Source organism: Silene latifolia, chromosome Y (assembly GCF_048544455.1).
Source record: "Silene latifolia isolate original U9 population chromosome Y, ASM4854445v1, whole genome shotgun sequence".
NCBI classification, from domain to species: domain Eukaryota; kingdom Viridiplantae; phylum Streptophyta; class Magnoliopsida; order Caryophyllales; family Caryophyllaceae; genus Silene; species Silene latifolia.
The window spans coordinates 472789247-472861335 of record NC_133538.1 but is presented as its reverse complement, the minus strand read 5'-3'; the positions used below and the strand labels follow the sequence as shown (position 1 = coordinate 472861335).

At 40.2% G+C, this 72089-nt stretch overlaps 2 protein-coding genes across 2 annotated transcripts; both read left to right on the top strand.

The window, feature by feature from the left end:
• Positions 1-1810: 1810 nt before the first annotated feature.
• On the top strand, positions 1811-2783 carry LOC141632970 (uncharacterized). Its single transcript, XM_074445469.1, has 2 exons — positions 1811-2141; positions 2398-2783. The coding sequence occupies exons 1-2, from the start codon at positions 1811-1813 to the stop codon at positions 2781-2783; spliced, it is 717 nt and encodes a 238-aa protein (XP_074301570.1).
• A 27400-nt stretch (positions 2784-30183) lies between these two features.
• LOC141633525 (patellin-6-like) lies at positions 30184-33979 on the top strand. Its single transcript, XM_074445981.1, has 4 exons — positions 30184-31199; positions 31312-31436; positions 32815-32956; positions 33507-33979. The coding sequence occupies exons 1-4, from the start codon at positions 30480-30482 to the stop codon at positions 33765-33767; spliced, it is 1248 nt and encodes a 415-aa protein (XP_074302082.1). The 5' UTR covers positions 30184-30479; the 3' UTR covers positions 33768-33979.
• The last annotated feature ends 38110 nt before the right edge of the window (positions 33980-72089 follow it).

Sequence of the window (72089 nt, the reverse complement as noted above, 5' to 3'; positions counted from 1 at the left end):
CTATACTTTCTAGCACGTATTTGGGTCATTTACTAGCTTTAGTTTCCCATTTTACATATTCTTTGAGGTTTTGTCTCCTTGGTAGGAAAGGATTGTTAACCTGGCATTTATGAGGCGAAATAGAGGTAAATGGATCGCATCTAACGACCAAGCATCAAAGAGAAGACCGACACTAGAGGCCTAAGTAGATAAATAAATTGAAATGGGCAATGATGAAAAGATCCTTGCATCCCCAACACGATCCTTGCGGGTTGTTAAGGAGTTAAACAAGGGAACTACTCTGCCCAAGGATCCGAGCGGCCCGAGCATGATCCGATCATACCACACAGCAAGGATCTGAGCGGCTTGAGCCCAGGACGAGCGGACTGGAGTGCAAAGATCTGTGCGTCCCCTCCCTGATCCGAGCGGATCTCAAGACAGAACAGCCTGTGCCTCAGCACGGGACGAGCGGATCGTGGCAGGACTAGCAACAAGGATTCGCGCATGTCCCTCGGGAGTAGCATTTCCTCAAGTTTTCATAGGGTCTTAATAGTCATTTAAGCCCTTAGTAACCCTAATCCTTGTACTTAATCTTTAGTATAAATACCCCTTTGTACTACATAGATTAGCATCAACTCTTAATACTCTCTTAATCCAATCTAATGCTCTCTTAATTTAGTTGTAATACATTTCTCAATATTAATCACATCATAATCTTTCCTTAACTTCTCTATTGTTCTTCCTTTTATTTCGATAATTAGAAGATTATTTCGGTTTATTTGGAGGATTGACAACCTTCCATCAATCATCAAGTACTATTATTATTCTTTGCTTTATTATTTGGAATCATCTTAATCGGTATAATTCCTCTTTACCCTTGTTTAATTATTGTTTATCACTTTCATTTATTCATCATATTTTGCTTTGTTAGTATGATTGACAACCTTCCATCAATCATCAAGTACATGTTATGTTTGATGAAATGCGAGCCTATGAATCATTGCATTTTTTTTATCCATCCCTTATCTCTTCAATGAGGCTTGTAAGATATAAACCAACTCGAGCCTCATTAGACCATGCATAGAGTTGAATAGGAAGGATTAAGTCAACTTATAGGTGTTGTACAGTCTAGACGACTCGGCTCCGGGACCCAAACCTTCTTAGGGATTATAAGATATACACTAACTCGATCCCATCACAACAATAAGTGCTTTCATCTAATTGAGAACTTGTTTGTATGATCAACTTCCATGAATCTCCTATGAACCCATGACATCCTAGTGCTTTTAATAATTTGTTTACAAACCTCTTTAATTGCTTTGCATTGTTTTCATTACTTTACTTTCATTTTGTTGATTAGTTTAGATTACACATCACCTCAACCCAAATTGTGACACCCTAAGACATAGCTATTTACAATTGAGAATCCTACATCATACCCGTCCCTTAGGATCCGACCTTTACTTACCTCTTTACTAAGAATAGTTTGTGAAGTTATAAATATTGTTTTGGTTGGTAGCTTTTGACAACGAGTTTGAACCGGACCATAAATTATACTCCCTCCCATCCAGACCAAAGGTTACAGTTGTTTTATCACACTTGTCGAGGCACGTTTTGTAACGTGCATATCTTTAGTTACACATTATTAAAAATTATAAAAAATTGATATTCTTATAGCATTCATGACGATAAATCAAAAAAGATCTCACATGACTATATTTTGTCTTATAGATTAAGAATAATATCAAAGATTCCCTACGACCATAAATAGTGCCAAAAAGCAACTGTCACCTTTGGTCTGGATTGGAAGGAGTAGAATGTGGTCCGATAGATGGAATTCTTCCTTGGTCAAATTAAAGTAGACTATGCACTTACTGGTACTGTTGCTCTTGAAAATTCTGGGAGGGATTATGTACAAGACCACAAAACATGTAGAGGAATGCTTTTGCATTACAAGAATCCGGCTTTATATACAATTTATGGTAAGTATAAAACTGCAAAATATATGTGGGAAGCTTTACAAACCAAGTATGGATCGGATGATTTCGGGACTAAAAAATATGTTTGTAGTCGTTGGTTGAGTTTTAAAATAGCTGACAATACACCTGTTTTGGATCAAGTTCATAAGTACAAAAACTTGTGTGCTGAAGTCACTGCTGAAGGTATGAATATTTGTGAAATTTTTTAAGCAAATTGTTTACTTGACTAACTACCCCTTCTTGGCAAAACTATGTTTCTAGCATGAAACATAAGCAAAAAATATTTTACTCTTTTGGAACTTATTTCACATATCAAAGTTGAGGAACAAAACCGTATTCAAACAAAAGGAAAATATTTTTTTGAACCCTCCTCTTCAAATGCTAATTTGGTTGAAACCAAAAAGAATTTTTTCTAAAAATTCTAAACAGTTCTCAAAAGGTTCTAATCAAGTTCATGGAACAAGATATAATGCAAATTTTAAAAGGGAATCTAAAAGGGAATTCAAAGATTGTTATACTTGTGGTAAGCCAGGACACTCATCAAGATTCTGTCCACAAGGTTTCTCACCAAATGGTAAGCGTAAATTTGTTAAATCTCAAGCACATCTGGTTGAATCTGACGATATCATTGTCGCGGTCGTATCTGCGATTAATCTGGTAAGCAATATATCTGAATGGGTCGTTGATACTAGAGCAACGCGGCATATATGCTCCAGTAAAGAGATGTTCAAAGACTACCTTGCCTTATCCACAGGTGAATGTGTTTTTATGGGAAACTCTAGCACCGTGAAAGTCCTAGGAAAGGGAAAGAGTTTGATCCGATAGAGGTAGAGAATATGATAATAATCCCCTAAAGAGATACTGTGAGCTTAACGGTATTATTCATGGGTATACTGCTCCTTTTTCACCACAACAAAATAGTGTTGCCAAAAGGAAAAACCGATCTCTTAAAAATATGATGAATGCCATAGTAATCAGTTCAGGTATGCCTAATAATTTTTGGGGTGAAGCTATTTTATACGCGTGTAATGTCTTAAATCGTGTGCCTCACAAGAAAACTGGTAAGACCTCTTATGAATTATGGAAAGGCTATATACCTAACCTGAACTATCTCAAAGTGTGGGGGTGTTTGGGGAAAATTGGGAGTCCAAATATCCAAAGGACAAAAATTGGACCTAAAACCGTGGATGGAATTTTTATCGGTCGTGCTGCAAACAGCGTTGCTTATTGTTTTGTTTTAAAAGACTCATCTGGTTTTGGTCCCATTAAAGAGTCTAGAGATGTTGAATTTTTTGAGCATATTTTTCCTATGAAAGTGAATTCATCACTTGTGCCTATCGACTCTCCCTCCTATGTTTCCTCGGCTAATTATGATATTGCAGCTAAACATGCGGAACCTAGAAGAGGTAAACGTGTGAGAACTCCAACTAGTTTTGGACCAAATTTCGCTACTACATGGCTCATACAACATGGATATTTGAGTGAACACGAGGTATGTGCCTATGTACTAGAAGAAGACCCCATAAATTACAAGGAAGCCATGAAATCTATTGACTCTACTTTTTTGTTAGAGGCCATTAATCGTGAAATTGACTCTATCATGAGTAACAATACCTGGATTCTGACCGATTTGCCTAGAGGTTGCAAACCTTTGAGCAACAAATGGGTATTTACAAAGAAAATGAAATTCGATGTTTCTATCGATAAATATAAAGCCAGGTTGGTAGTTTGTGGAAATCCTCAAACCAAAGGTATTTATTTCTCTGATACTTATTCATCTATTACAAAAGTGGCCACCATTAGGGCTTTGATTGCACTTGCATCTATTCATAACCTTTTTGTTTATCAAATGGATGTTAAAACTGCCTTTTTAAATGGTGACTTACATGAAGAAATTTACATGAGTCAACCTGAGGGATGTGTGGTTCCCGAACAGGAAGACAAAGTGTGTAAACTCATTCGATCTTTATATGGTTTAAACAAGCACTAAAACAATGGTATCACAAATTTCATAAAACTATAACATCTGATGGCTTTATGGTAAATGATTCTGATGCATGTGTATACTCTAAGCATAACGGAAATGGTTGCTTAATTATATGTTTATATGTGGATGACTTGCTTATTTTTGGTACAAATATGGATGTTGTCGACATTACCAAGAATTTCTTAAATTCTTGTTTTGACATGAAAGACTTGGGGGAGGCTGATATAATTCTTGGGATTAAGGTTACAAGGACTCCTACAGGTATGTGCTTGAGTCTATCTCATCATGTTGAGAAGATTTTAAAAAGGTTTAATCAGTTTGATAGCACGCCTTTTCATACACCTTACGATTCAGGTGTCCATTTGTGCAAAAATCCAGGTAATAGTGTATCTCAAGAGGAATATGCTAAAATCATTGGTAATGTAATGTTTTTGATGAACTGTACTAGACCTGACATTGCATATACCGTTAGTAGACTGAGCTGATATACTCACAATCCTGGTAAGGACCACTAGAATGTCTTGATTCGTTTACTAAGATACTTGAAAGGTACCATGGACTGGGGTTTATACTATTCAAGGACACCTAGTGTCCTAGAAGGGTATTGTGATGATAATTGGGTGTCGGGAAATGATGAGATTTACTCTACTAGCGGTTATGTTTTTAGAGCCATATCTTAGAAGTCATGTAAACAAACATGTCTTGCTAAATCTACCATGGAATCTGAATTTATTGCTTTAGCTTTGGCAGGAGAGGAAGTTGAATGGCTAAGAAGTCTTTTGGCAGATATTCTATTGTGGGGGAAACCGACTCCATCAGTATCCATGCACTGCGACTCACAAGCTAATATAGGAGTAGCCAACAATCAAGCCTATAATGGAAAGAAAAGGCACATTCGTCTAAGGCATGGAATTGTGAGAAATCTGATCAGAGACAATGTGATATCATTGGAATATGTACGTTCAGAGAGGAATATTCCGCATCCTCTCACCAAAGGCCTTTGTAAAAAATTAGTGCTGGAGACAGCACTAGGAATGGGTTTAAAACCTATAAAGGGCTGAATTGTGATGGATACCCGTCTTAGTTCATCTAAGTTAAACGGGTCAAACTAAGTCACAAGGAACTCGAGATGTAATACTACTACCATTCCTATTTAATAAAGTGATGTGGTATTTTTTTTTATGTACCCTTCTTTTTCTCACGGATATATTGTCATTGTGGAAGGTTGAACAATAGCTCTTAATGAGTTCATAGTCCTTATGGATGGTTTGCGACAATCAAACCTGATGAACTCACCTATGTGAATGTGGGGGTTTCTCGCCCTAACCCCAAAAGGTCCTTCAGGTTTTGGACCTCTTGAGGCATTCATTAAAATAACCAGGAAATATGTGAGGGCACTTGACAACCTCAAGTAACATTTGTTCCTACACCTTAAAGTTCATGATGAGTTCATAAATTAAGCGAGTTCTAGCCCTGATTTGGGATTAAGCAAGTGCGCAAAAATTCCCTTACCAACTCCATCTACAGGTTAAAGGCCTAGTCCACCAAAATGGCAGTTTGAGAAATTTTGTATGACACTGGATGTTGGTTAAAGTCCACAAGACACCTACATCTAAACGTTAAATCCCCGTTGCCTTTATTACCTCAATTTTCTTTTACTTTCCTTTTTCGCCATTGTGGGGGATTGTTGGAATAATGGCTCAAAAAGTTCTTTGTCCCACATTGAAAAAAAACTAGCTAAGATGTTTTCTTGTCCCACATGGAAAAAATAAAACAAGTTTTATGGATTATAATGTTCCTCTCTACCTTCTTGTTTGAACGTGAGATTAGACCTTTTGTGCAGGTTGATAAATTCGGGTTGGGCCACACACGCGCGCGCGCACCTCGCCTTACCGCGCTCGTGCTCTGGGCTCTGGGTAGAGCACTCGTGGTGCGAGCCATCGGCTCCTTTTACTTTTTGGAACATTATTTTTCAGTTTTCAAAGGTTTAATTTCCGAGACTGATTGGTACAGTCTACAAGATTGACTGCTGTGGTCTTCCAAACTGATTTTCGTTAAATCTTATGTTTTATATTTTTTTTTGTTGGTAAAATTTGAGATGTATATATAATATATCAAAAAGAGATAATTACAAGGCTTAGCAAACAAAAAGTTTTGGGTTCGAGACTCACAAAGAGCCACCCTTACATATCATTTCCTAGACTCATTATCCAATTCTTCTCTACACTTGACATGTGAACATCTTGTTTATGCCTGATATGACATTGCACATTTTCCTTTATCAACTGAACAACCCATTTTGGACTAACCAGCACTGCATTCATCCTAGCATTATTTCTCTGTGTTCAGACATGATAATAACTAGCTGAAAGTACTAGAGCATATACATTCTGCTGCACAGTTGAACCTGCACCATTCATCCCTCCTGTAGATGGGATTTGAAGTCCACACCAGCAAGCAACCTGCATCATAATACTTTTGTTATACACACACTCAAAGAACAGATGTTCTTGAATTTCTGATGTAGCCTCACACATGCAACAACTATCAGAATTGCAGCACCCAATCCTGAACAGTTTCTCCCTCGTGTTTATTCCCTTGTTCATTATAAGCCACGAGATTAAGGAACGTTTAGGGATGTTCCAACTGCACCACACAGTCCCATGATAATAAGGTTTGGTCTGGTGTGGCCTCAGTCAGACATATCCCCTACTAACTGTATACCCTTAGCATCAGGGGTCCATTTTCCATCAGAGTAACCAGTTTTCATGATCTCCTTGACTTTGCAAATATTCTTCCAAGTCCAGGTAGCATCAGCAGGTGGGTTGTATTCCTGCCAGGTCTGTTGTTTAATGTATATTTGGTTGATCCATTTGATCCACAACCTGTTAGCTTTACAATAAATCCAATCCACGAGCTTGGCAGCAGTTGCAATATTCCAAAGTTCAGCATTTTTAACCCCAAGACCTCCTTCATTTTTTTGGCAAAGTTACAGTGTCCCAAATTACCAGTGGCACTCTATGGTATTCTGCATAGCCATCCCAGAAAAAATTCCTACAAATTGCTTTTATTCTGTTGATCACATATTTTAGAAGAACGAAAATATTGGCCCAATAAGCATAGAGAGTGTTAAGAACAGAGTTGATTAGAGTCAGCCTTCCAGCATAGGAAAGCTTCCTGGCACCTAGGCTTCTGATTTTACTCAGCATCTTCTCAGTAAGGACAATGCATTCTTTTTTGGTAATTCTCCCTGGCTGGATAGGAAATCCAAGGTACCTGAATGGCATTTGACCTTCCACAAACCCAGTAACCTGTTTGATATCTTCTTTTAATTCAGTAACCATGCCATTTTAAAGTAAACCCCAGACTTGCTATTATTCATGCTCAAAACAGAGGCCCTTGAGAAGGTAGAGAAAGCTCTGATAAGCAACATTATTGATTAGCCAGTCCCTTTGAAAAACATGAGTAAGTCATCTGCAAACATCAGGTGGGTAAGCTTAAGTTCTATGCATAAGGGTGATACTGGAAATCCCATCTCTTGTGGCATATTTAATTGTTCTTGTCAGGTACTCCATGCAGATAGTAAAAATTAAGGAGGAGATAGAGTCTCCTTGTCTGAGTCCCCTATTCCCTGTGAAGTAGCCAAAGTGATTTCCATTGAGAGCAAGGGTGAAAGAGGTTGTGACACCCCCATACTCCAAGTGCCTTACCAGGACCACTCAGGTATAAGAAAGTCACCATCTAGGTTTCCCGAGGCAATGATAATCAAATGACAATAAAGAAACATAATTTAAATAGCCAAACTGTTTAAAGTGATTACAAATCCAAAACCAAACTGATAAAAGGTACAATACATGTTCTCAAAAACAAAAGGTCTAAACAACAAAAGTGTAACAACGGAAGACTCTAATCAGCTCGTGGTGACACATCCCAGCTAGCCCAAACGCCTCTAGTCAAACCTGCTTAATAACTGCTCACCATCCCCGAATGGATCACCACAGTTTTAAAAACAATTAAACGGGGTCAGTACTAATTACACAAAACAAGATACAATACACTTATTACCAAACAGCACAATCGTCACATCAAACCCCGGTCTCCATGAACAATCTCCACGTAACTGACTACATACTAATGTGTGTAGCCCTGCCAGAGTACCCATCGCAACAGATACTCCACACCGCCAGTGGGGGCCACAGCCGTACCCACCAAATCCCCGCACATCTCCATCGAGCGATAACCCACGTCCATTAATGTGCACATCCCTTCTGTGGCGGGTTCAACAGAAGGCGAAATATGGGCGTGAAGCCACTCCCGCAAGTGACTCCACTCAGCCAGGGACACGCCCCGAAGAACACAGACAGACAATCAGCAATCACAATACAACTCAACAATCGTCTGAAACAATCAACAACACTAACTACGGGACAATTCACCACACATATCATATAACTAATACTGAGTAGGGAAAACCCTACCTGAAATGCAATCACAAGCAGCAGACGATCTAACAGCTGTCTCAAAAACGCTCTTCTACGAATCCTCCTCTTATTCACATAATCATATAATTACTAACAATCATAATAACCATCAAAACCCCCAATCCCCCAAATTAGGGTTTAAACAAAGTTCATTAAATGCTATAAAATTGGTACGTAGATCTTACCCTCGACGCAAGGATCACAAGGACACAAAGAATGATGAAATCCGACCTCTCAAGCTCCGGGATTTGTCAATAAAGCGGAATAGCAAATCAACGTACTTGAGAACTCTCTTAAACAGTGAATTAGGTTTTAGCAAATGTGTTTTAGGAAGATGACGAACTTATTATATATTAATCCGCTTTATTAACAAAACCCGTCAATTAACCCCCGTAACCCGACCTACTCGATCGAGTAACTAACGTACTCGATCGAGTGCCACTTACTCGATCGAGTACCAAGGCTACTCGATCGAGTATCCTACAGACAGACTACTGTTTCGTAAAACAAAACACCCTTACTCAACAGAGTAAGGCCCACTCGATAGAGTACCTAGAGACTCATAAAACCGTAGTATTACAGTCTTCCCTCCTTAAAAAGAACTTCGTCCCCGAAGTTCAAACCACAACAAAATAAAAACATACTACCATAATCCCGACACTACAACCAAAACAAAACTCAACACAAAAATCCGACACAAGCTACCAACCCAAACTCAACCCGACACAACTCACTACGAACTATACCCAAAAACATCATAAAAAGATGCAAAAACTCTTCGCGATCATCTCCTACCCCCCTAAAAGAAACAAGGTTACGTCCCCATAACCATACATACCTGATCAAAAAGAAACGGATAGAGCTCTCTCATGGACTCTTCTGCCTCCCATGTAGCCTCCTCAACCTCATGATTAGACCAAAGAATCTTAAGCAAGATTGTCTCACCATTTCTAGTTTTCCTAACCTTCCGGTCAAGAATCTGCTTAGGCACCTCAAGGTAAGACAAGGACTCATCTAGCTCTATGTTCTTTGCCTCTAACACATGTGACGGATCACTCACATACTTCCACAGCTGAGATACATGAAACACATTATGCACCCTATCCAAAGAAGACGGTAAAGCCAAACGGTAAGCAACCTCTCCAACCCGGTCTAAGATCTCATATGGTCCTATGAACTTCTGGCTCAGCTTGCCTTTCTTCCCAAATCTCCTAACCCCACGCATAGGAGACACTTTCAGAAGAACCTTGTCCCCAACCTGAAACTCTATATCCCGGCGATGTAGATCTGCATAACTCTTTTGCCTGTCCTGAGCGGCTCTCATCCTTTCCCTGATCATCTTAATCTGCTCAACCATCTCATGTACCATCTCTGGTCCCAAAACCACTGCCTCAGCACTGTCGTCCCAACAAATCGGACTCCTACATCTCCTCCCATATAAGGCCTCAAATGGCGCCATGCCAATACTAGTGTGATAGCTGTTATTGTAGGAAAACTCGATCAAATCTAACCTCTGCTCCCAGCTACCACCAAAATCCATCACACAAGCTCGTAACATATCCTCAAGAGTCTTGATTGTTCTCTCTGTCTGACCGTCTGTTGAAGGATGGAATGCTGTACTCATCTTCAATGTCGTTCCCAAAGACTCCTGCAAATCTTTCCAAAACCTTGAGATAAACCTCGCATCTATGTCAGATACTATATCTTTAGGCACCCCATGTAACCTTAGCACATTCTTCCGATAAGCCATAGCTAATTGTGCCTTAGTCCATGTATCTTTCATTGGCACAAAATGAGCTGACTTGGTCAGTCGATCCGCTATAACCCATATCATGTTGTTACTCTGCTGGCTCTTTGGCAAACCCACGATAAAATCCATGGAAATGGATTCCCACTTCCACTCAGGTACCTCTAATGACTGAATCTTACCTTGTGGTCGACGCTGCTCCCCTTTAACTCTCTGACATGTCAAACAACGAGCCACAAACTCAGCTGTTTCTTTCTTCATCCAAGGCCACCAGAAAATATTCTTTAAATCCTTGTACAGCTTGTCACCACCTGGATGTACCGAATATGGTGTACAATGTGCCTCTATCATGATTGTCTTTTTTAGCTCCTCATCATTAGGGACACACCATCTCCCATTAAATCTCAAACTACCATCTGAATGAATAGAGAATCTAGACGTTGTCCATTTCTCTACTTCAGCTCTCCACTCTACCATCTTAGGATCTAACACCTGTTTACCTCGAATATCATCATATAGATCAGGCTGCACTGTCAAATCTCCCATGGTATCCCCTTTCTGGATCATATGTATCCCAAACTTCCCAACCTCATCTCTCAACCTCATCAAGGATATAGCTGTGCACAAAGAATGTACACTCTTCCTGCTCAAAGCTTCTGCAACTACATTGGCCTTCCCTTCATGGTAGATAATATCCATGTCATAATCGTCAATCAACTCCATCCACCTCCTCTGTCTCATGTTCAACTCCTTTTGAGTGAAGATGTACTTGAGACTCTTGTGATCAGAAAATACCTTAAAGGTCGCCCCATAAAGGTAATGTCTCCAAATCTTGAGAGCAAACACAACTGCACCCAACTCCAGATCGTGTGTAGGATAGTTCTCCTCATAAGGCTTCAGTTGCCTAGAAGCATAGGCAATCACTTTACCGTTATGCATCAACACACATCCCAACCCATTCTTTGAGGCATCTGTATAAACCTCAAAGTTCTCACTCCCTTCAGGCAATGCTAAGATTGGAGTTGTGGTTAAACGCTCCTTTAATGTCTGGAACGCCGTCTCACAACTTTCATCCTAACGAAACCTGTTCTCTTTCCTCATCAAAGCTGTCATAGGTCTAGAAATCTTAGAGAAATATTTCACGAACCTTCTGTAATATCCTGCTAAACCCATGAAACTCTTGATCTCAGCTACATTCTTTGGTGCTTCCCACTTGGTAACTGCCTCAATCTTTGCAGGATCCACAGCTACCCCTTCCTTTGAAATCACATGCCCTAGAAAGGCAACTTTCTCTAACCATAACTCACACTTGGACAACTTGGCATACAACTCATGCTCCCTCAAAGTCTGCAACACAATCCTAAGATGCTCCTCATGTTCCTCCTTAGTCTTAGAATAGACTAAGATGTCATCGATGAAAACCACTACAAACTTGTCCAAAAACTGACTGAAGACTTTGTTCATCAAATCCATAAACACAGCAGGTGCATTAGATAACCCAAAAGGCATCACCACATACTCATAATGGCCATACCTCGACGTGAAAGCTGTCTTTGGTATGTCCTCCTCTCTAATCTTCACCTGCGGGTACCCCGACCTCAAATCAATCTTGGAAATGACTGATGCACCACTCAACTGATCAAATAGGTCATCTATCCTTGGCAAAGGATACTTGTTCTTCACCGTCACTCGGTTCAAATCTCTGTAATCTATGCACAACCTCAGGCTCCCATCTTTCTTTTTAACAAACAAAACTGGCGCTCCCCACGGTGATACACTAGGTCTAATGTATCCCCTCTCTATCAGATCATCTAGCTGCTTTCTGAGCTCCTCCAACTCCTTAGGACCCATCCTGTACGGTGCCTTAGAGATTGGCCCTGTCCCCTGTTTCCTCAACACATCAAATCTATCTCCCTCTTCATGGCAACCCCGAATCTCATCTAGAAAGACATCCGAAAACTCCCCACAACTGGTATCTGATCAACTGTCGGACTCTCCATCCTGTCATCTCTCACATGGCACAAGATCATCGGGCACCCATTCCTCAGATAGGACTTCAAGGTCACAGCTGCAATCAACTTAACTTTGGGTTTGACAACAAACCCACGTTAAGACACACTAATGCCCTTAGGCCCTCTCAGAGACACTTTCTTTTGATGACAGTCTATCTTAGCTTTGTACTTTCCTAACCAATCCATCCCGACTATCATCTCAAAACCGTCTAAAGAAAACTCTAGCAAGTCTACAGGTAGATCGACTTGCCCAACTATCATGGATACATCCCTATACAACCTCCCACACAATACAGACTAACCCGAAGGTATAAAAACTTCCTCTCTTACAGACTTATACTCTCTCAGACCCAACTGTTTAACATGACTCGAAGATACAAACGACTGTGATGCCCCCGAATCAAACAAAACAAAGGTATAAACACCATTAACAAGAAAAGTACCAGTGATAACATGAGCATCGTCCTCAACTGCTTTCTTCTCCATCATGAACAGCTTGCCACTGGTCTTCTGCCCACCTCCCTAGACGGTACTAGCTGAAGTAGCCGGTTTAGCACCCGACCCCTGGTTGTTGTTGGTGTTCGTAGCAGGTTTCTGATAAGAGTTACCACCATTGCGGTTGCCCCCACCGTTGTTGCTCTGACCTCCCCTGTTGTTCCATGACCCGGCTGGTCTGTTGCTCGCATAACTCTTGTGCAGGACCCTGAGAAAAGCTTCCCTGTCCCGGCCTCTGAAAACCTCCACTCACCGCACTGGTGCACTCATATCTCATGTGGCCTGTACCGCCACAGTTGTAGCAGGTCATACCCCAGCTACCCCCACTACTACCACAGCCTCTCCCAAAAGAAGACCCATCACTAAACCCCGAGCCCGCTGAATATGCTCTCGCCTGAGTGTGGTTACCCTTCTTATAGTTGGATTGGCCACCCCCCTCACTCTCAGCCTTTCTTTTCTCAGCACCCCTCTCTCGGGCCATCTCCACTAGTCGCTCAGCCCTCCCAGCTCTCTCATAAGCTTCCTTAACATCCGTAAGGACTCCCACAGGGTAACTTCTCCATGATCTTGGGGGTCAACCCCTTCTCAAATCTCAGAGCTAGGTTCTCATCACTCAATCCCATATCCTCAGCATACCTAGCCTTCTCGTTAAACTGTCGGTAATACTCAGCCACCGTCATGTCAGATGTCATCTTAAACCCATCGAACTCCTTTGTCAACTTACTCCTCACATGCTCCGGCACGAACTCGCCTCATAGCCTTTCTAAACTCTTCCCAAGGAATATCAGGTAACCCCTGCCTCGCATACATATCCCTAGCGTTCACCTTTACCTTGTCCCACCACTCACCTGCCGCCTCCCTCAAGTAGAACGCAGCTTGTTCCACTTTCATCTCATCCGGGCAGTGCACCAAATCCAGGATGTTCTCCATCTCTCTATGCCAATTATCCAGAAGAATTGGCTCCCCAGTCCTCTTGTACTCTTTTGGATTAAACCTTGCTATGTAGAGACTAATCTTTGAATGATCAACATCCTTATCCTTCCCCACTCTCTTTAAAGCTTCCGTAAGAGTATCTTGGTGCTCCAACATCTTAACTATGTCATCGGTGGTCATGCTCTCAGCTCTAGCATAAAGGGTGTTTCTCTTTTGCGGCATCTTGTAACTATATAAGAAAAAGTAGATATAAACACGCATACCATAACCCAAAACACGTATACAACCTGCCCAGAGCCCATGTGACACCCCTCGTTGAGGTAACTAAAAGTGACTAGAAAATCGTGGCGGAAACACGAGATTTTTAAAACTTTTAAGGCTTCCATTAAAGTCCAACGCGAGGTATCACTAACACGATAAATAAGTCTAGATAGTTAAGTTTAAGTTTACAATACAAGTTAATTTATTGGGGAAAAGATATCCCACGAATTAACATAGTTCAAAAGTAGGTGAGTCTATTAAAAGATAACTAAATAAGGTCCGAGGTAAGAACTCGCTAGCTCACACGGTCTTCCCCACTTAAGCTTCATCACAAACCCGTCATTCATAATAAATATGAAAGCCACAACAAATCAGGGGGGAGTAACTCGGGTTCTCCCACCCACAATATGTCAAAATGCAAGTAATTAAGAATTTAATTAAGCAAACAAGCATAAGAGGAAATACTTACGGTATTAAGAAAATCATGATTTGTGGGCATAAGAAAATAGGAATGGTAAAGCACAAATGAGAGAAGAATTATTAGGTCAAACTGTCACATATCAACTCGACTCAAATGTAAGACAATTACAAAGTATAGACTCAAACAAGACAACCCTCTAGACTCCAACCTCTTGGTAGGACGACGATCATAATACGGTCCTAGTCTAAACCTGGCGGACTCTCGGATGGACGACACCCGATTCGACAAACGATACCAAATCGTATCCAAGACTCGAAATATGGTACACCTAACCGTGCCCGAAAGTCGAGTAACCTCAAGCGGAACCTTGTCACCTAACCGTGACCCCCGGTCCGAAGAAGGCGGAAGGAAAAATAGCCCAACTCGGAAACAATGGCACCTAACCGTGACCTAATGTCCAAGGGCAAATAAATAGGGAATGTCGAGTAGCCACACAATGTAAACCGTCACACTCCGGTCCGAACAAGAACCATAACCATTATGCATGATCATAACATTAATGAGTCTTAAAGTAACCAATTATCGATAGGAAAGAAGATGCATGCATAGCTCAATCATTATTAGAAGTCGCAAGTGAAATAGAATAAACAGGGGACTCCCAGTAGGGTGTACTGTGCCGGCCACCACCTACCTGGACAACATGCCAAAATCGTAAATTTAATAAAACTTACAATGCACTCCCAAATGGTCCAAGAGACCGGCGCCGATCACCCTACTGGGACTACAACCAAATTTCAAAAACTCATAAAACCTTCATGCACTCCCAAATCCAGAGACCGTACGGCCACCCTACTGGGAATACGCCAAATTCAAAATCACCTAAAATCCTCGGTGTACTCCCACCGGTCAGAGACCGGCCGCATGATCACCTTACTGGGACTACAGAGCTTTCTAAAATGTGTCCAAAACTTACAGGATCTCCCAAATGGCCAAGAGGGACCGATCCGGATCACCCTACTGGGACTACAAACACGCAAATTCCATGCAAAACACTTCCAAATCATTTGAAACCAACAAAAATCGTTTCTCATCAATTGTTTACGTATCCTAGCATGATTCTAACTCGGAAAAACAACATATTTGAGCATGTGAATGGGTAATTTCGGATTCAAGAGATGTAGCATGAGATTTTCATCCAAACATGTGAGAATTGCAAACAAGCATGACATTCAACAACCAAATTAGCACCAATCATGAAAGATACAACTTTTAACATTCATGTGAGATTATAACTACATAAAAACACACAATTTTAACATAAAAGTCGAGTAACCCATCACCGTTACCTTTTTCCACTTCAATCTTCTAAAGACTCGTCAATGATGTAGCTATCCTCCTCCGGGTTGTCCAAGTTCTCCCCTAAACACAAAAATAAAGATATTAAGTCAAAAATCCACATCCTTGAAAGATGAGAATTTCAAAAAGAGAAAAGATGGCAACTTTCTTACTTAGAAACAAGGGAAATGAGAAAAGGAAGAGAATGGCGCGAAAAGGAACGAGATTGGTGAAGAATTGAGTGAATTATGGTGATTTTAGGGTTGAGAGCAAGGGTTTAACAATGGTGGAGTGGTTGTTGGGAAATTTCAGAAATTACAAGTGAGGGAGATGAAGTTGTGAGGGTTTAGTTGAGGTTTTGTGTAGAGAAAAGAGGGGGAAAAAGGCTCATGAGTCAAGTTAAGCCCAATAACTCAAAATGAGTCGGTATCCACTAGAATTTTCGTCCCAAGTCTACTATAACTCGAGACGGAGAATAATATTATTAAAATCTACACTATTATTACCGTTACATGGCTATGACGATATTTTATGAAAATAAGCTTTAAATAATAATTATTTAATAAAAATTACTTAAAAATTTATTTAAAATATAAGGAAAGCGCGGGGTGTTACAATCATCCCACCTTTAAAAAGTTTCGCCCTCGAAACTTGGAACGAAAAGGTATTACCTTAAGAAAACAAACTAGGGTACTTGACACGCATGGAAACTTCCGGCTCCCAAGTCTCTTCTTCTACATCACCACACTTCCACAAAACCTTCACCAAGGGCACCACTTTGCTCCTTAGCTTCTTCTCCTTCTTATCCAAGATGCGAATCGGTCTCTCCTCGAAAGAAAGACTAGGCTCAAGCTCGGGAATCTCATTTTGCAACACATGACTAGGGTCGCTAATGTATTTCCTAAGTTGAGAAACATGAAAGACATCATGAACTTTACCCAAACTTGGGGGCAAATCCAACTTATAAGCCACGGCACCAATCCTCTTTATCACTTCATAAGGTCCAATGTACTTTGGACTCAATTTCCCTTTGACTCCAAATCTCTTTACTCCTTTCATCGGGGACACTTTCAAGAATACTTTATCTCCAACTTCAAACTCCAAGGGTCGACGGCGAACATCGGCATAAGACTTTTGTCGATCTTGGGCGGCTTTCATTCTCTCACGGATGAGCTTCACTTGATCAATCGTCTCGGTTAACTTGTCGGGTCCTAGATCACGGACATCACTTGCTTGATCCCAACAAATCGGACTACGACATTTCCTTCCATAAAGGGCTTCATAAGGGGCCATCTTGATAGAAGCATGATAACTATTGTTGTAAGAAAATTCCACCAAAGGTAAGATCTTCTCCCAACTAGAATGAAAATCAAGGGCACAAGCACGCAACAAGTCTTCTAGAGTTTGAATTGTCCTCTCGGATTGTCCATCGGTAGCGGCATGAAAAGCGGTACTCATCAACAACTTACTACCCATAGCATCTTGCAAAGCTTTCCAAAATCTTGAACAAAACCTCGGGTCACGATCCGAAACGATCTCCTTAGGAACACCGTGGTAACGAACGATCTCATCAACATAAGCACTAGCAAGACGGTCTAAACTCCAAGTCTCTTTGATAGGAATGAACCTAGCACACTTGGTCAACCTATCCACAACAACCCATACGGCATCCTTTCCACCAACGGTCTTGGGCAAAGCCATCACAAAATCCATGGAAATGGACTCCCACTTCCATAAAGGAACATCCAACGGTTGTAGCAAACCACCGGGTCTCTTATGCTCAATCTTTACTTGTTGGCAAGTAAGACATCTTCCCACATATGACACAATGTCATTCTTCATGTTAGGCCACCAAAACTGAAGCTTCAAATCCTTATACATCTTGTCTCCTCCGGGGTGAATCGAATAAGGTGATAGATGAGCTTCATCTAGAACTCTCTTCCTCAAGTCAACGGCATCGGGCACATACATGCGTCCTCGGTAACGGAGGTAACCTCTAGCATCAATCTCACAATCCTTTGCTTTCCCTTCAAGAAGCTTGGCTTGAAAACCTTTAAATGTAGCGTCGTCCACAAGGCTATCTAGAATCTCACGGTGAAGAACGGGCTCGGCAACCATAGCACCAAGATAATCAAAACCACTCTCTACAAGTTGCAAACCTAACTTACGAAACTCGGCACAAAGGTCATCGGGGAGCACACGAATAGCACTCAAGGGATGAGTAGACTTCCTACTAAGGGCATCGGAAACCACATTTGCCTTTCCTTCATGATACAACAACTCCATGTCGTAATCATTCACCAATTCCAACCATCGTCGTTGTCTCATATTCAAATCCTTTTGGGTGAAGATGTACCTCAAACTCTTATGGTCGGTGTAGATACGGCAATGGACTCCAATGAGGTAGTGTCTCCACATCTTCAAAGCATGAACAATGGCGGCTAACTCCAAATCATGAGTGGGATAGTTCACCTCATGAACTCTCAATTGTCGCGAAGCATAGGCAACAACTCTTCTATTTTGCATGAGAACACAACCCAAACCCATCTTAGAAGCATCACAAAACACATCAAAATCAACTCCATCCTCGGGCAAGGTCAACACAGGGGCGGTAGTCAACCTCTTCTTCAACTCTTGGAATGCACTTTCACAAGCTTCGGTCCACACAAACTTGGTCTCTTTCTTCAAAAGTTGAGTCATCGGTCTAGCAAGCTTGGAAAAATCTTTCACAAAGCGACGGTAGTAACCCGCCAAACCCAAGAAACTACGGATCTCACCAACATCGGTTGGACTCTTCCACTCAATCACGGCTTCAATCTTCGAAGGGTCTACCATGACACCATCCTTAGATATCACATGGCCTAGAAAAGACACCTTAGACAACCAAAATTCACATTTGGAGAATTTGGCAAACCACTTTTGACGACGGAGGATCCCCAAAATGATACGGAGGTGATCGGCATGCTCTTCTTCGGACTTGGAAAAGATGAGGATATCGTCAATGAAAACCACAACACACTTGTCTAAGAACTCACTAAAGGTCCTAAGGTTCATTTGGTCCATGAAGATAGAAGGGGCATTGGTTAAACCAAAGGGCATCACCTTAAACTCGAAATGTCCATATCTCGTGCTAAAGGCGGTCTTAGGGATATCGGACTCACGAACGGGAATTTGGTGATAACCGGATCTCAAATCAATCTTGGAGAAAGTAGAAGCACCTTTGAGTTGATCAAACAAATCTTCAATTCTTGGTAGAGGATACTTGTTCTTGATGGTAACACGGTTAAGCTCACGGTAGTCAATGCAAAGTCTCATAGATCCATCTTTCTTCTTCACAAAGAGAACGGGAGCACCCCAAGGCGAGGCACTAGGTCTAATGAATCCTTTCTCAATCATCTCATCAAGTTGCTTTCTCAACTCCTTCAACTCGGTTGGCGCCATACGGTACGGGGCTTTAGCAATCGGACCGGTTCCGGGTACAAGGTCGATAGAGAACTCAACATCACGCTCGGGAGGAATTCCGGGCAATTCTTCGGGAAAGACATCGGGGAACTCACAAACCACGGGCACTTCTTCGATCTTTGGTAAGGAAGGGGAGGTAGAAGTCACCACACAAAGAAAGATTTGGTAACCTTTCCTCCTCATACTCATCAACTTCAAAGCGGAAATTAACTTCACACCTTCTTGGGAACGGACTCCTCTATAGGACACACGAGTGCCTAACGGACTCTTGAGGCGAATCTTTTGGTCTCTACACTCGAATCTTGCATCATACTTTGACAACCAATCCATACCCAAAATTACATCGAATTCCTCAAGGGAAAACGAAGTAGGTTAGCGGGGAATAAGGTTCCCGAAATAGAGATAGGAATATCGGAGAAAGTGAGGGAACAAGAGAACATCTCTCCCAAAGGTAAGGATATAGAAGTTTCCTCACTAGGAATTGGTTCAATGGCTAGCTTTTCGGAGAATTTGGAAGATATAAAAGATAAAGATGCGCCGGTATCAAATAGAATAAGGCAAGGTTGATCAAAAATTGAGAACATACCCGTAATGATATCGGGATGAGCGGCGGCTTCGGCTCGACTCATGACAAAGATAGTTCCTCTTGGCCTAGCATTTGGAGTAGGAGCATTCTTCTTCTCGGGGCAATCGGCAACACGATGTCCGGGCTTCTTACAATGAAAGCAAGTCAAGGGCTTGCCATAACATCCAACTCCGGGGTGTAGAGCTTGTCTACAATGGTAGCACTTACGGTCCTTCTCAAGTTCATTGGTTGGTGTGGGAACTTGTCCTCTAGATTCTTGAACTCTTGGTCCTTGTCCTCCATGGTCTTGCATCCTTGGCACAAACCTCCTCTTGTTGGCATAGTTGGAAGTAGAAGGCACAAATGGTCTCTTGCCATGAAAGTTAGAACGATAAGAATGAGAAGAGGAGTGGGTTTTGGAATCTTCTTCAATGGCCTTCAAAGAGCTTTCGGCCCAAATAGCATCATCATAGACTTCCACAAAGGTAGTTGAGCTTCTTCTCACCATGCTTTCCACCTTAGGATTCAACTTGTTCTTGTAGAAGTAGACACGATCTTCTTCATCTTTCACGAACTTGGAGGCATAATGAGCAAGTTCATTAAACTTGTCGGTGTAGGCTTGAATTGATAGCTTCCCTTGCTTGAAATCCATGAATTCCTTCAATCTTTGTTGCTTGAGCTCCTTAGGGTAGAAGCGAGTCTCCACGAGTGACTTGAAGCGGTTCCAATCAAAGTTGGGGTCTTGAGTAGCGGTAGGACCGGTCAAAGTCCACCACCTATCGGCTTCCTTCACAAGAAAGTGAGAGGCTAATCTCACCTTGTCCTCCTCTCGGGCATCAAAGAGAGAGAAGTTCTTCTCCATATCACGAAACCATTCCGAGAGAGCAACGGGATCCACTTCACCACCATAGGTCCTAGCCTTGTTCCTTGCTAGTTGACTTGCAATCCAAGCATAGCTTCCTTGACGGTTGGCTTCATGTAGAGGGGGAGCGGGTTGAACATTTTGTTGATTAGCAAGCACTTGAGTGAGGGCTTGCATGATAGCATTCTCCACATTGGTCGCTCGTACCATCTTCTTTGCACAAGAGTAAACAAGTTAGAACCTATCACAAAGCATACACAAAAAGGCTACCAACTTAGGTCCTTAATTCTACCCATCTCTCATTCATTATTCAAGGTCAAGTAAGAATTTTAAGTTGGGGTACACGTGTGTGCGTCGGGAGCAATACATGCTCTGATACCAACTGTGACACCCCTCGTTGAGGTAATTAAAAGTTTTAAAAATCTCGTGTTTCCGCCACGATTTTCTAGTCACTTTTAGTTACCTCAACGAGGAGTGTCACAGCCCACTTGATCGAGTACCAGAACCCACTCGATCGAGTTGAGGCCACTCGATCGAGTGCCCAACCTACTCAATAGAGTGCCTCGACTCCAGGACCTAAACAGACTCCTGCCCAAAAACATACTCGACCGAGCTGACAAGACACGTGATCGAGCGCCCCCTACTCGATCGAGTGCCCCTATATACTCGATCGAGTACCCAAAAACACGGTTCTGTCCAGAAAACATCAAACTACCTACTCGACCGAGTCACACCCACTCGATCGAGTGCCTCACCCACTCGATCGAGTGCCCCTCACTCGATCGAGTCATGCAGACTCGTATAAACTACCCGCATGTTCATCTCACCTTCCCAACATAGTAAACAAGTTTTAATAAGTTCAACAAATAAACGTAACTACGCATGAAAATACGTGCAACTCCTTATATAATCACCAAAACGATCTATTCATGTTATCAAAATGCCACATTATAAACACGCAACATACTTTTCATTCAATTCAACATGCAAACACATCTCCTTCAGCTTTTATCCATACTCCCAATTCTCCACATCCAACACCCAACAATTCACAACACATGCTATTAGGTACACATACAGAGCAAAAGACAACACTTACGACACATGCTATTAGGTACCCCCATGTGACCGGTTCAAAATTACAGGGCGAGTTCGCGACTTTAGGACGTCTCCCAAGCCTTTGAATTAGCTCCTACAACCTTTACCCCCGGGTTCATTTTAATTGACTCCCTATGTTCATTAGATTCATTGGTTACAGGTTTCAGGATCGTCGCTCTGATACCACTTTGTGACACTCCCATACTCCAAGTGCCTTACCAGGACCACTCAGGTATAAGAACGTCACCATCTCGGTTTCCCGAGGCAATGATAATCAAATTACAATAAAGAAACATAATTTAAAAAGCCAAACTGTTTAAAGTGATTACAAGTCCAAAACCAAACTGATAAAAGGTACAATACATGTTCTCAAAAACAAAAGGTCTAAACAACAAAAGTGTGACAGCGGAAGACTCTAATCAGCTCGTGGTGACACATCCCAGCTAGCCCAAACGCCTCTAGTCAAACCTGCTCAATAACTGCTCACCATCCCCGAATGGATCACCACAGTTTTTAAAACAATTAAACGGGGTCAGTACTAATTACACAAAACAAGATACAATACAACAATTACCAAACAGCACAATCGTCACATCAAACCCCGGTCTCCATGAACAATCTCCACATAACTGACTACACACTAAAGTGTGTAGCCCCCGCCAGTACCCATCGCAACAGATACTCCACACCGCCAGCTGGGGACCGCACTGTACCCACCAAATCCCCGCTCATCTCCATCGAACGATAACCCACGTCCATTAATGTGCACATCCCTTCGTGGCGGGTTCCACGTAGAGGCGAATCAAGGGCGTGAAGCCACTCCCGCAAGTGACTTCACTCACCCAGGGACACGCCCAAGAACACAGACATGACAATCGGAATCACAATACAACTCAACAATCGTCTGAAACAATCAACAACACTAACTACAGCACAATTCACCACACATATCATGTAACTAATACTGAGTAGGGAAAATCCTACCTGAAATGCAATCACAAGCAGCAGACGATCTAACAGTTGTCTCAAAAGCGCTCTTCTACGAATCCTCCTCCTATTCACATAATCATATAATTACTAACAATCATAATAACCATCAAAAATCCCCAATCCCCCAAATTAGGGTTTAAACAAAGTCCATTAAATGCTATAAAATTGGTACGTAAATCTTACCCTCGATGCCAGGATCACAAGGACACAAAGAATGATAAAATCCGACCTCTCAAGCTCCGGGATTTGTCAATAAAGCGGAATAGTGAAGCAATGTACTTGAGAACTCTTTTAAACAATGAATTATGTTTTAGCAAAAGTGTTTTAGGAAGATGACGAACTTATTATATATTAATCCGCTTTATTAACAAAACTCGTCAATTAACCCCCGTAACCCGACATACTCGATCGAGTAACTAACGTACTCGATCGAGTGCCACTTACTCGATCGAGTACCAAGGATATTCGATCGAGTACCCTACAGATAGACAACTGCTTCGTAAAACAAAACACCCTTACTCGACAGAGTAAGGCCCACTCGATAGAGTACCCAGAGACTCATAAAACCGTAGTATTATAGAGGTAGTCTTGATGCAAGTCATAATTTGCTAGGCAAAGAGATCGTGACAATTTAGACCCAACAACATTTGCTCCACAAACCCCCACTCCACAGAGTAAGCCTTCTGTAAGTCAATCTTAAACAGACATCTTGGTGAAGCACTTTTCCTATTATACATTTTAACAATATCCCGGCAGATGAGAACATAATTTCGATAAATCTTATACCTTATCTCCCCTATATAAACAACCATTTCCTCTCAGTTTGTATGTGGCAACGTTCTTGGCTGCTCTAATTTGCGTCTTTGCCTACACCAAAGTTGCAGCGGTTCTGTTAATCCTGGGGGTCGAGTGCATTTGAGGCCGTGTGTAGTACAGGGCATTTTTTACTTTAAACAGTGGCTTTTCGTCACATCACAACCTTTCCTTTATCCAGATAGATCATTCCCTTATATTTACAGTACTTGCATAACAGTACACTTGTGACAATTCTACCCTTCTTATTTTTCTATCTCATTTCCCTCTCTTTTCTCCATCTCATCTACAACCACCGTTGTCAAATATTATTGTCCTTCAACTTTGCCTCACCATCAATATTATCAGTGTTGATGTTGATATTGAACAACTAAATAGGAATCACCAATTCTAATTGTGTAATTATGTTATTTATACGGGATACCATGAATTCATGATGCTTTTCATAATTCTATGTTTTCTCGTGCCTTTTCTAATTAATTGTGTTTCTAATTTTATCAATTTCTTCTAATTTTTTTGTTTAATTTGCTGGGTGGTACATATTTGAATGATTTACTAATTCAAGTGATCTATATTAGAAAGACCATTGTCAAAGAGGGACAAGAGCTTTGTCAGTCGTCGTCGATGTCGGATGAGGCGACTTTGAGAGGATGAAAGAGAGTCACGAAAAGGATTGTTTACTGGCGATGGGGAATGTCGACGACGGTCATCTGGGTGGCTGGCGGCTGCGATGGTGCCTGGTGGTTGGATTTACTGGTGGCCAGTGGGGTGGAAGGGAGTGGTGGTTAGTAGAGTGTGTTATGGATACTATACTGCGTTTTTTTTCCTTTCTTTGATGTAGTACATTAGTTTTTTTCTCATGGATATCAAATGGAAATTAGTAAGCAAAAAGTACGGAGATGAGTAAAAGGTATACTGCGAAAATAAATTACAGATTATTATTTTTTATAAATAGAGACCAAAATTAATGATCATTTAAAATGATCGTTGTTGCGATTTAGTTTATGCATATGAATACGATTAGGACTCGACTTAAGACGAACCTATCATTTGATAATGATATTCGATTGACAACAAATAAATGGTTTGGTTTGGTAATGGTAAAGCGGTTTAATTTTGAGTCGTTAATAAAATGACATTGGTTATCAACTTACTATTATTATTAAATCCACGATAAAAAACGTGATTAAAATGAGAAATAATAACCTTTTAATCAATTGACTAAACCAGACATCACAATTTAAATGACATAGTAGTCATAAAAGTTGATTTCGAGTAGAAATGGTATAATTCCTATGTTTAATAAAACTAATTTTTCAACGGTAAATAGTTTTCCACGCAAAAAAAAATGTCGAAAATCATTGTTTTTTCCTTTTTCAGGTGTAAAATATGAACTCGGTTTCGAAACTGTGACCTATTATCATAATACTTCCACGATAACTACTAGGTTAAGACCTCATCGTAAACGGGATGAAGAATACTAACAATCCACAGTCAAATGTTGTGTACTTTATTTTAACATTACAATAGAAGTGAGGAAGGTTTCAAAGCTGGGACCTATTGTCCAGAATACTTCATTTTAACCATTAGACTAATATCTTCAGAATTTCTTTGATGTGTTGTTTGCCACAATAAATAGATAATCGAGATGAAGAAAACTTAATCTGTATTAACGATGAAGCGGATACCTTCCTCTAAACAAGAATTTAGGAGGTAGACACAAAAGTGTTTGTTGGTGATTTAAGAGTAATTAACGATTCATTTGGCGTAATTAAGGTTGGTTCGTAGATGGGTAATTTCTGAATAATATAATGCGAGTTCGGGAAGTACGGAGTGTACACTTGCATAATTATTTACGGGATTATGATGGAGGTCTAATTAACGCGGGTTTTTAATTAACTCTAAAGTGGAATTTCTGAAGAGTTACAACTCTTCAGAGATACATTCCCTTGTTTCCCCTCCATATTTATATAAATAGACATGGAATGTGAAGAAAAGACACAGACAAAAAGAATCTCATCTTCTGCATCTTAGAACGATCTAACAATCTACACACAATACTTCTGAATTACTTCTCTAATTTTTAGTTTGTGCCCAAAATTAGAGGGACACCGTCTTATTTCAATAGGAAATTCGGATTAACCCGGGCACAAATAAGGGTCAAATTGTTCTATTAGGAAAGCGAAGCCGATTCGGTGTGGTTAATTATTGTCAATCCTTATTCGTGCATACTCAAATATCTAACAATCTAATAGAACAATTTATGGATTGAAATCTTTCAAGATGACGAATAGTAAGGGAATAACATTGAAGGTTAAGAAATTGGAGTATTTACGTTTGAATGACGGAGATGGAATCGGTACGCTAGATGTCATTTAAGTTGAAGGGGTTACTTTCGGTTATGTGAATTGGGTTCATAAGATTCTTCGCTATTGGCATGGAATGGTATGCTAGAAAATGAAGATTTTCATGCTGTCGACAAAACATTGTTGATTGACTAATCGGGAAACAGTTGATCAGATAAGTATATTCACTTTAATGATTAATAGTTAACTGCATGCTTGTGATTTCAATTTCATTTATTTGTGTATTACGGTATGTTGGCATAACGTGTCTTAGGGCGAAGCCATTTTGCTTGCACATGGATTATTGCATGATTATGTCTAATTTTATATTGATTAGGTTTTGACACAAGTTTGGATGTTCAGGTTAGTGTACGTGATTATTTTAATAGTCATGATAAATGTATGGTTATGATTTATATTAATGAGTATTTGTCCTGATGAACAACTGGTCATTACCCTATTACTCCTTACCTTTTAATTCTCAAGTTTGTGTTATGTAGACACACAATATATAGTAAGGATTATTTAAATGGGGTCTTATGATCTTGTTAGGATTGCAATAGTTTATCAATGAATCAGATATATCTTTTTGCATTGATACTTATTTCTATAATGTTGTAGCTTTGATCATATTTAATTAATCTTATGATGAATCGGTTTCGGTAAGCCATGGATGATGGATGCACAATACCATAGTTTGATGTTTTTATGGCAAACATATGATGATAAATGGTCTGCTATGGTTAATTATCCCGTGATTCATGTCTATTTGATCCTCTTGAAATGAGCAAATACTTGAGATGGACATTAATTGGGACTTCTGAGATTACGTCTTGTGTTATCACATGATTATTTATGATAAATTGGTGCCTGCTATACTATTGTTGTCAATAGTAACCACTACATAATGTATGATTGTGTGAATATACGTAAATCCATGGTATTTTAACTATGGTTCACGGAATAGTGGATGATTATTGGCAACATTTAGGCATATATAAATTCCAAGTCCCGACATCAGGGATATTGATAGGAATAAATTCTTGATATGATACGTAAGTATGCGGCAAGTACGTGGTAACATATGGTTATTCATATGACTCATCGGCATAGTGTATTGTTAATTGGGTTGTGACAAGTTTCGGGATTCTAGAGACTTGAATACCTTACTCGATTCAAGGAAGTTTTGAAGACTCACCCATGTAAAGGAATATATTTTATGTCAATTTCCGTCTCATTGTTATTTAAACTTGTGTTTTATTTAGGGCAAGTTTAATAAGAAGGATATAAATGTCAAAATTTTGATAAAAGATTTTTATTGATCATGTATCATGTATGCCTACGTAAATAATTTGCAAGGATAATTAATTACTTTGATAATTTTATCATGTTGCTTCATATAAAGAGATTGTCTTTGGAGTGGTATATGCATAATTGTGTATAATTGTTTATACTTTTCAGTGGAAGGATGGACAATTGGATTGGTATTGATGTTCAGATGTTGCAAACTTAGTGTAGGTGAAACCGACAACAGATAACTATAAGCAAAATACGTGATTCACGTGTGTTATTGGAATGTAATTTGTTAATGCTTGTCGTTTATAAGTGAATGTTGTCTGCAGTTTATTTCCATGTATAATGTTTATTATTAATCAGTGAGTGATTATTATTAAAGTATTGCATGATCGTATGGTTTTTTATAATTATTGTCACATGGATTAAATTACTTATTATTTGATGTAGCCTTTCACGGTTGCTTAGAATAACTCCATGACTTTAATTATTTTGCATCATTCTTGATAGCCATGAATTAGGACAAAATAGCACTTGTTTCATATTCATGCAGTAGCATGATGTGATTTCATTGATGTCAAGGTATTTTGGCATTGATGATTTGCTTCATATGATTCTTTAATCTTAAGCAAGCAGTATTTGTCACCATGTTTGAAATGATATCACATTATTATTAATTCAATTATATATACCATTGTTTTAATGTTTGGATGATGCATTTAACCATGAAAGTTTCTAATATTTTGTCCAAATAGACATTTCAATACGAATTTTCATCCATGATTGTTTAAAGGTACGCAAATTTTATTTACCATATTGTTATGGTTAGATGTTATGGTGTAGTGCAACAATTTTGGTGGTTGTCCTATAGAGTGGGAATAAGTATATTATGTAAATGATTTTACGAAATAGTCTTGGGAATGATGGTTTGTGATAACCATGGTGAGATTATGGAGTCATGGTGGTTTAGCTATGTAAGAGGTAAAACAACAACGTTGAATGTACAACTGTTGACAAGCCCGGTTATGGAGTTGTCATTTGTTGTGGGGTTAATGACAAGTCGATCTTTGGTGTAGATCAAAGATGATTTACCTTGTAAAAGGTGCTTCTATCATTGTGTTTTTCTATGAAAGATGACATGGGGAGGTAATATGATTCTTGATATTAGGATCTAGGGTGAGAGTATGATTATTATTCTCCGGTTTATACTCCCAAGAGTCGAGTATGATGCTTTTATCCAATAATTAAAGTGATTTCATAACTCGGGTTTTCACAAGGGCTTAATTATTGCGACTTGACAAGTTGAGTAAGTATACTAGTATAGCTAGTACTCATCATTGGCAAGCGATTAGGCAAGTGTGAAAATGTATAAAGTAAACCGGAAGTATGGTTTTCTTATGTCGGTTTTCCTTTGGTTTTAGAGGGATAATGTTATGCAATTTGAATTACTAATGTAGATGGTCATTTCTACAAGTGGTAGAGTGTTCTTGCTTATGGGAGGCACCATTAGCTGACGGGTTTCCAAAAAGCGAATTTGCATTATGAGTTTGACATTGGAGTTGGTATGCGTAGTGTTAGCATAGTTGGTTAAGGCTAAGTAGTTAAGGAGATTAATCTACGGTATTACTTAAAAGTATTTGACCAATTTCATCCATGAATATTTGATAGTGAATAGCGGTGCGCACCGGGGTGTTTGCTATAAGACGATTTATAAACTATCAAAATGGGATGATATTGGTATATTTTGTGAGATCTCAGTATTAATTGATCACTTTGCATAAATGGTCAATTAGAGACTTGGTTGTAAAGTCAAGTGACGGGATGAAACTAAAACTCTTATAAATCCTTAGCTATAGGATACCCAATTCCCCTCTAATACAATGTTAGAGGCTGGATTCAATGTGGAAGGCCTATTGTTAAGAGATTGAAGCACACAATAATTTATATCCCGAGGTGTGTGCTTAGACTTGCATGTTGTAAGGTTGATCTTTTGGAAAAGTGTGTTTGCAAGGACACGATGAAAAGAATCAACCTATATGAACATGAAGTACAGCCGCTTCAAGGGAGTATGAGTTTGACTCCTGATATGTTCATGAATAGATATGGGACACTAGGCTTGTAATTAAGTGTCAGTTTAGGTAATTTTTAGAAGTAAATTAGTTTATGTGTGAGTTATCTTCATGTATTCAAAATGGGTGAAAAGGGTTCAATGCTTAGTCACACCCCGATACTCGAACATTTGGAATGTGTAATTTCACTAAGTGGAAATTCAATTTTCGTGACATTTTCACTTATGCATAAATTGGTATGTTTGTTAGTTTATTTAAAATCTTGAATTACGCTTAAATGGGGGAGGAATGTTGGTGATTTAAGAGTAATTACCGGTTCATTTGGCGTAATTAAGGTTGGTTCGTAGATGGGTAATTTCTAAATAATATAATGCGAGTTCGGGAAGTACGGAGTGTACACTTGCATAATTATTTACGGGATTACGGTATAGTTTTCGTTCGAATAACTATGATGGGGGTCTAATTAACGCGGGTTTTTAATTAACTCTAAAGTGGAATTTTTGAAGAGTTACAACTCTTCAGAGATACATTCCCTTGTTTCCCCTCCATATCTATATAAATAGACATTGAATGTGAAGAAAGACGCAGACAAAAAGAATCTCATCTTCTGCATCTTAGAACGATCTAACAATTTACACACAATACTTTTGAATTATTTCTCTAATTTTTGGTTTGTGCCCAAAATTAGAGGGACACTGTCTTATCTCAATAGAAAATTCGGATTAATCTGGGCACAAATAAGGGTCGAATTGTTCTATTAAAAAACCGAAATCGATTCGATATGATTAATTATTGTCAATCCTTATTGGTGCATACTCAAATACACAATTTCTCATTGATGACATGACATATCCGTCACAAGCTTGTGACGGATACCATTTTATCTCACAATGTACCCACTTTTTCTCTCTCTGCAACACTATTCATGTGGTCCCCTTTCTCCACTAACCCATTTTGTTACCATTTTATCTCACAAAATATCCTAAGATAAATGAACTCAAATCATTAATTGACTCAAATATCTAACCGTGTTTCTCTTGGAAAAAAAGAGTCAATGTTCACATGTCACTTGAAGATGATGGTAGCATGTTTAAAATTTCAACCTTGAGAGACTCACCCCTCTAATTTCAAATCAAGAAAACAGTTTGTCTGGAAACTCACGCGTCCTCTCTTATGTATGTATCCTTTTGCCAGCTTTTTCAGTACTAAAAAACACTCCCATTTTCTCCTTACCCAATTATACTTACAAGGCCCCTCTTCCTTTCACTAATTTATCCCTCCTTTCTCTTTATCTATCTATCTCCTCTGTTTTTCCCCTTCTCATTTCCCTTCAAAAACACACCATTCAAACAATGGAAGCACAAATACCCACTTCTTCTCCTTCAAAAACCCCTGCAAAAAGAAGCTTAATCAACTCTTTAATGGAAGCAACAACACCAACCAAAAACTATGGAGTTGATTCACCTTCCTTCAAAGAAGACACTTATGTTCTCTCAAACCTCAAACAATCTGAAAAAAGATCACTTGTTGAACTTAGAAACAAGCTTTCTTCATCCCATTCTTCACAAAACCCCACAATGTGGAACATCCCACTTCTCCCCGAAACCGATAAATCTGATGTTATTCTCCTTAAATTCCTAAGAGCTAGAGATTTCAAAGTGTGTGATGCATATGAAATGTTAGAAAAGTCATTAAGTTGGAGGAAAGAGTTCATGGCAGACGGGATTTTGGAAGAGGAATTAGGGTTTAAGGAATTAGAAGGTTTAGTTGCTTATATGCATGGATTTGATAAAGAAGGTCATCCTGTTTGTTATAATGCTTATGGTGTGTTTAAAGATAAGGATATGTATGAGAGGTTTTTTGGTGATGATGATAAGATTAAGAAATTTTTAAGGTGGAGAGTTCAAGTTCTTGAAAGAGGGATTAAGTTACTTCATTTTAAACCTGGTGCTGTTAATTCTATTATTCAAGTTACTGATCTTAAAGATATGCCTAAGAGAGAACTTAGGGTTGCTTCTAATCAGATTTTATCACTTTTTCAGGATAATTACCCTGAAATGGTTGCTAGAAAGGTTACTTCCTTTTTTTCTTTGTTTCTTTCATTTTCCTACTTGTATGGCCGCCTGGTAATTATGTTGTTAATTAATTAATTAATTAATGTGTTTTTGGGTGTGTTTTATGTAGATTTTTATAAATGTCCCATGGTATTTTAGCTTGCTCTACTCAATGTTCAGCCCATTTCTGACTCAAAGAACTAAGAGCAAGTTTGTCATTGCCAAGGAGACCAATGTTGCTGAGACTCTCTACAAGTGAGTTATTACATTTTACTACTCAACTCGTCTTAATCATTTGTTTACCTCTGATTAAAGAATGAAAATGGTAAACACTTGACTGGGATGGAGGAATTATCTGATTTCAAACTTTTCAACTGTAGCTTATTCATCTTTCTAGTATTTTCTTATTATTTCCTCCATCACATTCCCTTTGATTTACTAAATTACAATGTCACTAGTTCAACTAAAAACTCATACATGTCAAGTGGATAGAGAGTGCAGGTGAAGTAAAAGTGAGTGGGATATAATACAGTGGTAATTCTACCTTTTAAGAGGGCAATCTTTGTTTTTTACTGGAAAAATTACTAAAATGGTTTGAATTGTCAGTTTGTCACAAGTACATAGATTGTAGTGAATTTATTTGAATAGAGAAGGGGTGCTATGGACCTTCTCCCTCCAACCTTCTCTTCTACCTTCTCCCTTTCCCTCTCATAATTGATTAAATTTAGTATATATCGTGTGGGGTCGAAAAACAAGTAGATAAAGCAAAAGAAACGATATTTTAATCGGTTGTGAGAGGAGAAGGTAGAAGAGAAGATAGAAAAGAGAATGTAGATAGAAATCCTCTGAATAGAGGGAGTACCATCAACGTCTCAACGATACGTCGATATATAATGGATTCATATGAGTACCTTCAACGTCTCAAACGATATATAAGAGCATCCGCAAAGGTGTAGAATTACCTCCCCATATGCACTTTTTCTATTCATATGGGGAACCTCACTAATGCACCAACCTCCCCATAATTTGAGGTTCCACCATTATTAGAGGAGGTTCCCAAAAAAATGTAAGGGTAAATTGTGTTCTTTTTGGGGAGGTTCCCAAATTTTTATATGTAAATGGGGAACCTCATTGTTGCATAAATGTAGTTATAGATTGGTGAGGGTAGATGGAAAAATTAGTGGAAAATGAGGTGGACGAATAAGAAAAAGAGAGATAAAATATGGGGAACCCCATTGTTGCGGATGCTCAATGGACCGATTTTGGAAAAAGCTATTAGTGTTAATTAGTATTGTGTCCTTGTTAATGATTTTGGATTAAGGAATTAAGTATACTGCTCAACATTTACTTTTTAATTAAGAAGTTGCTTGTAAATGGATATTGCTTGTAGTTAAAGGACATTTGAGTACACTGCAAAATTTTATCACTTTCTGTTTGGTTTGTCTAAAGCTTCCTTTTTCTTTGTCCGCATTTTTATGATTTCAAAACAAAAAGAAACTAATTTCCTGTGATCATGTTTCCTTGTGCTGTCATTTTCCTTTCCCACTTCCTCTAATTATTACAGTATTAAAGAAAAAGCTTTTATCTAATAAGTGGGTTTTCATATTCTTTGCACATTTTTTTTTCTAATCAGATACATTAGGCCGGAAGATGTTCCTGTTCACTATGGGGGTCTGAGCCGTCCCGGCGATCTTCTGAACGGTCCAGCTAAACCAGCGTCTGAATTTACTGTTAAGGGTGGTGAGAAAGTCAACATTCAGATTGAAGGCATTGAGGTTAAATTCTTTACTGTTGTACTACCTCTTTCACTCCCTGGTTTCTTGTTCCGAGAATTAGCGAGATGTGGATGAAAATTCAAATTGAGGAGAGTATTTTGATACTGTCGCAAAACGCATTAATGATGATTTAAAAAGATTCCATATTTCCATATAGTAAGATCATTCATTGGTACCAAACAAAAAAGTCAGCAAGTTTATTCGGGAATGGTGCGAGCATGAATATTAGTTATCGTTTTAAAGTTTTACATTACAAATTTAGCAATTTGTTAGCGGGTTTCTTGTGTTGTTCGAGTAACAACACTAACCAGGTGAATGATTATGGTAATTATTTTTTGTTAAATGCAAGTTAATTGTTAATTGGTCATTGTATTAAAGAGTAGAAAACAAATTTTGGGATGAGCAACACTAATTTTATTGAAACTTGCGATTAAATTGTGTGTGAAGTACAAGTATGATTCAACCATGTGGATGAACTTAGTGGTTCAGTTAGTAGGAGTTAAACAATGTTGTTTAATGAAATTCATGGTGTTCTTTCTTAATGGTACAGGCAGCTGCAACAATAACGTGGGACTTAGTGGTGGGAGGTTGGGACTTGGAATACAGTGCAGAGTTCATCCCAAATGCCAAAGATAGCTATACCATTGCTGTGGAAAAACCGAAGAAACTAAGCTCCTCGGATGAAGCTGTGCACAACTCGTTTCTTGCTAGGGAGGCGGGGAAACTGGTGTTATCTGTGGACAACACTGCATCCCGAAGGAGGAAGGTTGCTGCCTATCGCTATGTTGTACGCAAGTCCACATTAATCTGAGCAGCTGGTTGTGAAATAAACACCTACGGCTACATGTAGTAGGGGTTTTAGATTTTGGAGGGTTGTTTTGGTTGTATGAGGTGGTGTTATTAACTAATTATGGTCGTGCTTCTAAATCAGCTAATATTTTGTATGCTTATGAATCTAAGATGAAAGTTAAATCTAGTGTAGTTGTATTGTTGTATATCATTATGATGATGATGTTTTTATAATAGCGAGCTTGGACTTGGATCAACAAGGTTAAGGGTGGCTATGTGCTTCATCTCCTTATCACATTGTAAGCTCCCCAAGAGTATGAATGAATCCTACCTCGATGGCCTTCCATTCCTACAATCCTACCTCTGTCGTATTCTTTTGGAATGAAACTGAGCCAAAAAAAAAACTAAAGTAAATTGAATTGGATAGATCTAGGCTGAAGTAAAATTAAGTAAAATAAAAATCGCCCTAGCAAGTATGAGTATTTTATAAAAAAAAATGGATTGCGGATAGCAGTCCTCATCATGAGTTTTACTTTACTAATGTTGGATTATGCTAATTTAGTGAAATCTTACAGTATTTGGATGAATGTTTTTCGACAATAAGTCATAAACTTGAGTAAAGAGAAGTTTTTAAATTGGGAAAAGTTGTAGCCAATACCTTTATTTTAAACTAAAGTAGTAACTACTCACTCATTACCCAAAATGCAACTTAGTGATTCATTACTGATGTGTAAACCATGTAGCGATGCAGGGGCTTTATTTGTGGGTAAAAATAAAGTAAAATTTCTACGACTAGTAAGTATTTTTATCTAGAAATAGGTATTATGTTTTCCATGGGAAGCCACAAAGATATTTTTGTGGAAATGTTGGGTTATGTTATGTTATGTACTTTATGTCACATAAAGCTAAATTACGAAATACCGTCACAGAGGGTAGTTTAGGAAATTCAGACAGGAAGAAAAGTGTTGACAGACAGAGAGGAGCAGAAACAAGATTTGAGGCGTAGATTTAGGTTGCGTACTTGGGTTGGTATAGAGTGTAAAAGAGTTCCATAATATGCAGTAAAAAAATGTATTAACTGATGAAAATCTAAATAATGTGTAATGCTGAAATAGTGTGTTGTCCTGAACAATGCAGTGTACTGTGTACGAGTTGTACCCTCGCTCACCTCTTAATCTGACCCTTTTTTTACTGACTTTTTTTTAGTCATCTCTTTCTCTGCCATGCTCTTTGAATTCTACCACTTTTTACTCTACATTTTTTCACCTATTCTCTCTCCAATTTTCACTCTACCCAAAATTGCTGTCTTCATACTGTTTTCCTATTTCTTTTACCCAAAATTGATTTTACTTTTACCAAAATAAATTTCCCCACATAAATTCCACATTATAGTCGATTAGTCGGTTGCGACTTGCCAAGTTAGAGAGAACAACATTATCCGAGTTCCTTGAAGGCGTCTCCAACCCTAAAGATTGCAAAGTTATAAGGACATTTTTTGGCCTGAAACTGTCCTATATTAGAGAATAATTATGCAACTAAATGGTCCTGATTCATTGTATATCTCGGTCAATATTGTTGATATTGTTACCTATTCTTTAGACTTACTTTAGGATAACAATCCCCTAATTCTAGGCATTAGTATACTGACTTGTATTATATATACATTGTATGCTTCTCTTTGTTAATCAATATAATACCATACTACTTCATATAATTTACATGGTATCAGGAGAAAGGTTCAATCTTCATACCTCGTTCTACATTATTTTTTTTTTTTTTTTTTTTTTTTTGGGGAAAGGTAAACTTCTCATTAATAATAAAATGTCCCAATACATCAATAGCATTATATATACATTGTATGCTTCTCTTTGTTAATCAATATAATACCATACTACTTCATATAATTTACATGGTATCAGGAGAAAGGTTCAATCTTCATACCTCGTTCTACATTATCTTTTTTTTTTTTTTGGGGAAAGGTAAGCTTCTCATTAATAATAAAATGTCCCAATACATCAATAGCATCATTCAGAAGTTTAAGCCTAGCAAACTTAAACCTTCTGAAGGTGCTCAAGCCATTTTAATACATTTGCATTTCGAGTTTTAATATCACAATGTCTAAGTCTAAGCTTAACTTCATGTTTCACTCTGTCAACAAGAATTTTTGGTCTCCAAAGAAACTCATCCACCCTGCTGGTATTTCTCATCTGCCACATCTGGTACATCAAGCAAGCTAATATCACAGCAGTCACCATCTTCTTGCAAGCAGAAGACTGTCTCCAATTAATCATCCACTGGATACAGTCTGTGTCAGGTAACTTGATGTTACACCAGTCACTGATAAGTTGCACGCACTGTTTACTATAGTAGCATTCAAAGAAGAGATGATTGTGATTCTCTTCCTGAGTGCCACACAGAAAACAGCTATTAATTGTAGTAATTTTCATCCTACATAACCTATCCTGAGTGAGTAATCTCTGATGAGCCACTAACCAATAAAGGAAAGCATGTTTAGAAAGAATCCATCTGTTAAGAACCCACGGGTACCAGGGAACTTTAGCTCCATCAGGTTTCAACCATTGGTATCCATTGCTAACAGTATAGTGTGCTAAACTATTCCCATCAGCAAAGAGCTCTTTGAAAATTTCTTTGACCTGGCAGATTTTTCTCCTGGCCCAACTACTGCCCACTCCAGGTGTGTAAGTCAACCAATCAGCTTGTTTAATATACACAGCGTGCACCCATCTGACCCATAGATGGTCTTTCTTTTGAGTTACCCACCATGCATATTTGCCAATACTGGCAACATTCCAGAGGTGCAGATCCTTGAGCCCCATGCCACCTTGTCTCTTTGGTTTGCATATCTATTCCCAAGAGACTAGAGCATGACTTTCACTTTGATCAGATCCATGCCACAAATAAGCTCTGCAAACTGCCTCAATCCACCAAATGACAGCTTTAGGCAGTATAAAAATTCTACTCCAGTAGCTATGCAAGGTAGTAAGGACTGCCTTAATTAAAACAATCCTCCCTGCATAGGAAAGTTTTCGAGACCCCAGGCTCCTGATTCTATCCACCACCCTCTCAACAAGACAGGTACAATCCAGAATAGAGGGTCTCTTAGGTGAAACATTAACTCCCAGATATTTAAAAGGGACTGTCCCTCTTTTGATCCCTGAATTCTGTTCAATCTCTTTAACCAGCACTTCATCAATCTCATCGCAGTAAAAGTTAGATTTGCCCTTGTTCATACTTAGACCTGAGGCTTTAGAAAAATAGTCAAAAGCTTTCAGCAACAGTGTGATTGATGCTCTATTTCCTTTACAGAACAAAATCAGATCATCAGCAAAGCACAAGTGTGAAAGTTTCACCCTATTACAGAGAGGATGGAACTGAAATCTCTCCATCTGTTGAACCACCCCCAAGATTCTGCTCAAATATTCAAGACAAATAGTAAACAATAAAGGAGAAAAGGGATCTCCTTGTCTGAGCCCTCTTTGTCCTTTAAAGAAACCAAAATATTACCATTAAGAGCCAAAGAATAAGAGGGAGTAGTCATACACTGCACCACAATTTAAGTAAATTTAGTAGGGAACCCCATAGCCTCCATCATGCCAGTCACAAAACTCCACTCAAATGAGTCATAAGCTTTTTGTAGGTCTAGCTTCATCATGATTCTAGGTGAACAACTCTTCCTTTTATAAAGCTTGATCAAATCTTGACAAATCAATATATTGCCAACAATGTCTCTTCCTTTAATGAAAGCACTCTGAGAAGTACTAATCACATTAGGGAGAACTTGGCCTAGTCTGGCACATAAAACCTTTGAGAGACATTTATATATTGTGTTACAACAGGCAATTGGCCTGAATTGCAACACACTATCAGGCATCTCAATTTTGGGGATAAGAGTGATGATAGTATTATTACATTGTTTTAACAACTGCCTAGAATGAAACACCCCCTTTACAACAGCAATCACATCAGGTCCAACAATGTCTCAGTTATCTTTAAAGAACTGACTAGTATAGCCATCAGGTCCTGGAGATTTGGTACCTGGAATGGCATACATAGCCTTTTTAATCTCATCAGCTGTTACAGAAGCTAATAAAATGTCACAATGAGCCTGGTTTAGACATTGATCAGATGCCACAACCTTCTTGTTAATATTGTTAACCTCTTTAGAGGTGCCCATCAACACTTTATAATATTGTTCAAATGGTGCCTGGACAGCATCAGGAGTTGCACACATGTTTTGATCCATATCCTTGATTTGAAACACCCTATTCCTGGCCCTTCTTCTTTTAATTCGAGCATGGAAATATGCAGTGTTATCATCACCATATTGCATCCACTCACATTTAGCCTTCTGTCTCAAGTATTGATCTCTAGCAACTTTGAGATCAGCAAGATCTTTGGCACAATCCTTTTCAGACTTACACAACTCTTAATTAAGGGGATCTTGAATCAACTGGGTTTGGAATTGATGCAAGGCAATCTCAGTAACATGAGTAAGGTTCTCAATGTCTCCAAAATGCTCCTTATTCAATTTTCTCAAACCATTTTTCAAGTCCTTCAATTTTTGGACAATTCTAAACATTGGAGTTCCATTCCTCTCCTTACTCCAACCATTTCTAACAATGCTATCATAGTCTGGGGCTAATGACCACATACTGAAATATTTAAAAGGAGAGCCTCTTCTATGAACTTCCCCCTCAAGATGCACAAGACCAGGGCAGTGGTCAAATAAGCCTTCAGGCAAATAGTGTACATAGCTATCAGGGAAGAGATCCAACCAATCCACATTAACCAGGACCCTATCCAGCCTGCTATACACTTTAGTGCCATGTTCATGTTTGTTAGTCCAGGTATAGAAAGACCCCTTGGCCCTAAGATCTGCTAACTGACAGTCCTGAACCACCTGAGCTAGAAGAGCCATCTCAGCATGAGTAATAGGAGCTCCCCCAATCCTTTCATTACTAGCCATGACTGCGTTGAAGTCACCTCCAACTAACCAAGGCCCTCTCACATTCTTACAGTAATGCCTTAGACTATCCCATAATGGATTTCTTTCAGCCTGCTTATTCAAGCCATAAACAACAGTGAACCAGAATTCTTTTCTCCTTGCTTTGTCCAGAACCTTGGTATGAATACTCTGAACAGCAACATCAAAAACTTCAATATCAAAAGCTATAGGATCCCATATAAGCCAAATCCTTCCCCCTTTATGCATACTGGAGTTGGTACAAATGGACCAAATCATCACAAAGATTTACCCTAACTTTATTCCAATTCTTAACTTTTATTTTAGTCTCTAACAAACCACAAATACCCACTTTATTCTGAGATAAGATCTCTTTATTTCTAATTGTTTAGTGGGATTATTCAAACTTCTGATGTTACAAGACTACAACTACCCATTCTCAGTTAAAGACTTGCTGGACTCCCCTTTCTCCATATTCCTGCATTCAAGCAAACCCAGCCTAGCCTTATGCATAGAAGTAGATAATGCCTCCATAAAGGTCACACCCCCAGTGGTAAATCTCTTCCCACCATCCTCATTTCTCATCAGTCTTGAGATGAAGCGTCTGGGAAGAGAACTCTCCACCACAGGAGTATTAACAACCATTACTGGAGTCATAACAGTAGTAGGCACAATAGGGGTGGAAGGAACCATTTGCTGACCAGGTGTCTTCAAGCTGCTCCTCTGAATAGGTGCAGTCTTAGAAGGTTTTGTTACTGGAGCTGGTTTAGCATCTCCAACCCCCTTAGGCCTCCACATTTTCTTAACCACGGGTTTATCCATCTTACCCTTCCTGCAATCAGTAGCCACATGACCTAACCCCTTGCATTGAGTGCACTTCAGAGGTAACCAGTCATAGACTACCCGTAGAGTCTGTATTTTTCCATTTTCATCCATAAATTTAAGAACAGAAGGGAAAGTTTGATCAATGTCAACTTCAATCATAATTCTGGCAAAACCTAAAAAATTTCTATGAGAAGTAGCATCATCAGACTTAATAAATTTGCCTACTCCACTACATATTTTCTTCAGGCATTCAGTTCCCCAGAATTTGACATCCAAATCAAATAATTTCATCCATAGAGGGATCCTTTTAACATCATGTTTAACCAGCTGTAAATCAGGACTCCACTCTTTGATGATAACAAGTTTATTATCAAAGAGTAGGTGTCCATTATTAAGCACAAATTTCTGTTGTTCCTTAGTTTTAAAGTGTACTAGAAATATACCATTGGGCATGAATGATATCTTGTCAACCCCTTGCGCTTGCCAGACCCTATTGACAAAGCCTGTGAGAACAGAGCTTGGAGGATTCGCGCCAAGGACGTAGCAGACCACAGATGTAGACCAGTACTTGATTTCACCAGCAACATCATCTTTGGTGACTTGAATCAGTACCGGTTCCTCTGGTTCTGATCGTTCTTCCACAGCTTCCTCCTGAACCCCGTCCTCATCTTCTAGTATAACTTCAAGGTCATCCTCTAACTCTTGTGACGAAAATTGTAGCTGACGATGGTGATATTTTCCTTTATTATTAGATTGTAACTGAAAATCATCCTGTTCTACATTATCAAACTTGTGCTTCCTCGATATTCCCATCATCATGTCAGGAAACACCATTCCCAACAACGCTGAGCCCTCCAAACCTTTGGTGCTCGTGAATATTCATGCCGTCACAAAATTCGATGGATCCAACTACCAGTCATGGCGTATTCAATTCGAACCACTATTGCAAGGATACGGTATATCCTCCTTCGTTGATGTCACTCCCCCTCCAGAGCGTGTTCTTGAAGAAAAAGACAAAGCACCCGCTCCAAACCCGGCATACACCACTTGGTTCCAGCAAGATCGACTTCTATTTGGTGTCGTGGCCAGCACTCTCGCCCCTTCCATCAGCCCCATCCTCAACCGATTGACCACCACCAAGGAAGCGTGGGATGCACTTGTATCATCCTACGCTCGTCCGTCTCGTGATCACATCAAACAACTTCGCCATAAACTTAAACACACCACCAAAGGAACCTCATCCATCACCAACTACATGAATAAAATCAAAGCCACCGTTGACAACCTTGCTCTCCTTGGTCACGCCCTGTCCCAGGAGGACATAACCGACCATATCATTGATGGGTTACCTTCCTCATGCCAGAATGTAATCAACACGGTTAATGCCCGTGACACTCCGATTACATTCTCTGAATTTGATGAGAAGTTAATCCGTCAAGAGCTCATCCTCCAACAAACCGAGGACTCCCAAACCACCAACTTCAGCCCAATGGCTCACCCCACCTACACCCGTAACTCCACCACTCCCCACCACTCCCAACCACGCACTATTGCTGTCCCACAACCCTCTTCTTCTACCAACCAAAACCCCCAAAACCCCTTCCGTGCTAAATGTCAGTGGTGCCATGTTCAAGGCCACAACTTGTCCTATTGTCCCATCTTCAAAGCATTGTATCCCGATATTTGTGTCCCTCCCTACACCCATACTCCCTCTGCCCCAACCGCCACTCCAACCCCTGCTTAGGCTCACCCCACAACCCTTACCACCCAACACGTTCCCTCCCCCTGGTTACTCGACAGTGGGGCGTCTCACCACGTCACTACCGACCTAGCCAACCTCTCCCTTCACTTTCCATATGATGGTACGGATGAGATTGTTATTGGCGATGACTCGGGCTTACCCATCTCTAATGTTGGTTCCGTCTCCTTACCCAACTCCTCTACTTCATCCTTTAAATTAACCACTGTTTTACATATTCCAAAAGTGCACAAAACATTATTTCCGTATCGAAATTTTGTACTAATAATAATGTTTTTATGAAAAATTCATGCGGTACCCTCGAATTTTGCCATTTTGCACGTGATATCCAACTTTTTAAGTTTGTGCACATGATATACTTGAGATTTGATTTTAAAGCACAACGTGCCTTTTTTATCGTTCTTAAAATTTTCAAATGAGCATAAATCATATATCAGAAATCGGAATTAACTATTTTTTTTTCCAGATTGATTACCTTTTTCGAGATCTATAAATTGATAAAACAAAAATGGTCATTTGGAAATTTAAGATCGAAGATATGGTTGATTTGAGATTTTCGTTAAAAAAAACCTATAAAATGTCAGTCGGCAATTTTTTTTTTCTCAAATCGTAGATTATGACGAGATAATCATTTTAGGAGAAAAATTGGCCTATTCTAAATTCCGGTCTAGGAGTTATGAACAATTGCATTTGTTTATAGCGACAAAAAGGGTATGTTGTGCATGAAAATTAAACATGGAGGGTATTATACTATTATGTATACAAACTTAAAAAGTTGGGTACCACGTGCAAAATGGCAAAGTTCGAGGGTACCACGTGAATTTTCCGATGTTTTTATTAACTTTGCTTCTGATTCATTTGTTGTGAAGGCATGTGATTCCGGAGCTACTCTTTTCCAAGGCCCAGCTAAAGATGGTGTCTACTATTGGCCCTCCTTATCGTTTCCGCAAGTCAACACCTTCTCCGTCCACCAAGCTGACCTGCACCATAGATTTGGTCATCCCCATTCAATTGTTTTTAATCAAATTGTTTCGAGTCTGAACATTAAGTCTTTATCGATGAATAATAATTGCAATGCATGTTCAATTTATAAAAGTCATAACTTGCCCTTTACTATTTCGTCACTTACATCGCAATCTCCTCTCGAAGTAGTTTTTAGCTATTTATGGACATCCCAATTCACTCATTTGATGATTATAAATATTACGTTATTTCCGTCGATCATTTTACGAAATTTACGTGGCTCTTCCCCCTAAAGAAAAAGTCAGACACTCACAAAAATTTTCTCAATTTCAAAGCCTTTGTTGAAAAAAAATTTTCCCGTCCCTTACTTACACTTTACTCCGACAATGGAGGCCAGTTTGAAAAGCTAAAGTCTGACCTCGCCACTGCCGGAGTCCAACACCTAACCTCCCCTCCTCATACACCCGAACATAACGGCTTCACGGAACGACGCCACCGTCACATCGTAGACACCGGTCTTGCTCTTCTCCCACGCCTCCATGGCCATTAAATATTGGTCCCTAGCATTCCAAACTGCGGTATACGTCATTAACCGCATGCTCACCTCGACCCTAGACCACCAATCCCCTTATCTCCGTCTATACAACACCCCCACCCAAATACCATCATCTCCATAACTTCGGGAGCTTGTGCTATCCCTGGCTCCGACCCTACACCAACCACTAGCTTGACCCTCGCTCCATTGCATATTTATTGGCTACTCCCCTACCCAACATGCTTATATGTGTCTCGACCCCACCACCCACCGTATTTATGTATCCCGCTATGTCCGTTTTGTTGAAGACACTTGCCCATTTGCCTCTCAACCTACTACCTTGCCCCTGCCCACCTCGTCATCTTGGTGTGACCTACCTTTGCCGTCCTCACTAGCCCCGAAACCCCTGTCCCACCTGAATCCACCTCACCCAACTCACCTGGTTCCCTTGTTTCTGCCACCCCCTCCGATCCCACTACTCCCACCACTCGCCCTCCACGCTCGATAACTCGAGTATACACTCGTCGCCCACCCACCACCTCCGACTCTCCCCCACCTCTTCCCCTGCCGCCCCTCCCCTGCGGCACCCACATCTCCGCCCTTAGAACAGCCCCCTCCATCCCCACAAGCATGCCAACCGTGTCTCTCATAATATCTACAAACCCATAGACAAACTTAACCTTACTGCCCAACTTCAACCGTCCGAAATAAAAACAACGAAACAAGCTCTTCTCGATCCTACTTGGCGCGCTGCTATGGATGCTCAATTCATCGCTCTTCAAAACAACCACACCTGGGAACTTGTACCTCCCTCCCCAACCCAAAACATCGTGGGTTGTAAATGGATCTTCCGCACCAAATACAATCCTGATGATACCACTCACAAACACAAAGCTTGCTTTGTTGCCAAAGGCTTCCACCAACGCCCTGGAATCGACTACAAAAACGAAACCTTTAGACCGGTCATAAAACCTACCACGGTCCGGTTATTGCTCGGTCTTGCCGTCACCAAGAGTTGGCCCCTTCGTCAACTTGATATTAATGATGCTTTTCTTCAAGGCACTCTCACTGATACGGTCTACATGGCTCAACCTCCGGGGTTTGTTGACCCTAAAAAACCGTCTCATGTGTGTCGCCTCAAGAAAGCTCTCTATGGACTAAAGCAGGCCCCCCGGGCTTGGTACACATAACTTCGGTCATATTTGCTTACCTCGGGTTTCAAGAATTCGGCATCTGACACTACTTCATTATTTATTCTCAATAGTACTTATGATTTATATGTTCTTGTGTACGTTGATGATATTATTGTCACAGGTGCCTCCTCTTCTCGTGTCGACTCCTTCATCAAGGCTCTTGCGAAACGGTTCTCTCTAAAAGATCTTGGTCCTCTCGCCTACTTCCTGTGTGTCGAAGTCCAACCATGTGAAAAAGACCTCTTCCTCACCCAACAAAAGTACACCACTGATCTCTTGGACCGCGCCAAAATGCTTGATTTTAAACCCTGCTCGACACCCATGGACTCCTCTGTAAAATTGGGTCTCCGTGATGGTCAGCCATATGATAATCCAACTGCATTTCGTACCCTTGTGGGTAGTCTTCAATATTTATCTCTCACACGTCCAGACATTGCGTTTGCTATTGGTAAGCTCTCACAATTTATGCATCAACCAACCGTCTGTCATTGGTCTGCCCTAAAGCAACTCCTTCGATACCTTGCTGGCACTATCTCTTATGGCATCACAATTTATCGAGATAATCCACTAAGCCTTCATGCTAGAGTTGATCAAGTGTGGGTCGGCCCGTTCGGTTCGCTAAAATAGCGGGCTTGGACAAGAAAAATAAAAAATTAAGCGGGTAAGGACAAGAAAAATAGGCCCGCTAGAATAAATGGACGGGCTTGGACTAAACAAAATTGCCCATGGGCGGCCCGCTAGGCCCACTATTAAAAGTAACCTCATAAAAGTTCTCAAAAACCCTCAATCCTCTGACGTTCTCTGCTCATTCATTTACAATTTGTACACTCTAAACCAATTAGGTAGCGCAAATGAATACTTATGCCTTACGTATAAGTGGAAGATTGTCGGTATTTACACTTGTCGTATAATCATTCTTCGATAATGGACATGCTAACGGGATCGTCGTATAAAGATAGTAACTTTTAATTATTTATTACACGGGAGCGTATGTAACCGCTAACAATGCCGCATAAAGACCAAGGCAAAAATGAACTTTTGATGTTTGTAGTAGAACATTGTCAAACTTGTGTTTTTTTATTTCAAAATCTAGTAAACTTATCATTTTAAAATTAGTATACTTTCTTAAGGCTAAGCTTTTAAAGACAATTGTTAAGTTTTAGTGAGATGTAGCGATAACAAACTCGTGTTTTAATAGAAACACTACTTTCTGTATTTGATTTTAGTCAGGTCGGCCTGCTCTTTTAAAGTGGGCGGGTACGTACAGTGAAAACTGGCCCGCTTAGTGGGGTCAGACTATAAAATGGGGCCTGCCGGACACTTTTTTAGCAGTTGGGCCCGGCCCTGTAGATACCTCATTTATGCACCTCTCGCCAAACACCCAGTGATGATTGGGCCGCATGTTTAGCATATGTCGCGATTTTATGACGTTTCATAAATCGATTAATAAAAGGTAACTCATACACTTGTGTCTACCTCATGGTCGTCATCTAGGTGTCATTACGGTCGTTTTGACAGTAATTAGAGTTCATTTGGAGTCCGGGCCAAAAACCGTCTTCTTTTTCTAAAACCGTCAAATCCCGAGTCAAAGCAATGTGCTTGTCTACCTAAGGTTAACATGTCATAAAATGTTATGGGTATACCTCATTTTGAGTCTCATGTCACTTCTTTGGGCTAAAATTAAAGTTTATATTACAAAATGTGCATTTCATTTAGCTAAAATGACAAACCCGACATTTAGGCCCATTTTACAAGGTGATAACGACTTTTTTGGGTCAGGCCTATTTTACAGAAAGATCTAGATCTTTCTCTTAAATTTCTAACGCCACCAAAATCACCTTAATCCGAGTCTTGTAGAGAAAGTTAAACCTAAAATACGACAGGTTGTCAAACGCGCTTTCTTGCGCAGGAGGAAATTGCTGGGGAAATGACGCAGCAGGTGCTGCGCCTCTTCTAAGAGACGCAGTACTTGCTGTGCCTCTTCTCCAGGGTAGCTTTTATCTGACGCAGGCTCCGCATCTACGCGCTTGCTTGGGGAAGGGGTCTATCTTTCCTATTTCCTTCCCTAAACCCTTATTCCGTGATTAGTATAAATAGGGACCATCGTTCCTCATATTTCTCACGCGAGTGTCCGCCCTTCTCTTCTCCCTTTGCATTCTAAGACCGCGCTCTTTGCTTATTGACGTCTATGTGCTTGAAATTTCGACCATGTAAGCTCGGACCCTTATGAGTACCAGTCTCGTTTTGCATGACCGACCAATTTGACCACTACACAACCAATTAATCAATAATTCAATCTTTTTAAAATCCTTTTTCAAGGGCACTTTCATATTTGCATAGATCGAGTCGAGTTACCACTAAAAAACGATTTAGTTAAATCTCGCGACGCTAACATGTAACTCTGAGGGTGTAAAATCCCAATTTTATTTAATGTATTTTATTTAATTGTAATTAATTAATATACGAGTTTATGTCATAAGCATGTTCAAAACCATCTTTAAAAACCCTCTTTTAAACCGTATTTACAAATCAGCTGAGATCTGACGTCGAGAAGAAACGCAACAGCTGTTGCGCCTCTTCGAAGAGTCGCAGTACACGCTGCGCCTCTTCCTGAGGTTGTCGCTGCTTCTGCTCTTCTTCTTCTTCCTCGATCTTCTGCAACTTTTTCTATTTTTCTTGTTATTTCGTTTCTCTTGTGATTTTCAGTATATAATCATGTTCAAATCAATCCTTTTCAAATTATAATGCTTAATTCGACATAAATCCCCTATAATTCAATATTTGCGGGTTTTCTTCACAAATCAAACCCGGATTTTAGAGACTCGATTTATCCGTATCAAGTCCCTTGAATTCGTCTTTGTACTTATTTCTCTTTATTTTTCATATTTTGTTTTCTTTTGTTTTCGACCGTCTTTAATTGAAGATTATTGGAGTTAGTGTCCTCCACAATAGTGCGTTAACATAATAAATCTCATTAATGGAATATCTTCAGATATTTAATTATTTGATCCTCGTCAGTTGATTAACGTAAATCGATAACGGTTGACTGACTAGAGTTTGACGTTATTGTCGTGAGACGGCGGTGATCAACTGACCCCTTTCGGTCACACCTAAAGGAACGAACCCCAATTGACAACTAATGAATTGTATGAGATACAATTTATTTATTCCCTTGATTTATAGACTAAAAAGTTAGTCGATTATTTTTAGAGAGATTTTGAGTTGCGAACTCGAGGAGCGGCAGTTATTATTTAATTACGCGATAATTAAATAATAAATTTTATGAGACGGGTTTTAGTTAATTAATTGTTAATTCACTAAAATTATACTAATTGATTAATGTGATTAATATTAGTACGTAAATAATATGTGTAGTGGTACACATATATTTACGGAGTGATTTGGACGAATTAATTATGGAAGTATTTAAACATGAAACGATGTTTAAAATAAAATTACACGTATTTGTGCGACAAATATAAGAACCAACATGGACTCGTAAATGGGCAAGTGGACCGTGTAAAATAGAGTTGTGGATGATTAGGAACATAATCATTTAACCTTACTTTATATTCTTCCATAAGTTATCTTATAATGATTTTGCATGTGATGTAAGATTGATAAAAAAAAATAAGAAATTCACTCCTACACACTACCTCACTCCACCCGCCACTTTCCCCTCCTATATACTCCATCTTATGTTCATTTCTACACTACTTCACTTATGTGTTTTGCATGTGAACAAAGTCTATCATCTCTCTAAAATTATTATTCATCCTTTACTAAGTTGTTAGTAAACCAAAATAAATAATTACTAAGAGTGTTAGTAATATTTACAAATATTATCAAGTGAATATTCTAATAAGTTTCTAGTAAAATACTTGTTACATTTTTGGGTTGAGTTCTTGGGTGCACATTGTAAGGAGATCTTCTCTTTGAAGATTTGTTAGGAGGATCATCCTTTTATTATAAGCTCAAGAACAATCAAGGTAGGAGATCTTGATTGTGCCCATTTTACCATAAAGATCAATGTAAGGAAATTGATTTTCCTTTAACTTTCATTTTTATGCTTTTATATTTGCATGAATATTACATAGATAATCAAAAATGATAAATTATGTGATAATTTAATTTTTATTAGAGAGTCTAATATGGATCTATGATCTTTCAAGTGGTATCAGAGCTTAGGCTTGTAATTTGCATGTTGATTTTAAGCATTTTAATGAATTATAAGATAATTTATAAAACCTCAAAAATTGTGTTAGAAGAGGTTTTAGCACGAAATTTTTGGGGCATGCATACCTACTGATCTTAAAAGGTTTGTGGTTAAGTTTGGTGATTGTTGAAGTTATTTTGTTATTTTTAATGATTTTTGGTAGAAAACCGAGTCAAAATGCCGTATTTTAGTTAAAAATTGACTAAAAATAGTTAAAAGTTGATTCGGTCCATGGAATTTTATGGTATTTCATGCATGTTTTCTACTGATTGTATGCAAAAATTTAAAGGTTGGTCCAAATTTTTTGCATGTTTATTGATTTTATGAGATAAAAGTCGATAAAAGTGAAATAAAATAATCATAATTTCGAAACATTTGATTCTGCCCTTGATAAATTTATGTACATTTAAAAATATTATTTAAATGTTAAAAGTGAATTTTAATGTGTTTCACCTTGTTTTGATGTTTATTGATTTTAGTGGTTAAAAACCGATAAATATCGATCTTTTTCTTCATAAATTTTATTCGGATTTTTGGGGCAATTTTTCCTGACATTTTTAGTGTTCTTGGGAGTGTTCCAGAATACTCAAAATTTTTGTTTCAATTTTTTGGGTAATTTTTCAATTATTTTGGATTTTTACTTAAAAATTACGATTTTACCGATTAAATTAGCAAAATATCACCAAATCAAACAAATTATTCATCATAAAATTAGTGAGGACTAATTTTGAGGTTCAAAACAGTTTGGACAATTAGTTTGGACTTAAATGAGATTTAAGAGTTGATTATTGATTTTTACATGTTAAAAATCGATTAAATCCACAAAAACCGAGATGGATACCAACGATTGATAGATAGGGCAATTTTGGCGTCATTTTACAGCATTTTAAGCATATTTATTTAATTTGAATAAATGATTGTCATTTATTTAAAGTATTTATCTTGTTGTACCTAGTATGGCCTTGTTTAATTTTAATCGTTATTACCCGAAATGAATGGGAATATCGATTTGTTTGTAATTAAATACGATCTCGTATCGTCGGTTTGTAATTAATTAATAGTTTTATTTATTTTATTAATTAATGTATAATAGGAATAGCTATGTAATTTAATTGTAATAGTTATTCTTACCGGCGTTTCCAAAAGACGGATTACATCGAGACGGAGTCTATTTTTGGAAGGTGTTCCAAATCCCACAAGGAAGAGCCACTTTTGGAATGAAGAGGTAAGGGACCAAGGAGTTGGTTTCCGAAATGTAATAGACTAGTTTTTATTAACTAGGTGGCCATACTAGGATTTATTCATATGCTTACTTGTTTGCTTGTTTTATTTTCGCGCATGCCAAAATCGCCACTCACATGCATTTTTATTTTTCGCGGTTGCCAATTCACGTCATTTACATTCACCGACTTAGTTCATTTATAGGGAATTTATGACTAAATTGACAAGATCTCTCACATAACAAAAATTGAGATTAGCCTTACCAATTAGTAACACCTATGAATCTCTTGTTCATTAGGGCCACGCTCGCCTGCGGGTGTTCTCTTTTACCTTGGGTAAGTAGGGTGGTAAACGGTTATCACACGCTAAAATTAGTTGGACTCAACGGGATATAAGACGGTCTTGTGTTCCGGGGCTAGTAGATGGATTTAAGGAAATTCGTCGACCAAGAGTTCTAGAGGTAGAATTAGTCAACGTGACTTACCGAATTTACACAATTATGGGATGTTTCGCCCAAGCGATGCTCATTTTTGTTTAATATTTGGGTCTTGTAATCATTTATATAATTTAGTGGGAGGTCATTATAAAAATGCTAAAACTTGCTAAACATGTTTTTACAAGTAATTTTTTTTTAAAACAATGGATGTTAATTTTTCCTTTTGTTGTAGCATTTTAATTCGCAATGGCAACTTCATCAACTCCATCGAATACTTCACTAGGCAAAGATTTATGGCTAAGGTCCGTAATGGACAAATGTATCTTAAAAGATGACGGTAGTAACTTTCTTGAATGGGAATCCAACATCAAAAGTGCGTTGTCCGACAATGTGCTCACTTACTTGACCGATGCTCCTCCCATCGAGCCCGGTCAAAGGGCTTCATCGGCGGTGCGGACCGCCTATGATGACCATGTGAGGATGTCGAATGATATCAAGAATGTGTTCATATGGTCAATGTCCCCGAAGCTCAAGCTATCATGCATTTCTTTAAATGCGTACGAGATATTCACTCGTATGATCACTATGTTTTCACAAACACCTAAAGTCCGTCAATACGATGCGGCGGCACGCTTCTTTGAAGCTAAGCTTGAGAGGGGCCAAAAGGTTGGTCCCCATGTACTCAAAATGGTCGAATATGTTGACATCCTAGAGCGTTTAGGGTGTAATATTCCTAAGACTCTTGTGGTGGATCGTATCCTCCACTCACTTCCCACCAAGTTTGCCCACTTTAGGGTAAACTACAACATGAATGACATGGATAAGAGTTATCATGAAACTCCTCACCCAAGCGGAGATGGATATGGAAGCTAGTGAGAGTGAAAAACGAGATGTTTTAACCATGAAGTTAAAGAACATGTCCCTTGGAATTAAGAAAGGAAAAGGGAAGGAAAAGTCCCAATTCAAGAAATCGTCAAAGAAACATGACAAGGGAAAGGGGAAGGCCATTGAGAATGGCAATCCCAAGGCAAAAAGTGTCAAACTCTCCGAGGCCGAATGTTTCCATTGTAATGGGAAGGGGCATTATAGGAGGAGTTGTCCCAAATACTTGGAGGATCTCAAGGAAGGGCGTGTGACGCCAATTGGTATGATTTCATCTCTCTATGTGATAGAAGTTAATTATGCTTGTACTGCCACTTGGGTACTTGATACCGGATATGGCTCTCACCTTTGTAATCACTTTCAGGGTTTAATGGACGTGCAAGCACTAGCAAAAGGTGATGTGGATCTCCGCATGGTCAATGGAGCTAGAGTAGCCGCCGTTTCCGTGGGGACCTATGTGCTCACTTTAACTAGTGGTCTAGAGTTGTATTTAAATAAGTGTTATTTTGTACCAACTTTAACCAAGAACATCATCTCCATTTCCGCATTAGACGCGGAAGCCTTTTGTTTTATGATTAAGGACAAGTGTTGTACTTTTTCTTTTAATGATGTGGTTTATGGCAAGGCCATTTCAATTGAGGCATTTATGTTTTAAATGATGTTAATGACGTTTATCATGTGGAAACTAAAAGGCTCAAAACGGGTGATCCAAACAAATCCTACCTTTGGCATTGTCGTTTAGGCCACATAAACGAAAGACGCATTAAGAGACTTGCTTCATCAAAAGTGCTCAAACCATTTGGTTTCGAATCTTATGGTACATGCGAGTCTTGCCTTCTAGGCAAGATGACTCGTGCACCTTTTGCGGGAAAAGGGACACGAGCTAGTGAGGTTTTAGCTCTCATACATATGGATGTGTGTGGACCATTAACCATCACCGCTAGAGGAGGTTTTCACTACTTCATTACTTTTATGATGACTTAAGTAGATATGGGTATGTCTACTTAATGAAGAACAAGAGTGAAGCTTTGACAAGTTCAAAGAGTTTCAAAATGAAGTAGAGAACCAATTGGATAAAAAAGATTAAAACCCTACGGTCCGACCGTGGTGGTGAGTATCTAAATATTGAATTTGATTCACACCTAAAAGAGTGTGGGATAGTATCACAATGGACTCCTCCTGGCACACCACAATTAAATGGTGTGGCCGAAAGGAGAAACCGAACTTTACTAGATATGGTTCGGTCTATGATGAGTCTAACTGAGCTTCCTAGTTCATTTTGGGGTTTTGCCCTCTTGTCTGCAACATTTTCACTAAATCGAAGCCCGACTAAAGCGGCCGATAAGACTCCATATGAGATATGGACAGGGAAAGTCCCTCATTTGTCATTCATGCGTATTTGGGGTTGTGAGGCGTACGTCAAGATCAAGTCTGACGATAAGCTTGCACCCAGGTCTGACAAATATCTTTTTGTAGGATATCCAAGGGAAACACGTGGCTATTACTTCTACAATAAACACGAGAACAAAGTGTTTGTGGCTCGTGATGCTGTCTTCCTAGAAAAGGAATTTATTTCTAGGAGACAGAGTGGGAGAAAATTTGAACTTGAAAAGTTCGAGAGCCACAAACCGAGAATGAGGTAGAGGAGAACGTGGAGGATAGCATTCCCTCTTCCTCTGAAACGGTAATTGTTCCTAGAAAGTCAAGTAGGATTTATAATCCACCTGACCGCTACCTTGGTAACATTGAAGAAGATGGTGTTTTGTTACTTTTGGAAAGTGATGAACCCACTACCTACAAATCGGCCATGTCTAGTTCCGACTCCTCGCTTTGGCTAGAAGCCATGCGATCCGAAATGGATTCCATGTACGAGAACCAAGTATGGGACTTGGTGGATTTACCTGAGGGAGTGCGACCCCTTCAGTGTAAATGGATATATAAAATTAAGCTCGGCGTGGATAAACATGTGGATGTTTACAAAGCTAGATTGGTGGCAAAAGGTTTCACTCAAGTTCATGGTTTACACTATGACGAAACCTTCGCTCCAGTCGCTATGCTTCGGTCCATTAGGAAAATCTTAGCGGTTGCCGCATTTCATGATTATGAGATTTTGCAAATGGATTTCAAAACCGCCTTCTTGAATGGGATTCTAGAAGAAGAGGTGTACATGATACAACCTGAAGGTTTTGTGGATACATCTAACCCTAAGAAGGTGTGTAAGCTTAAAAAGTCCATCTATGGTTTTAAGCAAGCATCTAGGAGTTGGAATCATCGCTTTGATCATGTTATTAAACAATATGGTTTCACTAGAAGTGTGGAAGAACCGTGTTTATACATGAAGTTTAGTGGGAGTAAGGTTGCATTCCTTGTCCTATATGTGGATGACATATTGCTCATTGGGAATGATATTTCATCACTCACTTCCGTTAAGGAGTGGCTAGGGAAACACTTCCAGATGAAGGACTTGGGAGAGGCACAACGAATCTTAGGTATCCGGATCTATAGGGATAGGTCCAAGAGGATACTAGCATTGAGTCAAGAAGCTTATATTGACAAAGTTCTTGACCGGTTCAATATGAAAGACTCCAAGAGAAGATTTCTACCTATGGGCCAAGGGATTACTTTGAGCAAGTCACAGTCTCCCTCCACCCAAAGGAAATTGAACACATGAAGATCGTCCCTTATGCTTCCGCTGTTGGATCTATCATGTATGCTATGATTTTCACTCGTCCCGACGTTGCGTATGCCTTGAGCATGACAAGTCGTTATCATGCCAAGCCTGGTGAGAGTCTCTGGATAGCCGTAAAGAACATCCTTAAGTACTTGAGAAGAACTAAGGATTCGTTCTTAGTGTTTGGAGGAGAAACTGAGTTGCGTGTGAGAGGTTACACGGACGCAAGTTTCCAAACCGATCGGGATGACATGAAATACCAATCCGGCTATGTGTTTATGCTAAATGGAGGAGCTGTTTGCTGGAAGAGCTTCAAGTAAAGCGTTACCGCGGATTCTACAACAGAGGCTGAGTACCTTGCAGCGTCTGAGGCTGCAAAGGAAACTGTTTGGATTAGGCAATTCATGGAGGGGCTAGGAGTAGTCCATTCCGCCAAAGATCCGATCACTCTATATTGTGATAACAGTGGAGCTATTTTTCAAGCCAAAGAGTCGAAGTCTAGTAACAAATCTAGAAACATTGAAAGGAAATACCATGTAATTAGAGATTATGTGGAAAGGAAGGAAATTGACATTTGTAAGGTTGGAACAGATGATAATATTGTTGATCCTTTAACCAAGCCTTTATCAAAGGCTAAGCATGATGGTCATGTCGTCGCAATGGGATTGAGACGAGTACCAGATTTTATTTAGATTATGGATATGTAATAATTGGATAGTGTATCTCTTATTATATATATGATAATCACATTCATTGTTTTCGCATTCATTCTTTTATGAATCTTTTATTTAGTGTGACTAAATTTTAATACCTTGTTTATCTGAATAAGTTGTGGAGACAATGTTGAACACTATTCATGTGAATAAGATGAACATTGTATTTTGTCCCTAGTCACTTAATGAGGTGACGTCTCGGAGTGACTAGATTGTAAGTCGATTGATGGTTGTTCAACACCATAAGGTCATACGTGATGACTAGTCGATTACATAGGCAGAGTGTGTGACACTTTGCCGAACAGTGACCATTTAGAGAGTCCCTAAGTTCTATTATAGACGCCTGGTCGTGGCGGGGATCTCTAAGATGTTCTAATGAGTCGATTCTTTTGACTGGAGACTATTATCTGAGCAAGTGCAGTTTTCGAGTGACTTTGGTTTTTGTCCTAGGTCGTGCCGTGAAAGGAGGCCGAAAGGGCATTTACTAGGTCATGGTGAGCTGTATTGTGCAGTAGGATAGATAGGGCATACAGGAATTGTCCACCCACGTTGGGTAACTATATCTCAAGGCCACCCGAGGAGTTAATGACTACAAATGCGTGGCCACGCTCGGAAGTAATCTGTGAGATATTTTTCCAGTCAGGTAGTCATACTCCCGATCGAGAAAACCACTCGTGATATGTTCGTGTGCAAGTGCGACCTAAAAGACACCTTGCATTGAGTAGGAGATTAAAACGGACAAGAGAATTGGTAGCGCACACCTTGTGTCGGACAAGTGGGAGATTGTTGGAGTTAGTGTCCTCCACAATAGTGCGTTAACATAATAAATCTCATTAATGGAATATCATCAGATATTTAATTATTTGATCCTCGTCAGTTGATTAACGTAAATCGATAACGGTTGGCTGACTAGAGTTTGACGTTATTGTCGTGAGACGGCGGTGATCAACTGACCCCTTTCGGTCACACCTAAAGGAACGAACCCCAATTGCCAACTAATTAATTATATGAGATACAATTTATTTAGTCCCTTGATTTATAGACTAAAAGGTTAGTCGATTATTTTTAGAGAGATTTTGAGTTGCGAACTCGAGGAGCGGCAATTATTATTTAATTACGCGATAATTAAATAATAAATTTTATGAGACGGGTTTTAGTTAATTAATTGTTAATTCACTAAAATTGTACTAATTGATTAATGTGATTAATATTATAACGTAAATAATATGTGTAGTGGTACACGTATATTTACGGAGTGATTAGGACGAATTAATTATGGAAGTATTTAAACATGAAACGATGTTTAAAATAAAATTACACGTATTTGTGCGACAAATATAAGAACCGACATGGACCCGTAAATGGGCAAGTGGACCGTGTAAAATAGAGTTGTGGATGATAAGGAACATAATTATTTCACCTTACTTTATATTCTTCCATAAGTTATCTTATAATGATTTTGCATGTGATGTAAGATTGATAAAAAAAAAATAAGAAATTCACTCCTACACACTACCTCACTCCACCCGCCACTTTCCTCTCCTATATACTCCATCTTATGTTCATTTCTACACTACTTCACTTATGTGTTTTGCATGTGAACAAAGTCTATCATCTCTCTAAAATTATTATTCATCCTTTACAAAGTTGTTAGTAAACCAAAATAAATAATTACTAAGAGTGTTAGTATTATTTACAAATATTATCAAGGGAATATTTTAATAAGTTTCTAGTAAAATACTTGTTAAATTTTTGGGTTGAGTTCTTGGGTGCACATTGTAAGGAGATATTCTCTTTGAAGATTTGTTAGGAGGATCATCCTTTTATTATAAGCTCAAGAACAATCAAGGTAGGAGACCTTGATTGTGCCCATTTTACCATAAAGATCAATGTAAGCAAATTGCTTTTCCTTTAACTTTCATTTTTATGCTTTTATATTTGCATGCATGTTACATAGATCATCAAAAATGATAAATTATGTGATAATTTAATTTTTATTAGAGAGTCTAATATGGATCTATGATCTTTCAGTATTGTATATAAATCAATTCTGGCATCGTAAATAATATCTAACCTGTAATAAATCGTTTTAATCCATTTTTATCGTTTTATGACATTCCATATGTATGTAATCTGTTAATCACTTCTACTTGAGTCGTACACTAATAATCAATGTAAATTAACCAACGAACATTAACCTACCGCGAGTCTGACTTTCACAGTCAGAACCCAACTCAAGAACAGATGCATGAAGTGCTGCGCGCCTCTTCCAGAGGACGCAGCAGATGCTGCGCCTGTTCTGAGGTGGCTTCTGCCTCTGAACTCTTCTCGTTTTGACGTAGGGTTTCTAATTAGGATTTTAGTTAACTATTATTCTTATTCTCGCCATAATTCGACATTTTTTCCATATAAATCATATTTTCCATATTCTCTATTTTATTTCTTTATTTTTATTTTCCTAATTTATTTTATTTCCTATTTTCTTTTAATTTCCTTATTTAAATCAATTTCCAATTTCCTTATTTTTCCAATTTTATAATTTTCCTTGTTTCATTTATTCTTTTCTTTTCTTTTATTTCTCAAACTCTTTTGGGCATGTTAATGATGCAAATTCAAATATCCCTTGTAATTTATTTATTATTACCTTGTATGATTTATTTACTTGGCTTCCACATGTAATTAATCTAACTTTCTACTTCGACCCAATTATTTGCTAAATTACGTGTCAACCGACATAGTTTAATCTCACATGCTAGGACTAAAAATTTTGGATGTTGCATTGCATGCATATAATCGACAACATATCAACTATAAATAATTTCCCTAATCATTAGTAGAGGCCGCTATCGAGGCGGGCGGGATTAGGTGTTCATTAAAAGGATTTCCTATGTACCCTCACCCCTTACTCCAGATCTCTGTGAACATCCGTGTTCATTGGCATCCACGAGAGTCATTCTAGACATAGAATGTTAAGGGTAACGAGTTCTTAGTGTCTATGTCATTACTTTGTGTCTTGACATGACGCGAAGTATTCGAACGGTTTCTAATTTTCCACAATAAATTGGTGGCGGCTCCACAAATACAAACGCTTGTTTCCCAAGCGCTCCCGTGGGCCCCCTGTGTCCACAGTTTGGCGACTCTCCTGGGGAGTAATACACTTACGTGTTGCCAAAGGTGAAACTTAAACAAGGTTAGGGAATAGTTTATATGAGACAGTTGTCGGTTTTCATTACTGGATCTTCTTAGATCGTTTTATTCGGCCTTCCTAGGCCAACCCAACCCATTCGACCAATCGTCCCGTCTGGACGGTCCAAATTATTATCTGGGCCTAAAGATAGATAGCGATTGACGTCAACCATACCGTGGTGCATACTCCTGTTTGTACCAAGGGCTTTCACTACTCGAGGAAATGGACTAGCTAGGAACCGACCTTACTCATGTTTGGCACGGACCTCTTCACGGACCAGGGTTTGATTGCTCGGTATGGCAACCCACCCTTTTAAGCCAAAACCCTTTAAATGCACTCAGCATACCGTTATAATGCCTGTATGAATGCTTATATACGTGATCACCATTTGTAAACAAACCATGACGAAATTTTTTAAAATAAAAATCCTTTTTTTCAAAATGTAAACATTTTCAAAACAACGCAAATTAAGCCGAAACTCTGTCCAAATGTCGAGTCAAACTTCGGGCCCGAAACCCATTTCAAAAAAAAAAAACCAAATGAAAAAAAAACATAAAAAAAATCTAAAAAAAAAAAAATCAAAAACATTTTAAATAAAAAATATTTTCAAACCATGTAAATGTAAATATGTAAATTCAATTGGGCTAGGTTAGAGTCAAAATTTAAACCGACTATGTCCTAGTCGGAACTCCGTCGAGTCATGAACCCGTCTTCCTTTACATTTTGGGTCTTTTCAAATTCAAGTCAAATCCTAATGCGCCACGTCGTCATTTTGGACACCCCCTACCCCAATTCAGTTAGAATCTAAACATTTCCGACACCTCGAGTCACACGTTCTGAAGCCCAACACACGAGTCTCAATGGGCCTCATATTTGAGTCTAAACTACAGCGGTCTCCTTAACACCTATAAGCAAACCTCGAGTCCAGAATCAACACGTGTCATAAATCACGTCAGTAAGGTTCACTCCGTCAAAATTAACACTCGAGTCTCAAATTACAGTCAAGCACCGTGAATTCAAACACGAGAAGTCGCTCACGACATTTCACGAATTCACAAGTCAAGTCTAGATTTGTCATCTTGTCCTTTCCTTTGTTTGTTGCCTTAGTATGCGTGATCCCATGTCGAATCGAGTTGTAATGCCTGTCATTTCTGTCGAGTAGGAATCCAAAGAACTTTCGTCGACAACAAGGTCACGAAGCGCTTCAAGCCACAATCACCGTGTCTCTCCAAGACGTTTATGCCATGGTCCTACGAGTTCAAGCTACAGTGGAAAATTTGAGCATTCGCGTCCTCACCCTTGAAAATGGGATGGTGGAAAAGAACACGCCGCCTAGAGAAACCTCTAGTCTAGATCGTCCAATGCTTACCTCTTGCAATAACCATCGTTGTGGACAGCGGGGGCCCACGGGGGCGCTTGGGAGGAAAGAGAAACAAGCGTTTGCATTTTTGTATGGAGTCGCCACCAATTTTTATGGGAAATTGGAACCGTTCGAATACCTCGTGTCATGTCAAGACACAAAGTAGAGACATGAACACTAAGCAATCATTACCCTTAGCATTCTATATCTAGAATGACTCTCGTGGATGCCAATGAACACGGGTGTTCACAGATATCTGGAGTAAGGGGTGAGGGTACGTATTAGGAAGCTCTTTTGATCGAACACCTAATCCCGCCCGCCTCGATAGCGGCCTCTACAAATGATTAGGGAAGTTATTCATACTCGATATATCGTCGATTATATGCATGCAATTCAACATCCAAGTTTTGATCCTAACATGTGAGAATTAATACTAAGTCGGGGAAACATGTAGTTTAGCAAACAATTAAGGTCGAAGTAAGGATTTAATGCTCACCACATGTGAAAACATTCAAGCAATAAAAGAAGCACAATAATTATAAATTACAATAATGAAAATTATAATAATTACAACGGATTAGGCGATTTATGTCGAAAATACCTTTAAAACGGATGTTTTGGAAAAAAGAATAAAAGAATAAAATTACGAATGTAATGTAAGGTGATAATACGGTTAATAGTCAATTATACGTAAGCTAAATAACTAAGTCAAAGCAACAACAGTTCGAGAGACGAACTCAACCTGAACAGCGCAGCAGAGCTGCGTCCTTGAAGAGGCGCATCGATTCTGCGTCTGTTCCTTTTGGCTCGATTCGGGCATGAAGCCGGAATTGCAAGTTGTTAATATTCGTTGGTTAATTTAAGGATTGATTATGATGTTTGACTCGGATGGAAGTGATTAATATGTTATTTACATATGATTGATGGTCATAAAAACAGTAAAACATGGATAAGGCGAAATTAAGATGGATTAATTACAGGAGTGAACGATATTAACAAACCAAACAAATTAATTGGATTAAACTAAACATGATGAATTAATGAGTAACATGTGACGAACATGCGATGAATATGACAAAAGACAGATGAAAATTTATCAAAGGTCGAATTCCAGAAACTCAATATGAACAAATTGAATTTTTACAACCCGGGTTGAATTTAATGACGAAAACCCGCAAATATGAGATTACTTGGGATTTAAGTCGAATTAATGACGAATTATATGCTAATGAATGATGAACAATATGCATATGAGATTATCATGCTATTATAACAAAGAATTAACAAACAAACGAAACAAAGACGAATTTTGACGAATAACAGAGGACGAAGGAAGAAGAAAGGAAGCAGGAACTGCGGCAGCCTCACGAAGAGGCGCAGCAGGAACTGCGCTCTTTCGAAGAGGCACAGCAGTTGTTGCGTACTTTCTAGACGGTTTGTCTTCTGGAAATCCGTAAAAAAGGTTTTGAACGTGGTTTTAGAAATCGGTTTTAATGAGGTATTTTCGACATAAACCTTACAATAGTGATACAATAATTAAATAACAATAAATAAAAGAGAGATTATACACCCTCAGACTTACATGTTGACGAAACGAGAAGGACTAAGATATCGATTAGCGATGCTCGACGCGAATGCAAAGAAAGTGCCCTCGTGAGAGGAAAACGATTAGATTTGATTAAGTTGATTGATGTGGAGTTGGTCAAATTGGTCGGTCATGCAAACGAGGCTGGTACTCAGAAGGATCCGAGCTTACGTGGTCGAATGTTCAAGCACGTAGACGCCAAAAAGTAAGAACAAAGGTCTAGAATGCAAAGGGAGAAGAGAAGGGCGGACACTCGCGTGAGAAATATGAGGAGCGAAGGCTCCTATTTATACTAATCACGTGGAGGAATTAGGGTTTCGGAGACTCTTTGGAAGTGAATCTCGGAAAGATATGAAAAAGATACGAAAATACGCAGAAAGGGCACGGGAAGAGGCGCAGCGCCACTGCGTCTCTTGGAAGAGGCGCAGACTGCCGCGTCTGTTCCCAAGTGGTTTCCTCCTGCGGAAGAAAGATTTCCGTGTTTAAGTTATGGTAGGACGGAATAATTCGGTTTTCCTTAATATCTTATGTGAATATTACGGGAAATTGTTTACCAGAAGATAAAGATTGTGAAATATGGAATAGAAATATCCGGAACATTCCAGAACATTCTGACTCGGGATTTTAACGGTTATCAGAAAATGAAGACGGTTTTAGGCCCGGACTCCAAATGTACTCTAATTACTGTCAAAACGACCGTATCGGCACGTAGATGACAACTAAGAGGTAGATATTAATATTTGAGCAATCACTTGACGATAATCTTACGAATTGTCACAAATCGTTCCACGTACCAAACATGCGGCCCAATCATCACCGGGTGGTTTGCGAGAGGTGCAAAAACGAGGTATCTACAGAGCCCCCACTTTGACTGAGACTTGGACAAGGCGAAAGTCAAAGTATAGCCATCAGGTCAATCTAAGATTACAACCTGACGACTATGGCGACGCGAGGCGGCTCAAGGGGTCTGAGCCAAGGACCTGTCGTCGGGAACATTTTAGAGTCTTTCGACTATCGGGGAGGGTCGTTTAAAGTCCATTAGACTACGTAAGGAGGCTCGCCAGCCATAAGAAGAGACCATACCTGAGACTTCTTCCTCGAGATGCTTCCGGAGGTGCGTAGGAGCTAAGGTAAGCATAGGAGCTAAGGTTAAGACCTAAAAGATATATAAGGATTGTGCTAGGGTGTGGGACCCTAAAGGAAAGCATCAACGGGAAGGAGGCCAAATATAAGTTCAACTTAAGGGGTAACCAAGGTTTTGGAACTTCTGGAGAACGACACCTTTGTCGAACTCCGCGGGGAAACACGAAGTATTGCGAGTAGCAGGACACAGGCGGGAACTGCTGAGAGAAAACTGCTTGGGTAGTCTTCGAGAAACAATTGCGAGTAGCAGGACACAGGCGGGAACTGCTGAGGGGGAGTCTGCTTAGGTAGATTTTAATCCTCATGTATTGAGAGGGACAGTACGTCCGCTTACTCTCGCTGGAGACGTGATTGGGAATTATTCTTCATGTCATGAGAGGGAAAGTGTATCCGCTTACTCTCGTTGGGAAACATGATGAAGGCGTGTCGAATTCTGTGAAGGAATAAATGCTCGTTGCGACAAGCAAAAGGTCTTGGAAGAAATAAATACTATGCGACAGCCTGCTGCTGGCTTGGAAATGCAGGCCGGAACGAAAGAAAATCGTCAAACGGACCGAAAGGATAAAATAGCATCGGGGAAGAGGCGCACCAAAGATGGGCCCATAAATAACGAATTCATAACGAATTTTTGAAAATACGTATGGAGGGAACACAAAGAAGAGGCGCAGCAAGAGCTGCGTCTCTTGGAAGAGGCGCAGCGCCTGCTGCGTCTATTCCCCAAAGTGTTATTTCTGCGTAAAAACGCGATAATCAGAGGCTTATGTTCATTATTTTGAAACACAAATTACACAATTTCTCTCTCAAATCTTCACCATTTCCGCCAAGGTTTGATCCAAAAGCTTGCATTAATTATGACTAATCGAGGTATGTGTCTCATTCTTGCATTAATCGTCTATATTTGTCCAATTTTGAGCCGAAAAAGTTAGGGTTTATGACCCATTTGATCGAAAATTTGGGGCTTTTCTCCCAAATGCATTTGCCTCGTCAAATTGACATTATAAATGGATAATTGGTAATATTAGGAACATAACCATGTATTTGTCTCGAATTTTCGTTGAGTTTTGAGCCTTTGAATGAAATTTGAGACGGTTTCACAGCTAAACCGTAAATTGCTTCGAAAATAGCCTTAGGGTTTCCCATTTGCGATGAAACTTGATATTTGGGATCCTTGGATGATGGGTAAACTTTCTACCATCTCGAAATTTTGGTTTGTGACAGCTTTTTCAGGACACTTTTCTAGGGCATAATCGCTGTTATAACGAAATGCTGCCGAAATTTCGGCTTGAACCCGGAACTAGGCTTCACATTAGGCTTGACTTGACCCAAGTTGCCACATGAGTAATCGGGTTGGTGGGAATATGGTCAAGGATGGCGAGAAAAGAGCGATTTCAGGACTTCGAAGGCTCGAAAATCCCTTAACCAAGGCTTGTCGTCACGTGACGCGGCCTAAATTTGCTTTAATATTGCAGGTGATGTAGCTTCTACTTCTGGGAGGACTCCCATGGAGATAGACGTTGCTACTGTCGAGGAGGCTTTGAAGCAGGTCTTCACCGCTGCGGTGATGGCTGCTGGGGACGAGGTCCACGAGGAGGAGGCTGTCGAGGAGGAGGAGGCCCCGATACGGGCCAACGTTAGGCGAGGAGGTCGTCAGCTGAGAGGAGCTCCTGCGTGGGCTGAGACTTGGGAGAGTAGGCACCTGCTGTGGGCTGCAGAGGGTCACCTGTCCTACAGGACGGTGAAGAGCTTGGTAAATAGGAATTCACTACTCATTACTCATCCTCTCTCATTTATTTGTTCAAATTTCTTTCAAATTTTATTCAAAACTAAAGATAGCTTTTGTTTCAAATCACAATAGGAGGCCGGGAACATCAGGTCGTTCTCGGGCTACACGACAGCGATGGAGCATTACGAGCGGCTATCGGCGGAGGAGCGGGCCATGATCGAGCGTGGAGCGTTCGGTCCTCTGGTGCAGGCCTGGAGGGATATCGCGAAGAGGAAGCTGCGGGCTAACCTTAGCCTGGTCCGCGCTTTCTTGGACCGATTTTGGGACACGACTTCCACGTTTCACATGCCTTTCGGTGAGGTAGGAGTCACTCTGGAGGACTACGGCATGATTTCTGGTCTGCCGTGCGGGACCGAGGAGGTGGAGTGGCCGGAGACTGCCATGAGGGTGGACTCGGCCGAGGCGAGGAGATTGATCGGCTGGAACTTGTCGCCGAAGGCTGTCACAGTGCCAGGTTTGATACCCAGTTCCTACGTTCGAGACTACTTTGCGGAAAAGATCCCGGCGCTGGTGACGATTGACGGGAGGAAGACGGCTCCTCCTCCTTGTACAGCTGAGCAGAGGGCTCGTTTGTGGCTCTGGTGGTTTCTTTCTTCGATTTACCTCGGAGACAAGGGCGAGAGGCTGTCGACGAAGCTTCTTCCCTTCCTTTCTGACCTGAGTTCCCTAGGGCGTTGGGGCGGGTCATCATTGGTTTTATGGTCCTCATCCGCTTCATGAGGGCCATGGTTCGTCCGGAGTTGATGGAGAAGGGGACTTCTCCTGGCGCTGTCGGGCCTGGACTACTGCTGGAGGTATGAACCTTCCTTTAGACCAAAGTAAATTCCTTTATTTATCAAATCATGAAAGATCGTTATTGATTATCTTGCTTTACAGGCGTGGGTGTTCTCCTACTTCCCGGGCCTCGCGCCCAAGAGGACGAAGCCGCTGGAGAAGGCCTATCCCGTGGTGAGGGATTGGGTGATGTGCAGGACGAAGAGCAGGCGTTCTTCTCACAGTGTCTACCGGCGGGACGTGAACGCTCTTCAGCTGGACAGCGTAAGTATCTCACATTAATTCATGTGCTTCTTATATTGTCTTTTAATTGATCATAGGAATGATCCTTGTTTGTCTTATCACAGTGGGTGCCCAGACCTTGGGCGGAGTACGCTGGAGCGCCTCCTTTCGTGGCTGAGGTTCTACGACCCAGGAGCTCGGGCCGACTGCTGTTGAGGACGTCGATGGGTCCTGTGTGGTACTTGGGCGAGCGCCTGGCTCGTCAGTGCTCTCGGGACGCGTTGACGGTTCCCGTCGATCCTCCCAGGACGATGTTCGGGGAGCCTTCTGAGGCTGAGAGGGAGGCGGACTTGGCTGGTGCCAGTGGTGACGCCCTCCTTCTTCCTGGCGAGGACTACTCGGCGTTCCTTGACGCGAGGTTGGCGTACTGGCCGGTAGTGGTGAGCATCTTTTACTCTTCCTCTTGACTTGATTTTGAGAATTATGATGAAAGATCATCGATTAATATTTGACTTTGCAGGAGGTCGAGGCGGTGGGCATCGAGCCCCCAGAGTACCCTGAGACCCTCGAGTACACTGACGCGACCGGGAGGACGACGATCTCCGAGCTGCGTGACTTTGACGTAGCTGTGACGGATGCTGGCCTGGACGACTGGCAGCATCTGATTCGGAGGGTAAACCTTCTAACTTTGCGTAAATTTTGTGTAAGAACACATTTGATTGAGCTTGTTCAATTGTTGAGAATTTCTTTTTGAAAATGCAGGTCGCGCTGTCTCGGTTTGTTGCGTTGTGGAGGGTGGCCAACCGGCTGCGAGCTACTGCCGTCGAGGCACTTGTCGGCGGTCGAGGTCGTCAGGTATGAACCTTATGCCTATTCCATTTTTGATTTTTGATTTTCCGATTTTGCTTGAAACGATTGACATGAGCCAATTTTGTTGTTTGCAGGGTGACCGCGAGCTGGAGCGAGAGTTGACCCAGTCTCGAGAGGAGACATCTCGCTTGTTGAGGGAGCTCGAGGTTCGGGACGCCGAGATCGCCGTTCTTGCGGCAAGAGTTGCAGAGTTGGAGGGCGACCAGCAGTAGTCTTGTGTAGTTTTTGTAGACTTGCACATTTGGACATTGGTTCGGACATTTTTGGACTTTATTTGGGGCGAGAGCCCCCAGTTTGTTGTACATTTCCTTTGTTTGGTGTATATACGACGGCCTGAGTGCCTTTGCTGCTGGGTTGTGTTGCTTGTATCTGCAGGTTAGCTCTGAACAGGTTTGGTAGATGACGGTTTACGCCGTCATGCTGCCGAAATTTACATAGAAATCACGCAAAACATACATTTATATATACATATGGCCTTAATTAGCGCAAAATGAGAGACTCAAAAGAATGCAAAAATTTTGCCGGAAATGACCGGACGGTAGGGAGGGTTACCCCCTAAAAAAAGAAAAAAAAAAAGAAATCTATAAGTTAGAAATGTAGAAATGAAATTAAGAAACTGAAATTAATATATACATGCTGAAATTCGGTAAATTGAAAATTATTTTCTAAAATAAATGAATTAAATGAGAAATGTAAAACTAAAAATGAATGAAAGCGAAAATTATTCCCTAAAATGATGAATTAAAATGAAAATTACTTCCTAAAATGAAAATATACAAGTGTGATAAAATGGCGAAAATGTCGATGTCACCTCGAAATGCGTGCCCGCAAAATTAGGAAACCTGAAACATGGTAATCTTCTCGTATTTACCAAAATAATAACCCGTAGAAATAGGAAATTATTCGTCATGGAATTAGGAAAGATCCAACGCGGAAAATCACGTAAGTGAAGGCGAGGAAGAGGCGCAAAGATGAGCTGCGTCCCTTTGAAGAGGCGCAGCAGTCTTTGCGCTGTTCCCAAGGTGTTCGCTCGACGGATTTTTGGAAACAGAAATTAGTATAAATAGAAACGTCGATGGAGCTTTTATTCACACAAATCTTCCGTCTCTTCTTCGTCTAATTTCATAAAATGCTCAAAATAATTTTCTCATCATGAATACTTTGGAGATCCGCTTGAAGGAATGGATCAACGAATTTTCGAACATGGAGAAACATGATATGGGTGCTTATAATTTTGGGTCTTTGTTGAGTTTAAAACTCATCAAGATTGTTAAACCGTTCCTGGATGCTTGTCTTGACTATTGGGACCCGAATTACCATGTTTTTGCGTTCCCTGGAGGTGATATTTGCCTATTTCCTGAAGAAATTGCTGCTATTGGCGGGTGGGATCCTGAACACTTGCCTGCCATTCCTTCTACTTCGCAAGGGTACAAGAGCAAATTTAGAGACTTGCTTGGATTGACTAGACTTGAGGTGGACCGTCTAGTGACCTCGAAGGGCGTGAGGATGTTGGACTTCATAGATCGATTCATCAACAGGGCCGACCCCACCGTTTCTCATGTTGCTAGGCGGAGGGCATTTGGCTTTTGCTTGTTGCATGTGTATGTCTTTCAAGGGCATGTTGATGAAGACTTGAGAGGTGATCCCCGTCTTCTGAGCCTTGTTGAGCAAATGGAGATGCGCAGGAGCCCAGCTTGCTTATGCTTAGGAGAGATGCTTTTGGGCTTGGATAATAGGAAATCCAACCGTGATCTACCGTATTTGGGAAGCCCCGTCATTCTGCAGGTAAAAGACATGTTTTTTTTTTCTTGTTGTTGTTGTTTTTTTCGTCTAATAACCGCTTTTGGTAGGTTTGGCTTATGGAACGGCTCCGATTGATCGAGCCCCCAGTTCATGTGCTTTCCTATCATGCCCGCTCGATTGCGATGAGGACGAGGTTGTACATGGTGGACTTTACTCGGGTCTGTGATTACTGGAAGAACAAGCTGAAGAGCGACGATGGTCCCTTGATTAGGTGGGTTGTACCGTGGTGGCACCTCAAATCTGTCACTGGAGTGTCTTCTTTGGATCCTACTAGGTCCGTGCGCATTCCTGGATTGGAGTTTATGGTGTGCATCTTCCCGGAAAGGCTGATGAGACAAGTTGGGCTGAAGCAGACGATCCCGAAGCTTGATACCGTCCCGCAGACTGCTATGGCGCTTACTACGGAGAGCCGAAGAGAGTGGGCCATTAAATGGGCCCAAAGAAACGTGTGGTTCTTGAATTTCTCTGCTAATGCCTTGTGGGTGTCGGATTCTTATCTGCGATGGAGAAAGGCTACTACTCCGGAAGAGCGCGAGAGATTGAGGAAGCGCGAGCCCGTTGACTACAAAGTACGTGAGGTAGGGAAAGAGAAGAGAAGCATCTGACAGAGGGAGAAGAAGAAGCCGGGTTTCAAGTTGTTCATCCTTCGAAGAAACCAAAGACTACTCCTGTCGCGGAAATGGTGATTGGCAAGAATGGAAAGTCTAGGCCTCGAGAAAGACCTTTGGTGATTAGGTCTGAAGTGGCGCAAGAGCGTCCGGCTCGAGGTCGTGACAAGAAATATGACAAGAATGACAAGGGCAAGGGGAAGATGGAGGAATAGCCCGAGTCTTTATTTATTATTTGATTATTATTATTATTTATTGTTGTAATAAAAAGGTGGGGTTTTTAGAATCCTAGCCTATTCTATTTTTATTATGTAGCGTACTATTATTATTAGAAAATGGATGAAATAAAAAAGGTTAAATGGCTATGAAACCGTTGTGATTTTCTATTTATTATTCTTGTCGAATTCCAAATGCAATGCAAATGTCCTTCTATTTACATTTTAGATATAATGGGTTGAATCCTGCGAAGGATTGCCTACGTATTCACTTTAAAAAAATGAAATCAAACCCTTACGCGTAGTTCGAGTAAATGTAAAAGAATAATTGTTCTAAGCAAGAGCTTGTAACGAACTTAGAAAATAAGCATGAGCTTTTTGCTTACTCCGAAGGTGCAAATTTAGTTTATTTGATGATACGAGGATGACAAATTTGTCAAAATGCAAGAGCACAGTGACATTAGCTTATTTCAGCTTGGCCAGGGGCCATTTATTTAGTGCCACAAGAGCGTCACTTGGGGTTACGCGAGGCGCATTTTCGTTCCTATTCTAGGCATAATATCGTTTTAGTTGGTCAAGGTTTGTTGGGTTCGAAAACTCATTCCCATCTAGGTCTGTGATTCTAACCGCACCCCCTGGGAGTATGGACTTGATTAGAAATGGTCCGGCCCAATTAGGTTTGAATTTTCCCCGTGGGTCAACAGGTAGAAGAGCTCTAACCGATTTGAGCACTAAGTCTCCTTCTTCGATGTTTCTTGGCCTAACCCTTTTGTTGAAAGCTCGTTTGATACGTGCTTGATATGTTTGGACATTATGTAAGGCGCGTAGCCTACGTTCATCCAGGAGGATGAGTTCTTCATATCTATCCCTCTTCCAATCGGCTTCCGGGATTTGACTTTCGAGTAAAATACGCAAGGATGGTATTTCTAGCTCGACTGGTTGTACAACTTCCATGCCGTAGGTCAAATAGAAAGGAGTAGCCCCAGTGGGCGTCCTAACAGATGTACGATACCCCCACAAAACAAAGGGTATCTTGCTTGGCCAATCTATAGTTGTCAATCATTTTCTTGAGAATCGTGACAACATTCTTGTTTGCCGCCTCTACCGCGCCGTTAGTCTGTGGTCTATAGGGCGAAGACTGGTGATGCTTAATCTTGTATTTGGGTAGCAATTGCTCGGTCTCAGCTTGGAAATGTGATCCGTTATCGCTAATGATCTCATAAGGGCAACCATATCGACAGATGATGTTGTTTTGTATGAACTTTGCCACATTTTTAGCTGTAAGACTAGTGTAGGAAGCCGCTTCTACCCATTTGGTGAAATAGTCAATTGCTACTAGGATGAAACAGTGGCCTCCTGTTCCGGCCGGGGTTATCTTCCCGATTATGTCAATTCCCCATGCATAAAATGGCCAAGGGGATGTCATTGTATAGAGCAATGAAGGAGGGACATGTTGTACATTCCCGAAGATTTGGCAATTGTGGCAATGTCTTACATATTTGATGCAATCGGATTCCATTGTGGTCCAATAATACCCCAAACGTGTGCTTTTCTTCGCCATCATGGGCCCACTCATGTGAGGACCGCATTCTCCATCGTGGACTTCTTCCATCACCTTTCGTGCCTGTGAATGATCAAGGCAACGTAGGACTACACCAAGAGGTGTTCTTTTGTATAACTCTCCTTGCATGAGAACGTATTGGGAAGCTAGTAGGCGTATAGCACGTTGTCCCCTCTTGTCCATATCCGGTGGATAGGTACCATTAAGCTTAAAATTCAGGATTGCTTGGAACCAGGGTTCCTGCGCGATTTCCTCTTCATCGGTGATTTGGTGGACATAAGCCGGCTCTGACCGTCGTTCGATGCACAAAGACATTTCCACCATGTGATCTGGCATATTAATCAAAGATGCAAGTTTCGCAAGAGCGTCTGCAAATTGATTTTCTTCCCGAGGTAAGTGTAGGTAGGTTACGTGATCAAAGAATTGGGCAACTTGGTCTATTCTGGCCTGATAAGGTGCGAGGCTTTCGCTTCGAATTTTCCAAGATCCTGTAACCTGGTTGATGATCAGTGATGAATCCCCATGTACTCGGAGGTTTTTAATGCCGAAGCTCACTGCCGCTTGTAGTCCAATGAGACAAGCTTCGTATTCTCCAGCGTTGTTTGTCACCTCGAAGTGGAGTTTGACAGCAATTGGTGTATGCTCGCCTTCAGGAGAAATGAGCAACACTCCTATTCCAAATCCTCTTAAGTTTGATGCTCCATCAAAGTAAAGGTCCCAGGAATCTACATCAGTTTGGAGTATATCCTCATCTGGAAATGACCAAGTATCTATTGTTTGTGCGTCATTGATTGGATTTTCTTCGAAAAACTCGGCGACGGCGCGACCTTTTATAACTTTCAGTGGCACGTATTTGAGGTCGAATTCTGAGAGCATTAGGGCCCATCTTGCTAGGCGTCCGTTGAGGACGGGTTTCTCGAAGAGATATTTGACTGGATCCATTTTGGAGTATATTTTGACGGAATAGCTAAGCATGTAATGGCGTAGCTTCTTCGTTGCCCACACAAGAGCGAGGCATGTCTTTTCGAGTTGTGAGTATTTGCACTCGTACTCCAAGAACTTCTTACTAAGGTAGTAGATAGCCCTTTCTTCACTTTCTACAGTTTAAGCCAGCATGGCGTCCATGGCTGTTTCGGTTACTGTGAGATATAAACCAAGAGGTTGATCTCGTTGTGGTGGCATGAGCACTGGTGGTTTAGCCAATATCTCCTTGATTCGGTCGAATGCATTTTGACAATCATCATCCCACATGGTGTGGTCCGTTTTCTTGAGTTTCTTGAAGATAGGCTCACAAATCATCGTGAGTTTCGATATGAATCGACTTATATACTGCACTTTTCCCAGGAATCCTCTGACTTCTTTTTCTGTTTGAGGTTGTGGCATTTCGATCAGAGCTTTGATTTTAGAAGGATCTATTTCTATACCTCTTTGGCTAACAACGTATCCTAGGAGTTTGCCAGATGTTACCCCGAATGTGCACTTCTGAGGATTGAGCCTCATGTTGTACTTTCGTAGCCTTGCGAAGGTTCGCGATATGCCCCTCTCTTTCCTTGGACTTGACAATCATGTCGTCCACGTATACCTCAACTTCTTTGTGCATCATGCCATGTAAGAGTGTAGTTGCGGTGCGTTGATATGTAGCTCCGGCGTTGATCAATCCAAACGGCATGACTGTATAACAATAGGTTCCCCATTGGGTGACAAAGGCGGTCTTATGCATATCTTCCATGGCCATTTTGATTTGATTATAACCCGCATACCCATCCATTAAGGATAGTAACGCGTGGTCAGCAGTATTGTCCACCAATATGTCGATGTGAGGTAGAGGGAAGTCATCTTTTGGACTTGCTTTGTTCAAATCCCTAAAATCAACACAAACACGGATTCTCCCATCCTTTTTGGGTACAGGTACTATGTTGGCTACCCAGTCAGAATACTCGGAAACTTTGATGAACCCGGCTTTGAATTGTTTGTCAACTTCTTCTTTAATCTTGAGAGCCCATTCTGTTCTCATTCGTCGAAGCTTCTGTTTCACAGGTTTGAAACCTGGCTTGATCGGAATTCTATGTTCAGCGATATCCCTGTCGATCCCTGACATGTCTTTGTAGGACCAAGCGAAAACGTCTTTGAATTCATTTAGGAGGTCTATGAAATCGGCCCTTTCGGTAGAGCTCAAGGTAGTCCCTATCCTAAGTTCTTGGGGTTCTAGTTTGGTTCCTACGTTGATGGGTTCGGTATCTTCTATTACTGGTCCCCCTTCCCCTTCCTGCAGTATTTCTTTGGCTACATAGGGAGGTATTTCGATCGAGTCTGGGTCTTGGTCATCCTCAGTATCATCGTAAACAGAATTGCACTCAAGATAACACAAAGAGTAAGCAGAACCTGATTTATTCATATTAAAATTTGAGTAAAGTTGAAACAAAGAAGCCAACTGATCCATGGTCAGTGGCGGCAAAGGGACAGTGGTTGGGGCATTTCCCGAACTACTGTGACTACTCGAGGCTAAGCTAGGAGAAACAAAGGGAGTGGGGATGACGACAGGAGGAGACTCTCTAATGACTTCTCTAGACTCCGACTCTGACTCCGACTCCGACTCGAACTCATCGTCTTCTGGTTCTCCTTTGAACATCTCTCCTTCTCCAGTGGTGAGCTTGAAGAGTCTTCCTTGATTGTTGGTCCACTTGATTGATTTTCTCCATCCTTTCTGCTGTCTTGCGTTGGTTTCTGTGATTAACACGGTGGGGTTGAAGCGATCGTCTTGAAGTATCATGGTAATGATCTCATCCTGCGCGGCCCTAACAAATCGATCTTCTCCGAACAATAGGCTAACAGCTT

Bases quoted from the DNA above. Each gene is read 5' to 3' on its own strand.
- LOC141632970 (XM_074445469.1), top strand. From the start codon at position 1,811: ATGGAATTCTTCCTTGGTCAAATTAAAGTAGACTATGCACTTACTGGT. The intron at 2,142-2,397 runs GTATGAATATTT...AGTTCTCAAAAG, and splicing joins TGCTGAAGTCACTGCTGAAG to GTTCTAATCAAGTTCATGGA.
- LOC141633525 (XM_074445981.1), top strand. From the start codon at position 30,480: ATGGAAGCACAAATACCCACTTCTTCTCCTTCAAAAACCCCTGCAAAA. The intron at 31,437-32,814 runs GTGAGTTATTAC...TTTTCTAATCAG, and splicing joins GTTGCTGAGACTCTCTACAA to ATACATTAGGCCGGAAGATG. The intron at 32,957-33,506 runs GTTAAATTCTTT...TTAATGGTACAG, and splicing joins TTCAGATTGAAGGCATTGAG to GCAGCTGCAACAATAACGTG.